The following is a 54,920-nucleotide window of genomic DNA, read 5'->3' on the forward strand; positions in this document are numbered from 1 at the left end:
AATAAAGAAAGCTGTGCTAATGATAGTTATGAAAGCTGACTTGAATTGACATGTTGATGCAGGACTTGATGATCCTGAGCGTTTATTGGGTTTTAAATTATAAAAAATCTAGATTTGTAATTGGCCGGTTAAACCGACAACTTGTAGACTCAATATAATTTAGGTAAGAACTAACTTTTTTATATCTTTTTAATAAATCCTAAAAAGCAAAATTAATTTATGAATATTTAACTCACATATAATTATTTTTAAATTTTTTAATATAAAATAACATATTTTTTTGATGTGGGACTACACTTCATATTTTTTTTAATAGTTTATATTCATATGAATATTTTTTTCATACCTCACATTTTTTTTTATAACCTACATACACATTCATTGTTTCTTAAATTTTCAACGTGAAATAACTATATATAACTTACATCCTAATTAATTGTTTCTTAATTTTTTGATGTAGGATAATTGCTTCTTAATTTTTGATGTAGAATAATTGTTTATTTAACACTTTGATGTGAGATAACTATATCATACTTTATACCTCACATTTTTTTTTTAGTCTACATCCATATATATTGTTTCAAAAATTTTCCATGTGTGATATTAAAATCTCAAAGATAATTTTTTTTTCTATCTTTTCAAGTTACCCCAAGTCAACCCATATTGTAAATAATGAAGACTATTTCAAAAAGTTTTTATCCAACATTAGAAAAACACAATTTTTTTTTTATGAACATAGAGTATATATAGGGCTTTATATCCCATATTGGAATAATAAAACCTTCATCTAGTGTTTATATAGTAAACTTTGATATGTGATAGTAACCAACAAGGAAATTATAGTGGGCTCGCGCGTATAAGATTTAGCTGAGCAAGAGGAAAATCTCTGATTGTCCCTCTTCGCGTAAAGCAACACCTATACTTTCTGAATCTTTTGTCTCCAGCAATAATTTGTTTTTGGCCCTTATACTGAAACCACAATTTTTTAAACACTTAGAATTAATTTTCTAACAGTCATAAAATCCTAACAACTCTTTTATTTTAAATTTTTTTTAACAATTACAACTCTTTGATTCCTTAACAGCTCTTTTATTTTTTAAATTATTGTAACAATTTTTTAGTTCTCAAATTTATTTCATGCCTAGTTGTTACATGCTAGTAGCTTATATATACCATGCACTCTTACAATCAAAGTATGCTGAAAAAACCATAGTACTTTCACGTGTTTGCAAAACTTGCTGGTATTTCCTTTCAATCTTGATCTAATTGTTTCTATAACCTTTATTTTAGAGGAGAAACTTGTTTAATCTTGGAGAATAGCCTTATGTTAAGGAAATATCTTTAATGATAGTGTTTATGCACGCCTCAAGTTTTATTTTGTTTTTGTTCTTTATCATATTTTATTATAACAACCCGAGACTGGATCCTTTGGCCGGGTCAGCCCTAGGCTAGGTGTAACACCCTCCACATACACATTATGTGGATACAGGACATATATGTGTGTGTGTGTGTGTGTGTGTCTCACAACCATAGATGTACTCTTTTTCACCTGCTAGCACTATCTTATCTTTAATATTTCATTTATATTTTTCAATCAAACAATCACATACAAATTTGTGATACATTAATACAGTAGAAGCACTTAAAAGAGTAAAACGTTACAATCTTATATTTAAAATGAAAATATGAAATTCATTGTCATTAATAAAGCTTTACCATAACAATATAACAATCCTCATAATTCAACAAATATGTCTATTACAATCTTCCAGCATGAATAACATAAAATATCAAAATTCTATAGCTAATTGGAAACTAGTAACAGTCCTACAACTAAATAATGCTTGATATTATCCTATGGTTAAAATAGTGTAGTGCATCATCTTAGTTTTGAGGAGCACATGAAGAACCTGTAAAAAATAAACATACTAAGAATTTAGAATAAAATTATATTATCACATCACAACATTAACAATTCAAGCATATATTAAAGTTTGCTTTCATATATTTCCATCGATTTTTTTTATTATAGTTCTTCAACATCAAATTTCCTCTCCCATTCATTAGTAATAATAATTCATCAATCAAACCTTATACTCCAATAATAGCCTTTAAGCCCCAACCCCTGAGCTAATTTTTTCATGTAACATTAGACTCAAAATGTTGTTTTCTATATAGGAAATACCAAATTTTTATTTTAATTGGCTTATGTGCCTAAAGTATATGTCCAACACCTTTCTAGTCTTCGCTCATGCAACTGACTATAAATTTCTCACTACCTCCACACTTGTGGCCAGTACATTAATTTTTATGATTAAGTCCTCATTTTTTCATAGCCGACTTGTTGTTAACAACTTTAGGGCCCAACTCTCGTGGTCGACTTTCATGTATAAAAATGCATCCATCTTGCCCTCCAATGGACTTTAATTTTAGCCCCACATATATTGCCGACTATAATACACATAACCTACATGTACTTGTTTTTTCGCAATTCAAATTTATTTAGCTAAACCCCATAAATGGGGTTAACTTTTCATTCAACAACTCAAGCATTTTATGAATGACAACTTATCAATCTAAGCCTCACTCATGTGGTCGGCTTAATGCATACAACACTTATCTAATCTCCACATCAAGATTTCATGAATCTTTATCATTTTATATATATATATATATATACACGAATCAATAATTAGAATATTAAAAATAATGACTTATATAAATTTTGTAAATTAAAAGATTTGAGGTGATAAGCACAAATTGTTCCTTTCACTAGTCCTATCCCATTTACCTAAGGTTTCGTAGCCGATACCTTTCCTGCATCACACCAAGCCATACATCACATTCACACTTTAAAATATTAAGAATGTGTTTGTCAATATTCCTTAAACAATTTAGGCACTTGTTACTCATGAATACATGTACCCTTACATCATCTCACATCATTTTTCAACTCTTACATTCCATACAAGAAACACTATCATACAAGATAATCTCATGCATACAAACAAATGATGTCTTCTTTTCCACATAATAATCACCCATATTCCTTAAATAACCTAAAAAATTCAAAGAAAAATCAAGAAAAAAGCAAAACACAAAGTCAGGCTACCACAAAATAGTAGCCAAAATGATCTCACCATTTTAAGAAACGGTCTAGTCGTTTCTCAAAATGGCTAGCATGATTTGCCTTTTGAAAAAAAAAATTCTTCTCTTTCTCTCTAGCCGAATTGTCATCTCTGAAACCTTGAGTTTTTCTTTTCTTTTAAGATCAACACATACTCATGCATATTTCATACTTAACACACCAAATGATGAATTCTTTAAGGACACGCATTCAATTACTACAAATCCCCTCCCTTTTCCCCACAAAATTCATGGGGATCGAAATCCCCATCTTCATTCGTAAAGGTTATTTTTTCCTTTCTTTCACCAAATTATACTTAATTCAATTCCCTATTTATAAAACTTAATCAAGAATCATTATTTTTCCTAAAATTTATTCAAAACCCTAGAATTCAAGAAACTCAATCTTTCAACAAGATTTCATGCAAATAACTACATATAACTCATCAAATATATTCTCTGTCATTAAACATGCATAAATTCTCAACAAAGAATACACAAAAAAAAAATCCTTGTCTTGGCCGAACCTATCTCCCTAAGGTGTGGGTTTTTTTTTCTTTCAACAAATCAATCTATCCTTCACAATCAAACCTTATACTTATGTAATCTAGATATATTTTCATAATAAACCCAATTTTCCCTAAATTTTCTTCAAGAACCCTAATTTCAAGATTTGAGGATTTTATCTTTTCTTCAATTCTTTATGTTTTTCATCATATAATCCCTCCAAATTAAGTTCTCTACAGCCTAACACAACCAATTATGTCAAAACACCCTTCAATTTTTCAATTCTACATAAACCTTAATTTTTTGATATTTTAGTGTATACACGCTTTCCTACAGTAATATCAAGATTCGGTGTTTAAGGTGCCTTACCAATTGATTTCGTGTCAATTTCACCTTGATTGATCAATTCTTCTTCTCTTCCACAATTCATCTGCTTCTTTTTTTTTTTCTCTTGAAACCTTCGTGGTTTTCTTTTTATGAGTGTCTCTCTTTTGAAAGAGTTTCTAGAAATCTCACCCCTTTCTCCCTGCAATGATACTCTAGAGGCTACAAGTTTTTCAAGTTCTTACTACGTTTCCTTTCCTTTTTTAAAAAAAAACAATCATCCCTTCATTGTCTAGAGGAAACATTTTTCCTCTTTTTTTTTTATTTTAGCCCTTAGATTTTTTTTTTATGAAGAGGTTAGGGATTTTACATTGGGTTTAATAACTTTAGTGCTAATAGTAATTTCTAAAATTAATTTTTTTTTGTAAAACTGATGATAAATTATTAACTAATGAGCATTGAATAAAGTTGGGTGCTATGATTTAATTTTTAAGTTAGATTAGGTTATATTGAATAATAAGCTTGTAACTTAATCAATACCCATATTTTTTTCGTTGAAAAAAATCACAATTAGAACTTCTTCTATATAATACAAAATTAAATTATATTGATATTTTTTATAATCTTAGATAGTTCAAAATTTATAGATCATGAATGATCATTATATGTATATATTTATGTTGTTAAAAAAATTATTAGTTCTTTTTAATCTCCTTATATTTTATATAATGGAATTCATTGTATGTTTTTAAAATATGAAACCGAATTCAACCAAACTGATTTTTTAAAAAGTTTTTATAACCAAAATTATTCTAAAAAATTGAAAACTATATTTGATTTAGTTAATTTTGAATCAATTTTTATAAATATTTCGGATAATTGGGTTATTTTACTCACCAATACAGTTATCCAATGATTTTTCTTCACATTTGCTCGTGTAAAAGAGTTTTAGTCAAAACCCATTTTATGAAAAAAAAATAAAAATAAATTGGAAATGACTGGAAACCTATACTGTCATGTATTGGTCATTCCTTGCCTACCAAAAGAATAAACAAATCAAATTACCTTTCATGTATTTTTTTTTTAATTTTATTCTTTAACATTAACTTAATTTAAAATTTATCTTTATAAATTATTTTAATTTTTTTTTATAAAACTATCACAATCAAACAAACATCCTAATATTTAGTTTTGCTTGGTTTGTACTCAATTTTATGAATATCTATTTTTATTATCATATAATTAAATAAAAATTATTTAATCCAAATAAAAATAAATCATTTCTATCATACTTATTCGGATTAGATCATACTAGAGCTCTACATCACTGGATTAATGAATTAATATAGTAAGCATCAAGGTTGGATTCCTACTAAAAGTTATAGTTTAGGAATCGAATTGAGAAATGTGTAACAGATTGGGGACTAATACGAAGTTAGCCCAAAAAGAAGCCAGCAAATACGTTGTTCATAGCAGCAAAACAGAGTCCCTACTCCCTATAATTACTGTCTCTGTTTTCGATTGACCGACACGCAAAATGTCGTTCAAAAAGAAAAAATTCACACTTCCTCCCATCATCAAAGCCCTTGATAAACTTCCATCACCGCCACCACAACCACCGCTTCCTCCTCTTCCAAAACCACCACCAACAACCCATTTAGCCCCTCTCCCCACTCTCACTCTCACACCTACCTCCAACCACACAAACCTCCTCCACTTCCTCAACTCCCATCTCACAAAGATCCAACCTTTAACCCCTCAAAACCTCCTCCACTTCTTCAAAACCAAACTCCACCACCACCCACATTTCTCTCACTATGACTTTCATATTTTCAACTGGGTTTCTACTATAGACTCTTTTAGTCATGATCATCAAACTTTTGAATGGATGGCAAGGACTCTTGCTATCACAAACAGGTTAGAGGAACTTGCTTTGCTTCTTCAATTTATGTCATCAAATCCTTGTCCTTGTAGTGAAGGTATATTTTCTTGTCCAAGAATTGAGCCCATATTTCAGTTTTGTATTAATGCTTACTGTAAAGCTAGGAAATTGGATGATGCTTTTTTAGCTTTTGAATGTATGAGGAAGTTGATTGATGGAAGGCCTAGTGTTGTTGTTTACAACATTTTGATTAATGGGTGCGTGAAGTGTGGAGAACATGATAGGGCTATTGGGGTTTATGATAGGATGTTGAAGGATAGAGTTAAGCCTGATGTGTTTACTTTTAATATATTGATCAGTAGTTATTGTAGGAATTACATGTTCGAATTGGCTCTGGAATTGTTTAGAGAAATGAAAGAGAAAGGATGTAGTCCTAATGTGGTTAGTTTTAATACTTTGATTAAAGGGTTTTTTAGGGAGAGGAAATTTGAGGAAGGGGTTAAGATGGTGTATGAGATGATTGATTTGGGGTGTGAGATATCGAGTGTGACTTTTGAGATTTTGGTTGATGGACTTTGCAAGGAAGGGCAGGCTTCGGAGGCATGTGGATTGTTGATTGATTTTACGAGGAAAGGAGTTTTGCCAAGGAAGTTTGATTCTTTTGGTCTTGTGGATATGCTTTGCAAGAAAAGAATGGCGGATAGAGCTTTGGAAGTGTTGGATGAGTTGTGGAGGAATGGAAATATTCCTAGCATGATTTCTTGTACCACTTTGATAGAAGGTTTGAGAAAGTCTGGTAGAAGAGAGGAAGCGTTTGGATTGATGGAAAGGATGTTGAAAGAGAATATTGTTCCTGATATTATGACTTTTAATTGCCTGCTTCATGATCTTTGCAATGAGGGAAGAACAGTTGATGGTAACAAATTGAGATTATTGGCTTCTAGAAAGGGTTTGGATGTAGATGAGATGACATATGACATTTTGGTATCTGGGTGTATAAGAGAGGGTAAAAGAAAGGAAGGGGAAGCTTTGGTGGATGAGATGTTAGATAAGGAATTTATACCTGATCTTGCCACATATAATAGGTTCATAGATGGGCTTTCTAAAACAAGAAGTTCTGCACAATAGTGTATTAAATTTATTCATAGGTGAAAATATAGAGTTTGTACACTTTTATTTGGATGCCAACCAATTTATTTGATCTAGCTGGGGCTTCTCTTGATTTAGTAGAAATGCTTTCTTCTAGGAAATGTATCTGGTTGTCATAATTTTTATGGTTGGGTTTAGAGATAGAGACAACGGGGAAGGAGGTGGGGTGAGGAAATGGTGAATCCATTTACAGGCCCAGATTCCACTGCATCTCATTTTTTCATTGCAGCTAAAAAGTTCCTTCTGGATGGAAAGCGTGTCACTTTTGGGAAGGTAAGTAGAGGAACAGACATTGATTTGACTTATTGGCATGTTGCTAGTGAGGGTATTATCTCACTCAAGGTGTCATCATGGATTGTGGGGGATGTCCTGAGGGGGGAGACATGGAATATAAAACTACTTCAAAGATCTCAACTTATCCTGACTGGTCAGCTCACCTGGACACAAAGCCAGATGATATTTCTTGGGGGATGGAGGTTGTACATTCTTTTGAATATTTTGGAATGAGCAGTACAGGAGGCTACAAGATACGGCTCTTTGAAAACTGTAAAGCTTAAAATTAGATTTTTGTTTTGAGAAGGAAGATATTGCTGAAGATTGAGCTCATCACTGTGGAAGACTGCCTCAGATGTTTACAAATACTTCTACCTGTAAATAGAGCCTTGGAGATCTTGTTTTTCTTTCTATTAATGGCATAAAGGGTGCGTGTTACCATCAAAATTCTGTAACAGTGTGCTATTTAAGAATGGCATTGTCAGATATAACTAACTCATTCATTCAGTTTGTTGATTAATGCAACGCATTTTTGTTTCACTCAGCTGTTAACGTTTATACTTGCACATGCAATTGAGTTTTCTCGATTGTAAGATAAAATTATTTAGGACCCATATCGTCCAGGTGTGAAAGATGCTGCTTAACTGTGCCAAAATGCTCGTGTTAATGTACTTTTACTTGTTAAGTTTTGTATGCTGAAAACCTGTCTCTTGATAGATAAATTTTATCCAGTCATTATTGCATAGCATTGCATTTCTCTTGTGGCTCTCCATTTTTTCCTTTTATTTTAAAAACTATGTTGGATTGATTCTTCAGCATGCTAAATGCTGGTTTTTTGCAACTCTGAACTCATCTCTATCCTGGTACAGATGATTGTTTTGGAAAAGCAAATTTTGTATCTATGTAATCAATAACATTTAGTTTGTCCTTTTAATTTCTGACCATATATTTTTTATTCAAAATTGATTTCAGAATTTTTGTGTGCTCATTTGTACTCATGGTTTTGATTTCTTGCTCTGTATTGATTGCAATGCTTTCTATGCCCTGGTTTTTCCCCCTGTTGAAAGTTTTCAAGAGTAATGTCATTGTGACATTCAATGCTCGACTAATTTGTATTTCTCTTTTGGTTTTCCTCTATTTGTCCATAAATATAATGATAGATTGATTGGGTTGAATACAAGTGTTATCTACGTTGGAGTTTTAGATTGATCGGGTTGAATGATAGGCATCTGGTATTCCATTTTCATGTCTCAATTTGATGCCATCCCACAGATATATGAATGTTGAATCTAGATATTTAATATATGCATATTTGATCATGCCATCTGTTGAAACTATTGACAAGGAAATTTTGTAAATACTTAAACATGGTAACCGGTGACAATCCTCAAACCACTAAAGCAATTGCTTTGGAATGTGGCATACTGAGTTCAGATGAAGATGCTGTGGAGCCTAATATTATTGAAAGAAGAGTGTTTTGTAACTATTCAGATGCAGAAAGAGAAGAAATTGCAGGGAAGATCTCAGTAAGATTTGTGGCTGTCCATTTATTATTAGTTTTGTGTTTTTTGTATATTTGTACACTTTGAAGAGCCAAATTTCATAGAAACTTCTGCCATTCAATATTTATTAGGTGATAGAGAGGTCTTCTACAAATGACCAGCTTTTTCTTGTGCAAGGATTGAAAAAGAGGGGACACGTTGTTGCTGCAACTGGAAATGGAACAAATGATGCTCCTGTGTACACAAGGTTTGACTGTTATTCTTTTTCTTTTTGTTTAGCGGAATAATGCACTCCTAGTTTTGCTGTGTTTCTGCATCAATAGGTCTCGATACGATGATGATGATTATATTAATCTTTGCCACAAGGTACTTGCTTTCTACCTTGCTATTTTTTTTTTTCCTTAAGAAAAAAAAAATTCAGGCAGATATTGTTCTTTCAATCCGTATCCAGCAGATATCCTGGCTGCCTCAAGTCCTGCTTTCCTTCACCGTGCCTAGTAGGTTATACATCCTTCTGGTTCAAGGGTTTCTGTTGGCAGATTTTGCTTTAGAAAACATCAATATCTATAAAGCCGCCAAATTTCTTGAGAGGCAAGCTAGGAAGACTTAGCTTGAACTAATTTTTGCTGTCAACATATTTATTTTGTCACACAAAGGTTGTAAAATTCTCTTACCGGGCATAACTGGTTTGCTGGTTGGTTTTATTGCATATGCATCTGAATTCAGTCAGCCTTATGATGCCTTGTACAAGGATTTCTAATTGCTTGACTACTTTCAGTTTTTCTTCTATGATTAATCTGGTTAATTCTCTTGACTAGTTTCTATTTTTCTTCTATGTTTCCGATAAACTTAATTATTTATTCCTAGTCATGGAGCAAGGTATCTTCAATCAACTGTTTTTATGCATAATTAAGTTATTCGAATCTCTTTCTCAGGAAAAAATGTCCGAGTCTCCTCCACATGTGAAAATTGAAAGGGAAAATATGGCCATCTTTATTTTATTATTTCATATCTGAACACACTGTTCAGTAACTAAAGTATCTGATGATAACTATATCTGGTCAATAGACCTTATTCTCTCTTAACAAACAAAACCTAGAAAGCCATAGAAACATATAGAATTAGGATAAAAAGAAAATATAAAATCAAACAAAAGCATGCTAAATAATTAATAAAATCCTCCTAAGACTTAGAGGTGAAGTTGAAGTTGGCACAAGTTGTTTGTCTAAACAACAGGGAAGAGCTGAAGCCCAGTCTTGAAGCAGCAAGATCGAACTGTAGGAGATTGTCCTCCAATTGGTGGCCTCCAATGACAATTGAAGTCCTAGGATTCACTCCTCCATCCACAAATCCAAGGCACAACACATCATCTTTAACCTGCACCATTGAGTTTGCACCAAAAATCCTCCAGTAAACATTCTTGCTTTGCAGGACAAGATCAATTTGAGGCACTGCTGGGCCAACGCGTGTGCTGCCAATGTTCTTTGAGTTGAAACATGCTCCGAAAGGTGCTACAGATGCCACCCTAGGGACATTGGCTTTGGCTAGCTCTCTGACAAAAGAGTCAGTGACAGCATTGTAGATTGTTGTTTCCATCACCGTGTAAGCATTTACTGTGCTAATCTTGGTTCCACCATAGCCTTCTCTGTTAATGGACAGCAATGAAGCGTTTAATGGAACAACATTTTCATTGATCTTGATAGACTTGACTCCAATGAAGTAATCAGTGGAAGGCTCTCCTTCAAAGTAACCAGATGCTGTGCTTACAGGGTTGAGAATTAATGGGGTGTAGATGAGGGACTGAGAAAGATCATCAGCATGTGGAAGCAAAACATAAGGTCCATCTCCAAAGATAACAACACCTTTAGCATTTGAAGAGGTCAAGCAAATGGCAAACTTTTTAGGAAAGCTAAAAGCAGCAGAGAATTGAGAAGGAAGTGAGATCTTAGTCCTTCCAAGTCCAGCCATGCCCTTGACTCCCTTAGCAAGACCTTGCAGGATAAATGTTGGAGCACAACTGAAGAGGAAATTAGGGACTGAAACAACTCTGCCTGGATTTGATCCATCAGTAGATTGAATGGAAACAACATCCTGAGTAAGGTAATCAGAAGTGCCAGTGCGTGTCGCAGTGTTATCAGGGGATAAAACACAGAATTTTTTGTCGACAGTGCATGTCTTGAGCCTATAGACTGCAAGGGAGCACTGAGCAGTGTTGCAACTTGGATTTTTTTTAGACGAAGAGACATATCCTTGCTGACAATCAACCCAAAGATATTGACCACCAAGATCAAGAGTCACCTCTACAGGCACTAGAGGGGTTCTTTGGTTAATTTGGGCAAGGTATTGGAGACTTGATGGATCTTTTGATACAGGAAGGACTAATGCTTTAGGCCTGAATGTTGTTTGTGCTATAGAATGGGGACTGGAAATAAGAAAAAGAGAGCAAAAGAGGAGAAGAAAATTATGAGTGAGAGCCATTGTTTATGCTAAAGATAATTGTTGGATAGAGCTGATGTGTGGAGAAGTACAGTGGGTTCCGATTCTATTTATAGCTTATTGTTGGTGTAAATATTGGCTATGTCAATTGTCAAAGGATGGCAACTTGAGGTCACATATGCCGGCTTACGATGGTGTGTTGTATAATATTGACCCTTTGACCTTGTTCTCTATGCTTCTATATCTTTCCTTGTGCACAGATTTTATTCGAAATTAGGAAGTGATGGGTGTAGTAGCTCTTGATTTAAATTAAGGGATTTGATGAAAAAAGAAGAAGAGAATTAATTTCTTGTTATTATAGACAGTAAAAGTCACTCTTGAAAAAATTTATTTTTTATTTTGATTTTAATCACCCAATTCTTTTAATTGCTATTTTTTATTTTGAATATTTTTTGTGTTATTTTTTTTGCAATTTCATCATTCAATATTTTATTTCTCGGGATTGGGCTTCATGATTTTTTCATGTATAATGCTTTCAGTTTGATAACCTAGATCATGAGTTTGAAAAGTTAACGAGGGTTGATATCTTTTTTTGTCTTATTTTTTTATATCATCGTATGAAATTATTTTTTTTATTAGATTATCCTAACCTTATAACCTATAACACGAGTTTAGTAGGTTAACTTAGACTGAGTCATCCCTTAATGCCCATATTATATATCTATCATGCTAGTTCAGGTTGGCTCACCAGATTATTTTATCTCTTTTTTTTTATTATATTTTGCCCTTCCATTCTTCCATTCTTAATTGGTTAAAAATTAAATAAAATTATCTTTTACTCTTGGATAAAGGTTTTCCCCCCTGGTGATTTTTTTTCTCCATTTACTATCACTGCCTTTTTTTTTTTTTCTTAGCCGCCATTGGCAGCTTCCTTCAAGCACAAGCGTAAGGTGGTTGTATAAATTGCTTGTGATCATTGATGTGCGTTGCCTTCAAACAAAATAAATTTATTTGCTTTTTTTGAATATCTTTTTTCTCAAGTGCCTTGGCTTGTTCTTTCAGAATTAGAAAGGTGATGAAGATGGTAATAAAATTGCCTTGGATCATACTAATGTATATGCCAAAAACTATATCCACATGAAAGTCTATAGAAAGTGTCCATCCAGCTCAAAAAAAGCTATATATGCTATTTTTTAGCCACCCTCTCTCTTATCTCTCAAATTCAAGTATTGAAACCTGAACAAAATGAACTTTTAAATCATAATGTAAAATCCATCATGAAACAAGGAACAAAAATAAAAAACAAAAAAACTTGGGGACTGAAATACCTAAAAGCACGCCTCTTAAAGAAAAGAAAAGACAATTAAATTTTTGTTTCATGATAAGATTCAATCCTTAAAGGTCTAATTATTTTTAATTAATACATTTGAATTGTATTTTGTCAAGTTAAGAATTAACTCAACGCTGTGGAATGAAGAAATAAAAAAAAGGTTATTTGACTAAAAAAACATTAAAGAAGAAGAAGAAGAAGAAGAAGAAGAAGAAAAGCATTGCGCGTTGTTACGATTACAATGTGAATTGTCTCATACTACACAGCAAAACCAACAATTCCTTTAGTTTTAGACTCGAGGCGTGTTTGAGATTAGTGGTACGGACTACTGAGAGGACAAAATCCATGGCTTCATGGAGTCCATAGCAATAGAAAATTGTTTATTTCAATTTGAGGTAAAATTGTTATTACAAGAAGAATGTTTCTCTTATTTTCTACACCATGCTCATGCCTTCTTCTTCCTCTTTTTTTTTTTTTTTTTTTTTTAAATAATGACAACATTTGACTTCTATGGTTAAAGTCACAAATAATAATAATAATAATAATAATAATAATAATAATAATAATAATAATAATGTAGTAGAATAGTTGGCAGTATCAAACCTAGAAAAAAAATTAAGCAGGGGAATTCAATATATATATATATATATCTTTTATTCATAATAGATAAAAACAACATAAACCAAATATTTTAAATGTTATATCCAATAAGTTAGTCTAACATCAATTTTAATCAATATATTACAATTGAATCCAAGCCACCCTTTTTGTTTAAAAGTATTTGATGTATTAACGAAAAAACACAAAATCACATAATTTTACATACTAAGAAGTAGTTTGTAACTGCGTTTTAAACTATGTTTTTCTAAATTTTAAATTTGTTTTTATTTAGAATTATTTTTATATATATATTTTTGAATCGTTTTGATATGCTAATGTTAAAAATATTTTTTTAAAAAAATAATACAAATATTATTTTAAAATATTTCCAAGAAAAAAACACTTTAAAAAAAATACTGTTATACTCATTTATCGTGGATAATTGACGCCATCTTATATTTCAGTGGGTTATATATATATTGGGACTGGTTAATGGGAACAACTAACCCCGCTACGATGAGATCAAAACAAGGCAAGGGTTTGTCAAATTATCAGCTTATGAAATCTTTATATCCACAGTAAGTGGAATTCTTCCTAATTTCCTCCTCTTCAGTTTACACGAGACAGGGGAGCAATTCTTGGGGAAACTACTTAGCAATCAACAGCTTGAAAATCACTCGTAAATCTAGAACTATGGTACAATCAGACAATTCATTCATCTCACTGTTTCCTTCTTACCCTTTGGCAAACCAGTTTCCTCACCATCCTAAGATGTATTTTCTAAAAAAGGATAATACCCTTGAAGAATGGCTTTAAATCTACTAATCACCATGTAAGAACACTCATGGGTTTAGCTTTAGAAGAAGCACAAGAAAACCTAGTGCAAGCACATCGATGATCGAACGCGTTCTCCAGAAGAAAGAAAAGGCTTTGGAAGCATACTTTCCCATATGGCTGTGCTGTCCACTAAACGGAAAATTGATCCTATTCATCGCTTGTCATTCTGCCCTGAGCAGCTCCTCTTATAAGTACCGATATCGGCTCTCGTGCTTTTTTCCAGGTTCTGTAAACTAGCGTAGAGTTGAGAATCAAGTCCGGAAAACTGTCTTCTCCAACTTCCTTCTCGAAAAGAGATTTTGTCTCGTATTCTAGCTGTCCATTCACTATCGCTGCTTTTCTCAGATTACCCATGTATTAAGCATAGAAAAAGTAAAAATATCCAAGCACATATTTTTCCTTTCTTTTCTACATAACTTCTCTGCAACTTTTAAACCTGTCGCCTTCCTTTCTTTTCTACATAACTTCTCTGCAACTTTTAAACCTGTCGCCCCAATGCCCAAGTCAAAGCTACTTTCTAAGTTCTAAACCATAAGAAAATTTCACAAAGAAAAAAAAATGCCAGTATCTAATATAGTTAGTTAGATATATATATAATAACAGAGCATATTTCTCCTGCTAAACTAGCAGACATTTTTCTTTTCTTCACAATGATTATGCAAACCCAAGTCATGCTCCTGCCTCCTAGTATTTCAAATTTAAGTTCCAATTCGTGCTATTATCTAAGAGGACAGAAGGGTTCCAATTAGGCAATTACAAATAAATAAATAGATATAACCCCATGTGAAAACACAAACCAAAATTTCACATCGCTATGATCTCATTTATTGGTTGTCGTACAAGTGAAATAAGCTTGGCCACATCAAAGGCATTCTCAGTTTTCTTATATACACACCATATACCGCATCAAACAAAAAGCAATCTAAATAACGAGTATTAGCCGGACAATGGTACCGGATTTGAAATGAGTATAAACAAAAAAGTGAATGTCCAAACCAAGTAATGAAACAAATTGTTGAAAAAAAAAGATGAGTGATTAACATTTTCACGAGGCCTAAAACAGATACTACCAGTCAACCATCAACTTCAATTCTTCTTCAGCTAATTCCCTTGTTTGAAAACGAAAGATGAAAGGGCAGCCCTCCATCCATACATGGCTGATGGTTCATGCTTTTTGGGTATGAGAGTAGCCAGACCTACCCCTGTGCTTTGACTGGGTATAATTCCCTGTGGGGCACTAGTCTCCGCAGATCTAGGAAATATATCAGCAAGCGCATTATTAAATTTCCACAGGTGTTCAACTAGAAAGGTGTTTTCATACTGCATCCGTATTAAAATTCAATGCCTAATGCGCCAAATTGATAGCTACTTGTCAACATAAACTGTTCTCAACTGAACTATTAATGTCCATGCCTTTACTCAATGAGTGCAACACAAGCGCATACACACATACACAAGCACAAAAAGAGATCAAGACTAGACCAATATTACTTCAGAATGATATGATCGAGATTCTTCAAAAATAGCAAAGGAATTTCAACATCACGATGGCATGAAACCAAATTAATGAATCATGCATATCTACTAGCGCAAGACTGTACAGGACTCTCCAGCTTATAAATTAGTTTGTATTTCTGTAGTGTAACAGACAAAAATGAAGAGACAAGATACTGGTCTCCATGATTGATAAATGGTTGTTTCCCTAGTAAATTTTGTGCAGGAGGCCATCGGTAACTTGAAGCAGCTCAGAGCCCTTCAGCAAGGGACAAAGTATCTTATGATACTTTTTTTGTATAATAATGATATATAGGGATTGCCAGCAATCCAAAATACTGATCAATCAATTGACAAGATGGCTTATTTGTGGCAAAACAGAACATGTACAAAAAAGGTCAACAAGGAAACAGCCCTTTCAGTTTCAGATTCTATAAACATGCCAGAACTTTTAAGAGGGAAATCAATATCCAAAAGAATATATGTTAACCAACATATTAACCAAAATTCATCTCAAGCATGCCATTTAAACAAGATACCTGACTTTTAATTAGAAGAGGAAATCAAATAATTGGATGCTTAAAAGTGTTAAAAAAACCTATACAATAAAAAAAGAAAGCATTTAAAATCACAAGCATCTGAAAATAAAAATAAACCAAATTAAAGAGATAGAGGGAGTACACACATGAGTCCACCATAAGCTAATGTTGAGAACCCTTGACGTTGCTTGTGCTTGGGATTAGAATTACAGATTACATATATCCGTCCACGACGCTTAACTATCTGACAAAATTCACACATCTTCTTCACTGATGATCTCACCTTCATAGCTACTGCGAATATGAAAAAAATCAAGAACCCGTCAAAACAAATTCAAACCTATCATTTGATTAAGAACCACTTCACCAAAAGCATCACAAAAACTGAACTTTTGACTCCTTTCAAGATTTAAAGGCAACAAAACCATATCTAACCTAACATGCCACTTATCAAGCAAATTCACTGTACATATGATCCTAAACCCCAACATTAAGAAATAAACATGCCCATTATTTGATTAAGCACCCATTTACAAAAACCTTAATATAAAATTATAATTTTAGCACTCCCAGATTAAATTGCAACCAACCCATCTCTTAAAACAACCCTAATATTAACAAAGCAGATAACTCTACGTACACTACTAAGAAAAAAATACATGGGTTTCATTGGTTTTTGGAATTCTAACTCTCAATGCCAAAAGCCAAGTTAAGAAAAATAAAAATGATAGCAAGATATTCAAACACACATAAATATTACATTAGAAAAAAGAGTATAGAGAGAACCAATAGTGGGGTTGTGGCGAGGAGTATGGAGATTAACGGGCGTGTTGAAACAAAGAAGAAGGAACTGTTGAGGGAGGGGAATGAGAGAGCTTGAGATTATTTGCTGACAAGAGCGCCAATAGCGATTTAGGATTTAGGGTTTAAATTGTTACTTTTACTGTATATGTATTGTACAATTTTTTTTTCGAAGTCATGTTCAAGTCATAAATAAAAGTTTAAAATTATCATTAAACTTGATTTAACTGATTAAATTTAAAATAACTTTTTACCCAATTTTAATAACTCTTTATCCATTTTTTTGAAACAATTTTCTATTTAATAATATTTTATTTAATTTAGTTATATTATAAAAAAAAATTTGTCTAAGTTTTTTTAATAATTATAATTTTTCTTTTACTGCAATATAATATTCCCAAAAAAATTTAAAAACTAAAACAAAAAAGGACAACGAGATGAACATGGATGGGACCCGATAAGTTTGAATTCCGTCACTTTAACGGTTTAACCACTTGTACACATCGGCAATTGTTGATTCAATTACAATTATTATTATTTTTTTTGAAAAAACAAAAACTTCGTTTTAAAACAAAAAAATATATATACGATAAGTTGGCTACCAAGATAAACAATGTATCGATTGTCTATCTAGATTTTAACCAAAAACATCATAACAAATTATTTTGCTCTAAAAACTACTTTTCAATTTATTTTCACAAAACACACCTAATAAAGAATGTTAGAACATAAAAAACTAATTTATCAATTTAAAAAACTCATAAACAAATTTAAAGACACAAAATCAAACCTGATAATTTTTTTTTGACCTTGATCTATTCATCAGATAATATTAAGATTTGAAACAACCATCATCAAACTCTTCTCATCAAATAGAACTCGTTGAAACCAAAATCAATCAGTTTAGTTGTCGAGATCAATGATTATTGATGACTTTCTCTCTTCTCTTTTAAATTCAGGGACTAAAAAAAATAAAAATAAACTATTAGATCAAAATTGAATTCCAAGAAACTATAGGGACTTTCAAGGAAGAAAAAAAAAAGGACTAGAACAAATGTTTTCAAAAATTCTAGAGTGACTATTAAATGTTTTCATGTTTTACACTTTGATCATTTCAGGTTTTTTTAAAAAGTATTGATTTCTTAAATTTTATTATTTATCATTTGATTATTTGGCCTTGAGTTTCATTATTTTTTCCTCTTTCTTTTAAATGAAATCATCTTGTTTTTATGTCAAGATGCAGAGTTAGTTGATTTAACCTAGGTTGACTCAGGCTTTTTTATATATTTTTTAATTGATTTTTTTTTATACAGGGTTATGTCGATCTTATAACTAGTCCACGAATATGGTATGCTAGCATAAGTCATGTTTTTTTATCCTTTTTAAAATTGATTTATTTTTTGGATTTGTCCTTCGATATTTGATTTCAGTAATATAATTTTTTTTTATGAGGTTATCTTGTTCTCATTTAATTATTTAGTTTACTTGATAGTTAACCTCCAATGTTTTATTCAATTTTTTTTTATACAGGGTTATGTCGATCTTATAACTAGTCCACGAATATGGTATGCTAGCATAAGTCATGTTTTTTTATCCTTTTTAAAATTGATTTATTTTTTGGATTTGTCCTTCGATATTTGATTTCAGTAATATAATTTTTTTTTATGAGGTTATCTTGTTCTCATTTAATTTTTTATTTTGTTATTAAATAAAATCGTTGAGATCTCTTAAAATTATATCTTATCTTTTGTTGATTTTTTTTTTATAATTATATTATTAAATTAATTGAATTTATTAAATAAATTCAAATCAATTACCCAAGTCTCAAATATGTCTTATCTTACTCGACTTGCGATGTACTACCTATCTTCTATATTTTATATAACAACAAATTCATCCCTGAGTCATGGGCATTCATAATTTTATACATTTTTTAAAAATCCAAGATAAAATATAAAGGTTGTAACTTATATCAGTTGTTTTCATTTTAAGGGTATTAACAAACCATAAAATCATATGAAAATGCATTGCATAGTTGGGTTATTATATGAAAATGATTTGAGAATAATGCGTAGAATTTCATGGATGGAAGATTGGCAAATAAAAGGGGATTAACAGTGAACGGGAATATATTCATAGAGACTACTTTGGCTTCAAATCTTAGAATTGACGGTCGCAATCCTGTTGAGTATTGTAAAACTAGAGGCAAGTTGCTTATTACCATCAAATTTGGCAGGCAAGTTGCTAATTACCATCAAATTTGGCGGCAAGTTGCTTATTAGGACTTTTTTTTTTTTTTTGTATTTATTTTGCTTTTGAGTTTATGTTTCACCTTTCAAGCTCCCTTTGGTTTTACACATTTGACTGTATAGTCATGCCTGTTTTTTATTATCAAAAGGTTGCTGCAGTTCTGGTTTCAATGGCGCATAGGCGCTAGCTGCAAGAGGAAAAGAAAGATATGGTTTCTTTGGTGAGTTGTTATTGTGCCATAATTCCCAGTGTCTGTCTTGCCATGGTTTGGTTTCAAAAGCTTTAGTGACTGCCCAAACACTAGATGATAGATGGCATTTGTGGCTTGGAATTTCTTTTACAAAACCATGATTTTGGATAACTGATGCCCAGTGGATTTTCTGAAACAATACCTCTTGGTATGGAAAAATCAATGACTAGTTAAAAGAGAAAAACTCAAAAATATATGGATTTTGGGACTTCAACGACTCTGCCTTCTGCTTCTATCAGCTTCTTACAAGGAAGACAACGACCTCTTCATCTTGTTCCTTTTATATGGAGACTGCCGGCGGGCAACATGACTAGTTAAAGAGAAAAACTAAAATATATGGAAAAATCACTCTAGGCATTTGCTCATTATAGATTGTAACATTGAAATAATAATGATCTTTTCCTTGAAAAAACTCTACCTTTTTAGGGGTAAAATAGTATTTTACTTTAGTTGATTTGTCATTTGAGAATTGCCATAATATCTTTTTATTATACCTCTACATACTACACATAAAAACAAAACATTATTTAACGTCATTTCAATTTTTTTGTTATAATATAATTACTTTAAATTTAAAATTTAAAAAGCTTGGCTCGAGGAGCTAATTTGTAATTGCATGATGTTTTTTTTGTAATAGTATTTGAATCTTGAGGGTAAAGTTGTATTTTTTTAAAAAAAGCAAAATATTACTGATGCGTACAATGAACATGTCAGCCGCTCCTCTACCTTAAAGCGGTGCGTTCAGCTAGTTTTGATGGTAAAAGTTTTGATTTCACCGTATCATTTGATTGGTCTCAACTTTCTCTCCCTGGCTATATGGCTCGTGTAGTCGTTGAACCTTTGATGCCTCGCCAACATTCTTTTTTTTTTTTTCCTTTTCTCTTTTCACATGGAAAACTGTGCCTAGCCCTCCATGATTTTCATATTATCCCTTCAAGTTATTTTTATTTTGATTTTGTCCCTCATTTTTTTTCTATTTCTATTTGTTTTATTTTTATTCATTTATCAATTTATTTTTTCTCTTTTCAATTGCATCCTCCTTTAATTTTTTTTTATTAGATTTAGTCCTTATTCTATTAATATTTGTTTTTCTATTTAAGATAGTTTTTAAATATCTTTTTTAATATCACCCCTTCATTTTTTTCTCCTTTTATATTTAATGCTCAATCTTTTCTTTTTCTTTTTCGCTTTGGCTAATTTTTTTATATGAGATTTTTTTTCCAATTTCAACATTTAGCATTAAATTAGTTGACAGTTGAAATTTTTAATTGAACCCAGGTTTTCAATTTCACGGGTTGTGAATTTGAAATATTAACTAAGGTTTAGAAGATTCACCCAGATCAATTAGTATGGGTTGAAACAATCAATTTACCAGTTTTTTCTATAATAGCTTTCATACTTACACAACTTCAATTATTGTGAATTAACCATTTTTTAATTGATCAACGATACTGCTATTTTTATTCTTTTTGCAAAGTTAAATTACTATAACACCCATAAATGTAAAACAATATGAGTCTAAGGTTTTTTTTTAATAAAAAAAATTCACTTTTAAAGCTTGACTTTAGAGGCTTAATCATCAACTTTGAGGCAATTTGATCTTTAACTTAATGTTGATAATAATTATAAAAACTATTTTATTCCCCCCCCCCATTTCATGCATTGATGTTAGATTGGTTGAGAAATAGACTTTGTAAATGATTTTTTTTTCTTGTTTTATTTAGGGTTATCACGATATCTAACAAACATCTATTTTAGAATCGATACTTGAAATTGTGAACATCTAATTTTTATCATATAATTAAGTAAAAATTATTTTTCAAAAAAAATTATTAAACCTAGTTAAGTTCATGAATCAAATCGTGTGTAACCGGAGTCATCTAATATGTCACTGTCTCAATATTTTTTAAAAAAATTCTTCTTGTTTATTTTTTTAAGTTGATCAATGCTTTTGTTGGTCATCCGGATTTCATTTGAATCTATTAAATAAATTAATTCACATTAAGTTAGCTCTTACATGATATAATTAGAAACTCGCGCTAGGTAAGGATTAAAGTTAAGGGGATTTCAAGATTCATCTTCTTGCCTAGGTTTAATAGCATTGTAAAAAAATCCCCATGCTCTTAGTGTTTTTTTTAATATATATATTTTTTAAAAAAATAGTTCGGCCCATGGCAGAATGTGGGTCAAAAATCTAAAATCCAAACGGATGGAGACTTGTGGCTAGGTCCACGAAATTGCCATCCTAAAGCTCTGCAGCCTTTTCCCATGTATTCTCGGTTCAAGGCTCACTAAGATTAAATTTGGGCCTAGATAAGCACATTGAAGTTCAAAAACACTTGTTAGGCACAAATCCAATCTTGATCGGAGAACTTCCTTCTGGTTAGCCCAAGGTTCACGTCGACCCCTACAGAGGCCTGAAAGAAAATGATGCGATTGATGCGATTCAACGAGCAATAAAGAACCTTAAGAGTAAAAATTCTTAAGAGAAACAAGCAATAAAGGCTTAACATTTGAGTAAAAATTAAGGGATCAAAATTCTAAACTATAAAATTGATGCGATTCAAGAAGCAATAAAGCCAAAAGTTCACTTGGGCAAGAGTAGACTGGATCAATAATTCCGTCAAATCTCCATAGCTTTTGTTATTGCCAATCCAGAGATTAATTCCACCTTAAGATCTCACATAGATCCAGAAATAAAGAATGAAATTAATAAAGAACATGAATTTCTTACATCCTAAAATAGTAAGGTAGTTAGAAGTACGCACAAAGTTAGATATTTGGCAGTTAAAATTTGTTGGCAAATTAGAAACAAAAGCGTGCATCACTCGCATTCTTAATTAATATTGGTGTCCTTCATCATGTTAGGGAAGTTCCAACATCTAACCAAAGCCCATCAAGCAACGTCATTTGGAGAGCCAATGAAGTACAAGAACTACAACATTAATCTTAATTAAATGTTTCACGTCACTAGCTAATCCTTATCTTCACAGCACCGGCTTTTACCATCTTATAATTAATGAAGTAATTAATCGAGAGCAAATTAATTAGACGAGGATGAGCCTACCCAACACGCACCTACCTCTCCCACCATAGACAGGCAAGTGAGGTCATGTTCGTAGGTTATTATAATTGCTAGATTATGTTATTAGGGCATAAAGAACATCGGCAAACATGATTGAAGGGCAGGAGTGAAAGGATGGTGTCATATGATTGATTGATTGGTTGGTTTTGGAAAGGAAATGCTTTTTCTATCAATGCCAACCAAGATGAGGGAAACATTATCGGGTGACTACTCTCTTTTTTTATATTCTATGTGGTTAGTTGAGATCAGAGGCTATAGTTAAGCAAAAGCATTGGTTCTTTTGTTGACCTAATGGGGAGGTCATGGACCACTCTAAAAGGAACCCTATGCTCCTAAGAGGAGCCCATCCTTTTGTAATCCTTGAGGAAAATACATTTTAAAAGGGTAAAATTAATTACGTGGTGATAGTGGTATTTTCTTAGCGGATTCTCACTCTGTGATGGAGATTAATTTTGCTTGTCTCGATAATATTCTTGATTAGGTGTTGGGGGGTCCTGTTGTTATCTTAACAAGGTAAGAAAACATATCATATGAAACAAGTTTTAGCACGGGGGCTCTACGATTAGATAATCTATGAGAGAGCTTTGTGAAGTCTAGAAAAAGGGTCAAACATTCCATTAGGTTCTTCATCATCAGTGACAGCCCTTTTTTTAATGTATTTCTGCAACACAATTCACCTTTTTTTATGTAATAAACAATGTCTAGAGTAGGGTAATTAAAGTAACTCCTACAAAGATTCTGTCTTGAGCATATATATATACATACAATAAACAACACAATCATAAACTGCTAATGTAATTTCACAGTGTAAAAAAACACCTGTATATAGTGTAAATATCAATAAGTTTCTCTGCCGCTGTAATTTATCCACCTGAGGTAAAGTTGGAGAAAGAAAACCATAAAACCGACCCAACTAATTAAATTTTAAATTTACTTTCTAAAATTTACTATTTTGAATCTCATAAACTTCATATTTCTAGAAATTTATATGATCGTTAATTTCAGGATCTATGAAATTAGTTAAGGTGCGTGTAAGCTAGTCTGAATATCTATAGTCACTAGAAAAAAAGAAAAAATAATAATAATCCGAAGAGTATAAAATTAATAAGGAAAATGAAAATAGAAAAATATATTGGTGAGTGGTGTCAGTGATGCCCTAAACTTGTTGGGTACGTGATGTTTTCTCGTGAAGTAGTGAACCACTGCAATAATAGAATGTACAAAGATTGGGACACTAACCACTGGCTACTATACAACCAGATGGGCTTTTCGTCTGTCACACGTCAATTTAACCGGTACGATGCTCCACAGATGATGAGGCAAATAGATTTGATTGATGCAGAGACTTTTTTTTATCTTTTGAAATTTGGTTGGAAAATAGTTTATCATTAATTGTTTTTATATTTTCATGTTTTTAAATTGTTTTGATATTAAAAATAAATTTTAAAAATAAAATATTATTATTTTAATATATTTTTAAATAAAATTTATTTTAAAAAATAAAACCCTATACATATCATCTCCTATTTATTTATAGTTGATAGGAGTAGAAGTTTGTTCATGATGAAAATTATTTTTTAAATTAATTTTTATTTAAAAATATATTAAATAATATTTTTTATATTATTTTATTTTTAATATCATCTTCTATTTATTTATAATTGATAGGAGTAGAAGTGTGTTCCGTAACAGTGGAAGTTATTTTCTAAAATTAACTTTTATTTAAAACTATGTTAAAATAATAATTTTTATATTATTTTATTTTTAATATTATAACATTAAAATCATTAAAAACAATTAATATAAAAACATCAAATCAACAATTTTTTAGCCAAAAGCATTTTAAAAATTAGATTTAACCGTGTACAGATAAACTAGATTTTTTTTTGAATAATAATAATAACATGGAAATCAAGGATATTAGTGCGGGCTGCCCAAGCATAGCAAAGTAGATGTGAAATAATTTTTTCTTACTGTGTGCGATGTTGCAAGGTTATTTTTAAAATTTATTTTTATTATTATTAAATAATTTAAGATTTCATGATTATTGAAAAAATTTCAATAATTTAAAATATAAAATATATTTATCCAGTTAAATTTTTATTTTTTTAATTGACATAGACATGAATATTTTATCAATTTCATGATTTTTTCAATACAAACTTAACAACAATTAAAATAGCAATTTGTAAGAATTCAAAATGATTTATATTTAAGGGGAAAAAATATATTTATTTTGACAAAACTTTCTCTTTTTTTCAATTTTTTTTTAATTTTGATGAATAATGCTTTTTTTATTATCATAAATTTGGTTCTTCGTATAAAACCTTATTATGAACTGTAAAATAATTTTCAACCAAGAAACAAAAAATAATTATTATTGATTATTCCTATGTGACTATATGAAAAAATAAAAAAAAAATTCAAGTTTTATTTATAATTATTCATGAAGTAGTTTTAAGAGAAAGTTACATGCACCGACTCTTTTACAGTTTATAAGTTGTATAACATTTTATATCCTCATTAATGCACGCCAAAAGACAAGATTATAAAAGATTGGATTATTTACAAGATTTTTATTATATCTAAATTAAAAACTAAAGGATTTTTTTATTAAATATTATAATTTTGACATCAATTTTTTTATATAAAAAAAAAGCCTTAATCACCACCTTTTATCCTTTTCTCCTAATTAAATCGCCTGGAGATTTTAAATCTTTCCGGGAATAGATTTTCGAGTCAGGTTCCAAGTTCAATCGGAAATCTTAATTTTGCTTCAAGAGTAAAGAATCTTGAGGGCCGTCGACATTAATATCTTTGTTTCGATGGTTTTCCCTTCCCAGTTTGTTTTTTTGCTGAATTGTAAAGGTAGCTAGGTGGATCAGTCTCATGGTTCAAAAATCTTCCCCAAGCACGCAGTGAAAATGACCCAAACCAGAAGGGAAAAAATCTTCCCAGCCTAATTCACAGCTATTTATTTCAACAGTTACAAATCTTTTTAAGAAAACGAACCATATCAGTATCAAATTCATGAATCTTTTCTCATACCACTTAATTTCCAAACAAATTTCCAGCTCATTCCCTTGAAGAACAGCTAGCCCTGAAATCTCCTTTCAAGTACATTAATTTGATATATTAGTGTATAAAATACTTTAATTTAAATAATATTGCTAGAAAATACATTCAAATACAAAATATGTTATGTTATACAATAATAATACATTTTAAATCATATAAATTGTGTTATGAAATTAGGATACCATAGAAAATAAATTTATTTTTAATGTTCTTCAAACACCAAAAAATAGTTATATGTCTATAATATTATACCTACAACATTTATATTATATGTATAGTTATATTTTATAAAATAAACTATATATAAATGAATGATATAATAATTTTTTTTTTCTATCATTACACTTTTTATATCACATTTTTTTTTGTATTCAAGGGGAAAAAAGGCCCAAGAACCATTAACAATATATATATTAATAGCAAAGCTAAAGTTTGCCATCAAATCTAGACCCTACAATCAAGGAAAGGAATGAGAAGAGATTGTTAAGGTTATCTCACATCGGTTGTAAAGGAGACACAAGTCACTGCCAGATTTAACAATTGTACTGGCATAAATTTATAAATGTACGTTAGTATTTACAAAAGCAGTTCGTACGCATGATTATTGGTCGAAAAAAATTTCGTTGTTAGTTTATAGACTGTGGATTAGTCTGTTTATAATAAATATCATTATGATTTCATTTATATTTACTAATTTTTTAATAGTGAGTGCGAGGGAAAACCTCACTTCACAAACTAGGTTTTTTTGAGAGAGAAGAGAGCCAGCCAAGACCCCCCTCAACAACATCACTCCTTTTTGTTAATTTGATAATCCGGGAAACGCTATGCAAAAACCCGTAGTTTCTCTAGCAGTAAAAGCAAGAAGAAAGTGGCTCGTGAGTGTCTTCCCATGCAAAGAAAACAACAAATGGAGTGGGTTTACATGACAACATTGGCACAGGGCAGCCTTCTTGTCCGTCCCACTCCCACCCATGAGAGAAACATGGCTGGTCCTTGAATTAGCCAATAGCACTACAGATCTCGCATGGGCTGTCCAATCACAATCCAATCTTGTAGGGAGAGAATGTGGATAAGATGATAGCACTGTCATCCCATTCCTTCAGTTTCTGGGATGTTCGGTCAAAACACTCCAAAGGGTAGGTTGGCTAACATGCTTCTGGAAATCTACAACATGGCAGAGTCTCCAAAGGAGCAGCCTAGGGCCAAGAAAATAAAATAAAATAAAAGGAGCAAACGGAGAGAAATATGGGGTCGCACATATATCACAATGAATTGCCCCCACAGCCAGACATCTGCATGGCAGAGCACTTCCAAAATACAAAAATAAAATAAAATTGTAAAGACAAGATAGCTGATATGTGATGTAAAGACTCTGCTCCAAGATCAATGCAGCCCCAACAAGATTTCCAGTTTCCCATGTTCTCTTTTGTTTTCTAGAGGTTTATCTGTTCTTACTTGTACTCCCAATAAGTTTTTGCCATGTGTATTGCAACAATGCCCTACTTTATATTTTCTTTTCACATTATAATGATGTTTTTAAATCAATTTACGCCCCAACCCATATCAAATCTTTAATTTGCTAATCTTTCTTAAATGCTGATGTGAAAAAACCAAGGAAATAAACAAATCTCTGGTGAGATTTACCACAAACAAACTTCGTTTCCATCCCTTCAGTTTTATTTAATGCTGAATTTTCTCATCTGGGTTCTTTGACTTCTTTTATTTGCTTAATGTTCAAGAATTGAAAAGTCATTGCAAGCGTACCATATATTCCCCCACACACACACACAAAGTACATCGCCAATTAAAAATTTCAAACTGGTGCAATGTGTGGCGTGATATTTATAATATAAATATCAATTACGAGGTCAATGGCGTAGTCTTTTTTTTTTTTTCTATGAATTGATGGGTTGCTGGGAGAGAAAGGAATGGAGTGACATCAAAAGGAGGAAGCTTCCTAGCACTTGGATGCACATTTTTCTACATGTGGTTAGTTCATGTGTGTGAAGGGCCACAAAACACACTCCATAAAGTGTTAATCACGTTCAATTTTATTTATTTTTTAAAAAAAATCTATAGTAACAATTGCTGGTTCTTGTTGTAAAAGATTGTTAACTTTATTATGCACACACGTAGTTTTCTTTTTTCTTCTTTTCAACAAAGATAAAAATAAAAAAATCTCCGCACAATGCACAATCCATCCATGAAATCATGTTTTTTTTCTTTTAAACATATCAATTAAACATGTAGACAACTTATTTGAAATCCGATCAAAAGGATTTAATTTTTGTATATCAAAATAAGAGTTTTGCGTGTGATGATTGTATGTATTTGGTATTATGATGTATAATGTTTTTTTTAATTATTTGAAAATATATCAAAATAATTTTTAAATTTTTTAATATCAATATATTAAAATTATAAAAATAAACACTAAAAAAACATAAATATGATATTTTAAAACAAATACACTTTCAAAAAAAAAAAACACATGAAAACATAAGTTCCAGCACAAATACGTGTTTTAGGTAAATATCCATGGGACATAGAAGAAGATGATAATTTAGTGTAAGAAAACATCCACACATCACATCTACTGACTTAGGACACATTTTAGTGAAAATGGCACAAGTTTCCTCTTTTCCCAATTGCAAGATTAGTATTGACAATTAGATACACCAAACAAGGATGTTTGCGAGTGGCTTCGGAGCCAGCCCAAGTACGGGCTGTCATACTTGTGCAATTCAAAAGGCTAATCTGTATCATATGGGATGATGCTGTGTTGCCCAGGCTGGCTGGCTGGCTGGCTGGTGTTGGATTGGAAATTCTACTTTTTAGCCTCCAAATTTGGAGCACATCGTGTTAACATGTCTGGCTAGTATTTTTTTTATTTTTCCTATCTCTTTTCACAGCAATTAGATGCCTAGAAAACATCAAGGCTAAATTTACTTTCTCAAGCGATTCAAGAAAGATTTGAGATAAGGATGAGTTTGAATAATCTTCATCATACACAGTACAACTCGAAATCCCAACAGGTTTTAGTCAAGAAATCATGGGTTTCTCCTTTTGATTTACCGTTCTTTTGACCTGGTCTTTAACTTACCATTTGAGCCGTGAAATCCACAAACAGTACATGGTTTCGAGACACAAAATCATAAAGAGAAGCAGAGAAAAGCAAGGTAATATTTTCTTGAAACTTCCTTTTAATCTTATGAACAAAATCCAAGGAGATTACTACCCTCATCAAATCTACAAACAAAATGCTCTCCTCTCCACATGAAGATCCTCTCTATATACCCAATTAGCATGATCAGAAACAATAACAGGTCCAGCCTTGTGGACCCCCACCCCCACCCCTCCTATTTTTGACAAAATTCGTAAGAACTAGAAAAGTAAAAAAAAAAAAATCATGTGGAAAGACAGGAAAAAAAGAGGAAATTACAAATGAAACACAAGGTGTTATACACAAGAAGAGTCAATCAACAACAGTAGGCCAATCTTTGAACCCCACGATCCCTAAGAATCCCATTGTAGAGAGCAGCTCTGTTTGCAGGCATTCTTCTTTGTTGACCATTTTTCTTGAATTCTGTTGATGTTGATGAAGAAGAAGAACAAGAGTTTTGACTAAGGAAAATGGCTTCATGTTGCCTCCTAAACTCCTGTCCATCCCCTCTTGGGTCCACCACATCCTCTGCAAAGTGCACTCTTTTCTTCTTCCCCTTCTTCTTCCCTTCTTCAAGGAATAAAAAAACCCCAATAACCATAAGCCAAGTAAGTTAAAAAAGAACATTTATACATGAGAAATTGCACAGGCTCAATGCATGACAAGATTTTCTTGCTGTTTCTTTACCTGATGAGATACAAGACCTTAGAGCTTGTGGTGAAGACTGGGCAATTCGGTGATGAAGATCAATAGGGAATTGACCAGAAGGAAGGAGAGATTTTTGGAGGCGAAAGGCAAGGAGAATTACAGTGCCGGAAACAGCCATGGCTGTGGCAAGAACCACACCTTGTGAGCAAAGCATAGAAGACATAGTTGATGAATCAAGAGAGAAAAGGAAAGAAAGAAAGAAACTTGAAAAAAGTGTATTATGTGACTTGCAGAATTTGAGAGAATATGCTCTGGTGGGGAAGAGGAGGAGGAGGTGGTGGTTTTTACTCTTTATGACAAGTATAAATAAAAATATAGTAGCATAAGGTGAGTGATTAAGATGTAAATAAAATAAATAACGATTTTGATCATCTATTGGAAGGGGAGAGGGGGAGGGGTCATTATTTATTTGTCAAAGTATTAATATTATTAAACAAATATATTTATTTATTTACTGTATTTGGACCAATTTTCCTATATTAAAAATAAGGTTTGGCTGCTGATTTGGTATTAAAATTAGGTGTTGTTTGGTGATTCAATAAAAAAAATATTCATATTAAAATAAAATCAGAGGATTCCTATTCTTACAACATTTTTACAAGGGAGATGCTATTTACAGTAACTAAATTGGTAATATAATTTTTTAAATGGTGTAAATATTTTACTTTTAATATGTTTTTAATATGTATTGTTATCAAATTTACATATTTTTTAAAAAAATAGATATTTTTTTTTATTTAGTTCATATTAAGTGTTAAAATTAATAATATTATAATAACTCTAATTATAAAACCATGACTGACTTGAGGGGTTCACCCAGGACCTAAATTAGTCCGAGTTTAATAAAAAATGATTGACTCGACCGGACCTAATCAAAAAGCCAAGTCGACCTGAGTTAAAACAAGGGTAAAAAACCCGTTGATTTTTTTTGAATTTTTTTTTTTTGTCAAAACAAGGTTGTTTTGATTATTTTTTTTGGGTCAGCCAGGTTGACCCTCTTGACCCGTGACTTAAATCTTGTCTTGGAACGAATTCTGAGTCGGGTTTTAAAACTATGATAATAACCATTTTTATTTATACATTGACTCGGGTCAAATAATATTGACCCTCCCTACCCGTGACCTAGACCTTGTCCTAATCGACCCTCAATTCAAGTTTTAAAACTATAATAATAATAATTTTTATCTTTATATTGACCCAGGTTGACACTCCTAATCCATGACCCGGGTCTTGTCCCGGGTTGACCCCTGAATTAAGTTTTAAAACTATGATAATAATTATTTTTATTTTATGTTGACCTGAGTCAACCCGGATGACCCTCCTAACACGTGACCTAGACCTTACCCCGGGTCGATCTCCGAGTTGGGTTTTAAAATTATGATAATAACTACTTTTATCCTCATATTGACCTCGATCGACGGTAAACCTCACTCGTGATCCGGGTCGACCCCCAAATCGGGTTTTAAAAATATAATAACAACTATTTTTATTCTTACACTGACTTGGATCAATCCGGATCGTCCCAAACTGTGCCCGGACTTTCCCCAGATCGACCCTCTAGTTGAGTTTTAAAACTATAATAAAATTATTTTTATTTTAACAAGTCTTAGTCGGAGAATTTTAAAATTAAAAAGAATTTTTTTTTAAAAAAAAATATTGGATTTAAAGTGCATTCCTTTATGCTTCATGTTTTCATGAAAATACAGAAATTAAGTGTAAAGTGTTTTTTTAGTTGATGTCAGTTTTTTTTTCTTTTTGATTGAGGACTAGATAAGGAAAATCTTATTGTCTGGTCTCCATTCTAAGGAGAAGTGGTGGGCGGCGCGTAGAAGTCACATTCCAGTCACAGACAGGTGGTGGGTGTTGCAATTTGTTTTTCGTTCAAGGTAATATGTGGTGCCTAATTTTGACATTTGAGAGATCCCGTGTCTTTGGAGTTGAAGGATTTGTTAGAAATTGTGAGCTTCTTAAGATGGCAATTATTGGTGGCTAATGACAGCAAGAAACAGCTTAATTAGTCTTCTTTTTCCCCCTGAGTGAGCTTAATTAGTGTTGATGTTCCATGTGAGTCCACTAAATTTTCATAAGTCCCCATAGAATGTGAGATTTCATCCATAAATGGTCAGAGGCCTTCAAAAAATTCTTTGTATTTGGAGTAGGTTTTTGTCTGTCTTTTTACCCTAAAATCATTAATTTTGTGATTCAATAAATGACACATCATAATCATGTCTTATTGTTTTTATTTCAATTAGTAGTTAATTGATAGTATTAAAAAGATGTGAAGTAGAACTTAATTATGATTAAAATAAAGGATTAATTCGACCATTACAAAAAACATGAATGACTAATTTAAGACTTAATATTCTAAATAATTAAAGCAAAGAGAGTGGTTTCACGCTTTAAAGGGAGCGATTGTTGGTGGTGCCTGCAGCCATCAATTACTGCAATGTTACCACAGCCCTTGTCATCCATGATGTGTCTGAGCATCATCCCATGCCATAAGAGGGGGATTAATTTTTTAATTAATTTTTTTCCCCCTAGATGCCTTGATCATCCTGTTGAAGATAGGACGATAACTTTGGAGCAAATGGGATTAGAGTTTGACTTTACATGGTTCACATACCTTAACCCACTGTGCTTTACTGATTAATTATAGTAGTTAGATTCTAATTAGTGCCATGACCTCACATTAAGGTTAAACACCCGCTGCCTTAATTAGACCAAATCAACGCATCATTAAGATGCTCTCAAAAAAAGGCTGGTGGTAAAATTAATTAATATGAAAAATACCCTTCAGTCACACATTTAGATTCCATTAATATTTATTTTCTAATTCTTAGAGTGGTCCCAAAGTTGAAATGGCCCAGGACAGACCTAACTATTATATTAGAACTTGAGTTTGAGGTGGGCGAGGCGAAGATCTACCTGAGCTAGATGCATAGCCACCCCTAAACGTTGAGAAGTGAAGATTCAAGAAGAAAACATGTAATTAGGATATCAAGTCACTGCTTCACATTGCAATCCATTTTGAATTTTCTTTTAATATTATTGAATTATTTTGATACGCTGATATTAAAAATAAATTTTAAAAAGATATTAATATGATATATTAAAAAAAAAAACAGAAAAGTATGTGCTCCTGAGTGCTAATTACTTAGTTATGTCTTCCACTTTTCAAGTAGGAAAAATCCCATCTTTATTGACACTGAAAATCCTCTATCCAAGTGGCTCTACAGTACTCTAAGTACAGTAATTGATCGTTACCATGCTAGCTAGTCCCTTTCTTCTCTTTGAAGGAACTCCGACAATTATGATGATGACATAAAGATAACAACACTTTGTTAGAAGAAGATTGATTCTTCTAGTTCATGGACTTAGAGCCACATAATCCATGAAGAAGGAAATTGCTTCGTTCATGCGTGCACTCTTCTAAATCCGAGGAAAGAACTCTTTAACTCTTGTTGAATTATTAATGAAAATATGAGACCTTTGAGATAGATAGAAAGGCACATCAGGAAAAGGGGAGTGCTTTAAATTCCTGGAGTGAACGGATAGACAAAATTGAGTCACACGAACAATTTTCCACACGATTTTTTAAGTTCCCACTTGACATGTTGCCAGGAAAATGTTGCTGGTCGGGGCTGCCCTACGTTAGATTCAAAAACCTCACCAGAGGGTGGTTGCTAAGAAAGAAACACTTAGTATCCATCAATCTATTATGGCTATCAAGATCATAGCCAGAATAATTTGTGGATCCGTATAATCTAGAGGTCCAGGATCGAGACTTGGTTAGGCTATCATATCAAAAACATATTTAACTTGAAAATATAAATTATTAGACGAAGCTTTGAGAACTGATTTATGTTGACTCTCTTACACCGTGTGCACACAACTTTTGGAAAAACGATATCTTTGATTTTGCAGCTTTTTAAGAATAAAGTTGTTATACCTACCGGGACATTTCACATGAATCACCAAATATCTCTCCTCGAGAAACCAACGGGCCGGTAAAAAGAAACACAAATCTTTGCTTACCTTGGTTTTGGTAGAGAGAAGTAATGGAAAATGTTTCATATACAACACCATTTCCCAGGGTTTCAGTATTAATTCTATGCATGCATCTGTTAACTAGCTACAAGATCATGAAATAGAGAAAACATCTAAGCTGTGAGGATTGAAGGGAGTAACTCAGATTTCCGACTCGAAAAGGCGAGCCTTGCTGCCTGGGAAAAATTCTGTCCCAGGAACCTCTGTAAACTCCCCATTACTAGTAACTCCGATGGAATAAGCAAGCAAATGTCCTAGCAAGTCCTGGTCTAATTACATCTCGGATGACTAGAGGTGCCACTATTTTTTTAGCAACGTGATAAGCAGGCTGCTTGTTGGTAGGCTTCCATTCCTATCTCTGTGTTCCTGCTCCCATCCATCGATCGTTGATTAATGTTGGCAGATCCGATGGATATGCATTCGTTATCAACTGCAAAGTGCAAGCATGGTCAATTTTGGCATGTAGTTGTCATAAAAAATGAACTTATTCCTGAAATTTAAAGGAATTCTGTAGTTAAGTCCAGGAAAACATGAGAGTATTTTCAGTTTCTTTTTACCAAAAAAGGGTTCCATGTTTATCACCCATCAACTTCCTTGAAGAAACAAACATGTAATATATGTTCATCACAACTTCAATCAATTATCAAGAAATTAAGGGAGGTAGGACCTGGGATATCTAAAAGGCAAAAAAAAAAAAGAAGAAGAAAGGAAGGAAGTAGACGTTTCCAAGAAAAGGAAATTTCAGATATTGAAAAGCTTGCCAATCATCATCTGGGCATGAACATAGATCATGAACCGCCTAGCTTTCTATGCTCTACTGTAATCTGAATTATGTTCAGGTCTCTCTGAAGGTTCATATTCTTCGGTCTTCTTTCCCTCTCGATGTCCAATGCAAGAAAATAATCAGTAGTCCTTTGGATTTGCCTCAACCCCCTTAGTCTGGAGGGCTTCAGCAATATCACTATACATCATCTCCGTTGTCCTCTTTCGCCAGTTCAATATCGCTTGAACGGAACCACTGGAATGACATCATAGACGGAAAATCTTTCTCCAGCTTTAATTTTACTAACAATCTTTAATGAAAGTTCTTTTGGGATAAGATGCAAAGACCCAACCTCCTCAACCTTTATGTCATTTGGAGTCCTTATTTTCAATATAAATGAAGTTCTTTGACCGTCTAATGGAATTGATATAAGCATCCTGAATGCTTCTGTCGAAGGCATTATCCTTCGCACAGACGAGCCCGACTATGGCTGCATCTTCAGGAGCTACTGGGAAGCCAAAAGCAGCTCGATCCGCCGTCAATCGACCAGAACAATTGGACATTCCATGTTTCGTGGTCTTCATGGAGCATAACAGGAGATGGAAGTTTAAAAGTGTCGTCTAGTTCTCTTAATTGACGAAGAAAGTCCTCCCTACCTTGCTTTCTTCACCTCTGCTCGACATTGACAAAGACATCCCAAGCATCCTTCCAACCGACAATGAATGTCATGCAAACGCTGCCTTGCTCCTCCAATATCAATTGAGGGACCTGCAAAATTGGGCTGAAGAAAATCATTGTGGTGTACCGTATCCAAAGTTCTGAAAATCGAATGATATGGAGTGTCATATCTACCATCACAAAGGTCAATATCACCAATGAAACTCACAATCCTCCTCTTAATTCGTAATTCGCTGCTAGGGCATTTCACTATCCACCACTAGAGTCTTCTGATGATGGTCAACTTTGTAGAAATCTTTATGTCTTGTATAATTCTCTGTCCATTATCAGGGTTACGGGGGCATGATACACAATGGAATTTTGTGTTATAGTATCCTCATCATGTGCAGACATCAATCCTTCCTTCTTAAGCAACTTCACAGAAGTTCTGTCATCCCAAACGAGCATCAGGACCCTAACACCTTCGTTGTCTTTTTTCTTTAGTAGCTCTCCTAAGATCATGTCTCCTCCTGGATTTTGCGTGCTTGGGCCCCTCACCACATGTGATGTAAATCAAATGCTTTGCAATAGAAATGGCATCGGAAATGTTTTCCCTGCATCGATGTGGTTCATAATGCTTGCCCCTAGCTAGAGGGATTTTCGGGAAAAAAATTATCAGGGACATGAGCATCTTGGTGAAGTGCAACTCTGCAAGCACTTCTTTGACAAAAGAATGTGCAAGGGACACCTGGAAACTTCGGACCTGTAATCCCTTTAGACCAATAATGCCATCAAAGAAATGCACTTCCAAACGAATCCTCGAACCCTTATGTGGACGTCTATGGTTTTTATGCAAGATGTTAAGCCATTTATGTTCTTCTTTTCCATCTAGGAGTTCAGCAGCAGGAAAATAAGCTTTCCTTACTGCCTCTGTAGGCCTTCTTCTCGAGAGAATATTATTTGATTTTCTAAATACATATACGTAATGAAATTGATAAATCAAATTTTTTTTAAGAGTTTCAAGGATATTATTAGACATATCTAGAGTTATTTAGGGTTTATATGAAAATTACCTGAAGATCAGATGTCCTTTTTGGCTTCAAATAATTGCTTTAAAACTGGGTTGTCGCAAACTACAAGCCGTTCAAATATTCAGTCTTTAACGGTAATTCACACAAACCACTAATAAAAAATCTCCTTAACTATTTTAGAAGAGAGAGATTGTTTTACTTTAGAGTGTTATCTCTTCTATTTTGTGTTTTAAATGTTTTTGTATTGTACTCTACTCTTAGAAAATAAAAGACATAACTTTGTATTTATAGAGAAACTTAAAAATCCTTTATATGATAAAATGTCAATTTGCCCATTAAATAATATCACACATATTATTTTAGTCTAATTTCATAAATTTATTCAATCAACTCTTTACTTTATTGTTTTTAAGTCTAAAATTGTAATTCATTTTATTAATTACATTTTAGTTTTTAATTTTTAAAACTTATTTACAATCAACTCGTACTTGATTAGTTATCTCATTTTAATTTCTAAACAATAGTTTTTATGAGTGCAACCCATTAGATTCCTTAATAAGTTAATCCAAATACAAATCATAATCTAAAATAAAATAAGATTAAATAAATTAAATAATTTAATTTATTATCAATTCAATAATTCATTTATTTATTTTTGAAGATCAAGTACAACGTCTAGCAATATGTCATGATCTCCTAAAATTCAGAAAGTCATAAGTAATTTGACTTAACATTTCAGTAACCAGTTTCTCAGTGTAATTATTATCCCTTCATCATGAATTTTCTGATTTAAGCAGTATAGCATTAAATATATATATTTTTTGTTAAATCATGTTAGTTCTCAACATTATAGTCATTGATTACTTGAATATGATTTTGAAGCTATTTTCAAAACTCATTTCACCTTGACCAAAGAACTCACAATCAAAACTATTTGAGAATAGATAACATATTTTTTTTAATTCACTTAGGGTGATGAATTGTCTCTTGATTACTCAAATACTTTCATATAGTTTATGTTATACCCCATATACTCTTCTTTGTTACCATTGATTAAGACAACGTCTGGTTAGGATCAAAACATAACACTCCTTATATAAGATAATTTAATTATCTCAACTCTAAGGATCATTTACACAACTATCACATTAGCCTTTCCATAGACATAAATGATCTCTCCGTATGAAATTCTTTTATAAGTTAGTTCAGTATACATATCATCTGGTAAGCACCTAAATATTAGTTTCAAATATCTTTCATACCTCAGTTTATGAGAACAGTTATTTTCTTTTATAAAAGAGAGAATATAATATGCACTGATCTCAACAACTCTAATTAATATTTAATTTTAATAGAACATTGAATAAGAATATTTAGAAATCAATGTTTTGATGCAAATTTCGCTGCCATAAAAAAATTATTAATTGAATTCATATATTTTATAGCCAATTATCTTATTTTATATGTAATTCGGTATAATTCATAATTTAACCTAAATCAACACTAACTCTAACAAAATAATTTTGTTAATTCATAATCAACAACAATCCAAAATCATTGATTATTTTACAAAATAACCTAATTATCAACTCAAATTAACATAATTATAAAAAAAAACCCTAAATTTCTCTCCTTAATTCAAAACCCTAACATTGTATGAAATCAAATTAACATACATTAGCATAAATTATATCAAATTGATAGAGAAGAAGTGTTTAGTATACCTTAAAATGTAGAATGTGGGTGAAGATGATGACTAATGGTGGTTGTTTTGGCTGGAAATCGATTGACTCACGATGGAGAGAGAAAGGGTGGCAATCTTAAGCTAGAAAGATAAGAGAAAGATAGGTGATCTTGTGGTGTTTTGGATGTGTTTCGTATTGGAAGAGAGAGAGAGAGCTGACAGAAGGAAGAGGGGAAGGGTGAGAGGCTATGAGGAGAAAGAGGGAGGGAGAAATGGAAAGAAGGCTCCGAGTATTAAATTAGAATAAAGTTGTAAATTCTATCTGCAACTCGCATGTCGCAAGTGGTATTTGCAACTCACATGTCGTGTATATCAATTGTAACTCGTGAAACTATCTTATATCCCCAAATATTTTGTCCACTGTATTACTTTGTTATTATCTTTTAACCATGCTAAAAATCCAAAAAACTCCAAAAATTAGACTTGATGTTTGCTGTGGTAGTGATTTTTTTTTTATCAACTACAAAAGAAAAGAAAAGAAAAACACATTGCCGACCTACAAGTTTCTGTTATCTCTGTCAAGTTTTGAGGTCGTTATTTAACAGTCCTGATTGTGGGTAGCAATCTGAACCCTTGACTTTGTGGACCCTGCTTGTGGGTCTCACAAATTCAACAGTCCTGATTCTTCATATCATAATTCGTGTTGCTTTTACTGTGGTGTTTAGCAGCTTGAAGACTAGAACAAAATTAGATAGTTGATGTTCATTTCAGCTGATCAGTTCCATCCTTGAAAGAAAAGGATGAGAGGGAAAAACTTCAAGCAAGAAACTCACAGCGGCACCTCAATTCTTGTTTGGTCAAATACAAAACTTGTTATGCAAACAGTTGTATACAACACGTTAATTTACAAAGACAAACTGTAGGATGATGTATCGGCACTTAGATCCTGTGCTACCTGGAGAAGGTATTCGATGTTGATGTCAGGGTAATGCTGTAAAAGCCTCAAGTTAGCTACAAAATCACCACGCAATAGCCTGCTTTTCATGCATAACAGCATTGCACAACAGATCCGCAAAAGCATATCCTGCACAAAACCAGTTTTGTGTCCATAAACACCATTGTTTAAATCATCAAAAGTTGATTGGATCGAGATATTTGAGAGGTACCTGAACCCCAAAAGGATTGCTCAAAAGAGAATCCCAGATTCTTAAAATGGATTGGAAGTTGAATTCCTGAGACAGTAGCAAAGTGATCCACCTGAATGCATAGAATTGTGGCTTAACCTGCCCATTTGAATAGATGGCATAAGCTTCCATGATTCACTTAGCTTGATCCAAATATGATGAAAACGAAGGAGGCCTTTTTTAAGCACTGTTTGCTGTTAAACATAAGTAAATATACTACAATGGTTGGCACAAAGCACTCAGAACTATGAAAAAGATTTTTTAATTTAGCCATCAAGAATCTAAATGTGCATCTACTATAATCACATTAAGAAAGTATTTACCTTGGTAGTGAATTCAAGATGCTTCCATAATTCCTCATCATTTTCTTTCAATAATTTTGCCAAGCGGGAAAGAGTGGAGAGGATGCCAACAGGACTATTATCCAACTGTTGGCAAAAGTGATCCACTGAATCACTCAGCAGTCGAACAAAACAAGAAAAGCTATCAGCTTCAGCATTTACCTGCAGGATAGACCAAGGGCATGAATAAAATTGCCTTCTGTTTAGGACTCTGTTTGATCTTCTCAACAACATAGGCTTTCACCTTTACAGGATTCTTTCATATTTATTATCAGACTGATCAATAAATATGGAAGTATAGCTGATCAATGCTATAAAGTTTGTGTCCCATGTGCTATAAATGAATTGTTGTATGTAATAGTAGAAATTTTAACTATTCTGTGTCTGTTAAAGCTTCATCTTCTACTAAGAAAACTATCCATTAAAAAAAAATATGAACGTCTTATGAGATAACAAAATCTCAACAAGTTTTATTAATGTGCCCAAAACAAAGAGATGACAGTTTAAATGATAAAAAACTTCCAATGCGTAAAGGATTCAGTCGAAAACGGCATTGTGTCTTCCTGGTTTCAGGATCATATTATCAACAAGGAACACAAGTATCTAAAGCATATCATCAACAAGGAACACAAGTATCTAAAGCAATAGAAGACCCAAAAGCAGATGGAATATTCCTTACAGCATTCTGCTCATCAGTGTCAGTACTAAATACATAGAGTATTGGTGCCAGGACCTCATTCATGCCTTGTACATAACAAATAGCTGGATTTAGCTTTGCAAATAAGAGAAGAATGTTCCTCATTGCTTCCTGCAGGTGAAAATATATCACAGCATTCTTCAGGGAAACTTCATTCATGTTTCTTAAAACTGTTACAATTGCAATGACGACATTTGTTTGCAACTCTCCAAAAGATTATTTTCATCAAGTGACTGAGAATTTGAGAACCATAGTGTCAACAAAGATTCAACAGCCAAATGAAATTGAATAAAAATGAAAGAGCAGAAGAGTGGATAAATACCCTATTCTTCTTACTGAACGAGGACTCCCCTGAGAAGAATTTCATATCTGGATGTGTGCGCTGCAAATCACGGTCAATCTGTTCTGCAATCTCTGTATGCTATAAATGCAGTGTTCATTTTGATTAACATCAGCTATCCCTTGGCACAAGGAATTCTAGGCACCTTAGAATGGTGGAGAGATTTACCTTAAAGTAGTGATGCCAAGCACTAGCCATACCAACACTCAGGGGATGATCTCCATGAGAAATTCCTTGTCGCTTAAGTGGTCCAGCAACATCACCTTCACTGCTCAGCTCAGCGGAAATCATTGCATCAGCTTTTACCCTGGTGTACTCTGACTGTCTAGATTCAAGATTTTGATTAGTACATTGAAACCAGTAACCAAAGAAAAAAAAAACTGATTACAAGTGTGACAAATTCACCTGCAACTAAATTAAAACACTAAGTTAAGATGCAAAGCGGGTACAGCAGTTGGAAACTTACAGGACTCAGCAGAAGCTCCTCTTTTAGCTTAGCATATTTTTGTCTGTTCTCGGTTAACTCCTTTTCCCACACATCATGAGAAGGAGATAAATAACCCAACAATAGCTGCCATAAATTAAGATTTAAGGATGTTCAGGAGTCATATTCAAATAAAAAGGAGTATTGAATGATTAAAGCTGTCATTTCTATATGCAGCCAATTGATTACCCCTACGATGTGTAGAATATAGGTGATTTAAGCAACTTCAACATGTGGTCCTATTATTTCATAATAACCCAGTAATTTTATTCTTTCAAGTTTAGTTGTTGGAATAACATGTTCTCGTCCAGGCATCGAACTATTCCATCACTGCATAACAGACAATAATCATGGTTTTAATCACAAATCTCTTCAAGAACCTGTGAATTAGCAGAAGAAAAATCTTCAGCACTTCTTTAGTTCTGTTGGCAATCAGTGCAATCCAACATGACAGAAGTGACATTATTATTACTAAAAGCTTATTGAACTACTCTGAAAGCCGGCTTAGAATCCACATCAAATAATAATGAAATTTCCAAGCCAGAAGTGCAAACAAAATAATCCAGCAATGAAAACCAATGTACCTTCCAAGCTGTTGCCCTCAATCCTCCTCCATCAGGAACCCCCATACTAGCAATTCTCTTCACCTTTTCCAAATTTATCTCCTTTTGAGAGAACTAGCCACAAAACAAAATGGAAAGATATACAATCAATTAACAAACAAAGCCAAAAAGTAACTTGGTCCTAAAACCAAAAATGGCATAAACAACAAAACCCTAGCATCCCATTTTGTTGCGGCCAAAATGCAGGAAAAGGATGCCAATTAGAAAGTTATTTCTGAAAATTTTCACAAATTAGATTTCAAGAATGCAAACCCAATAAATTCTTACCTTTAATTAAACTATTTTTGTCCCAATGAATAAATCAAGCGTAATTGAACATCACAGTCCACACATACATTTCTTCCCTTTTGCCACCATTTTCTAAGAAACCAAACACTCCCCAAAAACCTAAACCTCACTAAACCATAAAAGAGTTTTCCAAAAATTCAACTTCAAACCTAAAACCCTACATTAAATTAAAGAAGAAAATAAAGAAAGAACATTCCACGCTCTGACCTCATATTCAAGATCAGACCTTTTCTCATCAGCTGCAATAACCTCCCTAACCGTGACATGGCCCGGCCCATCTTTATCGGGTCTCTTCCGGGTCCTAAAAGCATCCACTTTATCCCCAACTTTATCATCAACACCCAAATCAAATTCATACTCATTTTCCTTGTGGCCTAACTCAACCCCATTAGGCTCCATAATCTCAAGCTCCTCACCGGACTCGAAAACCGGTTCGGACCCTCCATTCTCCTCCTCTTTGTCGTCCAAACCAGGGACCAAAATACCAAGCCTGTCAGGGAGCTTGAGCTTGCCCTTCTTAAGCATGGTAACTGAGTTGGGACTGAGTCAGTGGGGGTGAGCCGAGCGAGTTGGGATAGTGGGTCTTTGTTGGTGTTGCATTGGAGTGGTTTTAGAGGAGTGAAAGGAGAAAAGAGAGAGTCTTGATGGGTCATCAACCCGGTTTTGAACTCAGTTTTCTCTTCTGAGGATTTGAGGAAGACTGGTAGTTATAACTTATAACTTATAAGTTATAACGGTTGACTGATAGTTCAAACAATAGAATAATAGATTTTGTGGGTTGATCTTATTAACCAATGGGAGCTTGCCATGTCAGGTATTACTATCCCGTTAATAAAACTTGAGATCTCATATTTTTCCACTGTATGAAATAAATCAGATTAATTTATTTCTTCATTTTCAAAGAATAATTTGTGATGGGAATTCTTGATCATCTTCCACATCATCTCCTACTTTTCACACTGTTTTTTTTACCCTGTTTTTCGTCACTTGCACTGTACACATGCCTTGCAAACCCCAATGTCGTAAATTTTTGTCATGGAGTAGAATTTTGTGTAATCCAGCGAAGAAACACAATAGTACTTGAAGATAGAAAGAAAAAAACAACACATTAAAAAAAAACTAATCCGTGTGGCGATATTACTGTACACATTTCACTGTACATTCTTTCACGAATTATTATGAATTGGAATGGTAAGATTTTTTAAATTTTCATTTTGGTAACATTGTTTTTGCATGATTGAACTCTTTCGATCTCAAATAAATGTTCAATCACATCTTTCTTTTTTTGGAAAAGAGTATTGTTAAATTGAAAAGTAGAAGATAAAAGTTAAAAATACATGAAAAATAGATTTCAGCTTTAAATTTCATTCAAAAAAAAATTAGTTTGGTTATTTATCCATTCAGTTAATAAGTGATCGATCTCTGTAGTTATCAAAAAATTAAATTTGATATTGAATTTTATTTTTCTTTTTTTAGTTTTTTTTTTTTTTTTGTAAGAGAAGAGAGACTCCCATCAAAATTCAATATAGATAGAGAAAGTCATCGTTTACATGTATTATAGCCACCAAAATGGTTGAAATTGGTATCAATGAAATCCATTCCATAAAAAGAGCCTTATAGTGGTTGTTTTCAATCTTAATATTATCTAAAAAAAACATATATAAGCCAAGAATAAGAAATTTTATTCTAGTTGATTTTGTGATTTGGATCTTTTTTTGGTTTATTGGGTTGATAATTTAGTTTGTTGATGTTTTAAGAGTATTTGTAGGGTGTTTTTGAGTTAAAATAGGTAGGTTGAAAATTAGTTTTTTGGATAAAAAACTCATAGACTTGATTTTACGACCGTCATAGTGGTGGCCAAGTTCTGGGCTTGCATACGACACTTCATCTGCCATAATGGATAATGTGTCATTAGCCTTTTTTTTTTAAATGTCATATACCCCTTTAAATTGGAAAAAAAAAAATACAGACTCAAACGCACGTGGGACTGGGCTTGAAAGCCTTCACACCTATGCTATTCCTTTCATAAGCCTAAGGAGCTAAGTCTTAGGCCCGTGCTTCTAGGTTTTTTTTTTGTATATTTAGGTTAACTATAGATTTATGAAAAAACAAATATTGAACCCAGTTGAGTGTATGACCCGGATCATAGGTTCGATAAGTTAGGCCACAACATTCGGTCTATTATTTTTTTTCTTTTTTTGTTTAACGTATTTCTTGTCTCTGAATTAAAAAGAATTATAATTTCACCTTTTGTTATCAATAATCTATTTTTTATTTAAATTAAAACAAAAAAAAAATAAAATGTAACTCTTTGTTATCAATAATCTACCTTTTCAATCTTAGTCTCACACGTCTATCATGATATTTTTTTTAAAAAAATATTTCATATAAGAAAATTCTCATGCGTTTTGTTTTCATATAAATTTAATAAATGAAATGTAATATATGGTATAAAAAAAATCTATTGAGACTGATGAATACATGACTTGTATTGCAAGATTGGTTAGTTGTCTAAAGTTCATATGTTTTTTTTTTTAAGATTGAGTTTTATTTTTTTATCAATTTTATTTTTTAACAATAAATTAGTCAAAGATTTAACTTTCTAAATTTGTTTTTCAAAATTATCTGTCATGTAAACATACATTGACCTAAGTAAATTCATTTTGCTCTTGTGTTAATATTAAATAAAAATATTATTCAATATATATTTGAATTTAAATTTATAATTAAAACTTGTGAGGACCAGTAGGCTAGTGTATATTATTAATAAGTGGAGTTAGGTAGCAACGGCAGGCCGTCCTCTACCATGAAATTTTCTTTTGCGTTTTCTTATATTTATCTTCTTCTCTAATTCTATTCCTCCAATTAGCAACTTCTTGGAAACGATAGAAGAGGAGATAAAAGGAAATATAGAAAATGATGTGTCTTTTCGGGCTTTCTACTGGGCCTCATGTCACTATTTGTATGAATTTCTTCAATCGGTTAAGCCCAGCCCAACCATGCTTTATAAGACTTGATTTTCGCCCGACCCTTCATTTTCTCTCTCTCTCTCTCTTCTTTATTCTTCTGTTTTTATTATTCTTTTTTTATTATTATTTTTCTGGATTAACACATCAAACTATACATTCTATAACTTTATTTACATGCTATAAGCGAGCTAAATAAGTTATTTTGTGACAAGGTAAGTTAATTATGTGATAAAACAGTGACTAACTTTACTAGATAAATAGATTTAATTTTTTTTTTCTAAATTAAACTATATGTTTCCAAGTTTGAAGGAGAAAATAAAGATTTTTTCTCATCTCAATACAAAAGAAAAATATATAACTCTCTTTGCTCACTTTTTTTAATATAATATTTACATGAAAAAACCCTAATTATCTTTAGCACCAGAGGGAGGGTTATTTTGAGGTAATACCCACCACTCAGCCTGTTGATATCCAAAAAAAAAAAAAAAAACAAATCCAATGAAGTTTTTTCTAGCTTTATCAAGTTTCATCATTAATTTCTTGAAAAGGTAACATTAAAGTCTAATTAATTTTGTCTGTGAAGGTATTCTAAACTTTTACTTTGGTATAAATAATATAGGATCTTTTCATACATGTGAGTGTGAAATGCACAATATTTAATTCTATCAATTACATGTTATATAAACCTATTTATAAAAAAAACAAAAAACTAAACACATGACATGAAGAGCACCTAGAATTGTGATATCAATATTGGCAGTCTAGCTCCCTGCATTTTGTGCACACGATATATATATATATATATATATAAGTTTTCAATATCATTATCTTGTTAGATAAAATTCTCGTATAAGATTTTTTTATTAAAAAAGATTGTGTTAAACTAGTTAATTAAAATACTTGTTGTTTAATTAGTTGAAATCCATAACTTTCTAACAAATATACAGTCAATGGATTTATAATTTTAAGAGGTTTTGTTTTTAACCTCTTATGTAATTTAAAAAAAATAAGGATTTAAAAAAATTTGAATTTGATGATATTTGAATGGTTTGGAGTTGTTTGGCAATGTATTTGTAAATGCATTTAGGCACGTTTTAAAAGTGTTTTTTTGGCAAGAAAGGTCATTAAATTGATTTTTTTTTGTTTTTTATGGTTTTAATGTACTGACATAAGAAATAAAAAATAAATATGAAAAAAATTATTTTGATTTATTTTCAAGAAAAAAATACTTTTAAAATATATCTTGCAGCACAGTATACCAAACACATAAATAGTTTTGATGCAAATCCAAATCATGGAAATTACATCCCACACCCGAATAGTCCAAATTGTTTTTTGCTCAGAAATGCATTAAAATAATATCTTTTAAAAAGAATTATTTTTAACATTAACACATCGAAACGATCTGAAAACACCAAAATAAAATAAATTGAAAGTAAAATAAAATAAAAATTCAATTAAAAAACGCTTTTAAAATGTAAAAACAAATGGGGTCTACATGTTAGATATGTACGAGATTCATCGTTACAATAAAGATAAAAATCATAAACATTGAAAGTACTAGAAATAATAATAAAATGTCTTAACCAACAGTGCAAACAAAATGTTAACCGAGAGGTAGAGTTTAACCTCATCTCAAAACCAAAACATTAGGAATTCAATTGTCCATTCCAAAACCACTAGATTCCTTATGGTTTCGATTTTTATCACATTGAATCATATAGCTCAAGAAGAAGGTAATTGGATCCCTAATATTTTGGATTTCTTAATAAAATTAAGTCGTCCTTTTGCCCAATTTTGTTAAATAAAAAAAAGGGTTAAACTTCTTTATTTTGGTTTTGAGATGAGGACAACAACTAGTGGTTGAGGAACAATAACGGGGTGGGGGAGAAGAGCTTAACAATCATTACATCTGTTACAAGCCAACAATTAAGCATGCCATTTAATTCCATGTTTTCATGAGTCATTTTGGTTACATCTATTATAGATGACATTAATAGCAGATAGGGAAGGGCTAAGGTTGTTCAAGAGGAGCTATTTGGGCCAAAAACGTTAGGCCTCAACTATTAGATGATATAAAGAAAAGAATAATGGGCTCAAGATATGATAATACAAGTTCAAAGGGCTTTGTAAATGAGACTACTTTTGTTGGGCCAACTTTCATATCAATAGAGATTGTGGGCACATCTAATGAACATAAAGTAATAGCAGGACCTGATGACCAGGCTTGCCATGAGGACTTGGTAAGTCTTATGTAGTTCAAGCTCTTAAAGGGCTAATGATGTCTAGAAAGCCAGATGTTATCTTTTTTTCGGAGACTAGAGTTAATAGTAGTAGAATTGAATCTATTAGAGGGGAAATTAAGTTTGATGGGTGTTTCGCAGTTGACAGATTGACAAGGGGGTGGTTTGGTTGCGTTTTGGAAAGGTCCAGGGGTTGTTACATTAATTAAATACTCTCAGAACCATATGAATTTAAAAGTGGTGGGTATGGACTTTTTTTTTATAGAGATTAACAGGGTTTTATGGGTTTTCAAAATGACATAGGTGCAGGGAATCATAGAACCTATTAAGAGCTCTTAGTAAAAGATCTAATCTTCCTTGGGTATGCATTAAAGATTTTAATGATTTGCTTTGGTTGGAAGATAAGAGGGAAGATAATCTTTATCCTCTGTCCTTGTTACAAGGTTTTAGAGATGTTGTAGACAACTACAACCTGATTGATATTCCTCTAGTGGGCTATCCATTCACTTTGGAAAAGGTAGAGGGACTCTGAATGTTTTATACCTTCCAAGCTCAAACAATGGTTATTGCCCTTTGGTTCCTTCTTTTCCAAGTTTGTTACTTTCTCTTCAAGTTGAGGAAATCCTTGTGTTTGACTCTTAAACCTTCATAATTTAGAGTTTCTTTATCAATTTTTTCCTCACCACTTTTTCTTCTTCTTTTTTCCTCTTATTTTCCAGGGAATATTTATAGGGTTTTGCTAGGGTTTTTTATAAGTTCAAACATAGATTGATCAAATCTTAACCCTTTGATCAAAATGAGAGGGTTCTGAAGTACATTTCACAGTTGTGATACCTATGTTGGTTTTTCAATGGTGGTTTTGCAACAAATTTGGTTTTTGGAGATTTTAATGGTTTTCCAAACTTGGAGACCAAGAAGCTTGTTTCTAGCCTTTTGATCTTGAGAGAAACATAACCAACTTTTGATAAGAACCCATTGATAAGACTTGAAGTGTGAACACATGAAAAAGATTAATGGTTTTATAAAATAGGTATCATAACTATCGATGACTGAGTTAACCACTTTCGAGGCTTCGTTAGAACAACTCCAATGTCATCATCGTTGAAGACCACCTGATCTTGGTAGAGGGGGTGCACACCTTTTGTTTGGATCCAACCTTACTCTATTTGAAGGTTTGTAGCTCTATATTCATTCGTTTGAAAGTGTCAATCCGATCAGCCTAGAATCTGAAAATACAGTGATGGCTGATCGGGGATAAGATGTTGTTGAGTTCGTTGAAGAAAATGAGATGTAAATATTTTATGGGAGTAACTCATCTTTTTAGATGGGATGTTTCTTAGTTGAATGGTGGTGGTCACAGGTCTAAAAGTGGTCAGAAACGCCATGAAACTGTCGAAGAAGAAGCTAAATAATGGCTGAACGACACGTCATCTAGATTATACCCTAGAAATTAGGGTTTTTAAATTGGGATGTGACAGATTTTATTTTAGTCAATATTCTTCTAATTATTTTTAATTGCACTCATAATTGTCTTCATACTTTTGATTGCTCACTTGCCAGACTCAATCACCAACACCAAATTAAGTTTAGCATCATTTTCATCTTGTTGCTTGATTTTTTATTTGTGTACTTGGACCCTTAATTGACCATCAAACTTTTAATTTTTTTCAATTTGACCCTTGATGTGGTCAATTTCAGCCCCTACTTTCACATGTCTTTTTTAGTTTGGTTCTTGATTTTGGATTTTTTCAATCAAGTCCGTAATTGTCTATCAAACTTCAATATTTATGCAATTAAACCCCTGATTTGACTAAACTAACTCTTTAAAATTGTAAATCGACCTTCAGAGTTTAATTTATTCCAATTAAGCCTAAATCGACTTCAAATATCAATTTTTCTTACAATTAAGTTCTTAATAAAATTAATTAAGTCTTTAAAAATTCTCATTGAGTCCTTATCTATCCAAATTTATATTTTTTTACCCTAAATAAAAATATTTTCACCAAATAGGCTCTTTGTTAATCAGAATTGAGTTGCTAATTTTGTTAATCTTATACATATTGGTCCTCCATATTGCTATTTTTGACAACTTTTCTACTTGTCATTCGGGTCTGTCACCATCAACTTGGATAATTTTCTAGGCTTTTTTCATGTATATCCTCTTATATTTTGGATTTTTTTTTTCTTAATTTTTTATAGGGTCAAAAATGGGTAACAATAGCAACAACAATATTAATAATAGTGACAATAATAACAATGATAATAGTAATATTAATGATAATAGTAATAATGATAGTAATAATAATAGTAGTGGTAATGATGGTGGTGGTGGTTGTAGTAGTAGGTAGTGGTGGTGGTGGTGGTGCTAATATTAGTAATAATGATAAAGGTGATAATATTTTTATTTTTTAAGAAAATTTATAAACGTTTGGGTGAACAAACTCTATGTATTTTTTTATTTAAAAAAATAAAAATATTTTCTTATACATTTAGGAAGCTTCTGTTTATTATTTTGTAATTTAAAAAAAAAATCAAGGGGCAACTGGTTAGTTCAATTCTTAATTATTCTTTTCTACAATAAAATACATAATTAAGTTTTTTTAATAGAATATAAAATCTATTAAAAAAAACTATTTTAGGAATAATGCAATGTTGTTTTTCCAATTAATTTTTTCATTTGTGCTAGTTTGAAAAAAGAAAAAGAAAAAACATGGCAGGTGTTGCATTTAAAAAAAAGAGCTCTATATTTAGCAAGCTCCACGTATATATAAATGTTGGACACATGCATGTCATTATCGAAGGGGTCCAGAAGCATTACTATCTATTGAGTTTTTAACCACCTATATTAACTCTTTAGTTGTGCATTTGAAGTTATATGTGGTCTGTGCACGCAGGGCAATAATTGTTCAAAATAAAAGGTATGACAATGATCCCTAGCCAGCACTGTACGTACCCATCATCCCCTAACTCCACTGTAACTTGCATCAAATGTTGCTCTATAACTTTAGCCATTAATCTGCAGTAATCATATATATATATATCAGATGTATATGGATTAGGGAAGAACAAGTACTCTGCGTTACTTAAAATGACTGATATTAATTATTAACTCGTAATGGTCACCGTATTAATATTGGCAGCTGTGAAATGATGCCGATGCTGGTTAAATAATTGGATTTAAATTATTGTATCCTAAATAATAGTCTAATTGGTATTGATGTTTTATCGAAATTGGCAAATATTATTCTATACTGATCAGTAAATAATTACTGACGTACTATGCATCCCATCATCAGATTCAATCTTGCTTTCCTTTTGGCATAAAAGCCTTAGCTACTACAGTACTATATTGCATGCAAAGCAAGCCCCGGTTATTAAATTGGGGTAGGTATATTTACTTGAGTGAAGTTGTAGGTGATCTTATTCAATACACCAAGCTTCATGGTGAAAAGCTTCTAGTTCGACTACAATGTGCTCTCTAGCATGGAATAGCATGCATTCTATATCTTCTCAGGATCTCAAGTCAGCCTTAGCTGTACTTCAATCATCTCTGAACTCTTCCATACTCTTCTTTTGTCAGTACTGAAAAGTCTCTCTCTCTCTCTTCTTTTGTCAGTGAAAAGTCTCTCTCTCTCTTTTTTTGTCAGTGAAAAGGCCCCCCCCCCCCCCCCCCCCCCAACATGGTGCCATCAAAAAAGTTCAGGGGGGTGAGGCAGCGACGTTGGGGTTCTTGGGTTTCTGAAATTAGACATCCTTTAGTGTAAGCTAGCTTCCTTTACCGAACCAATCTAGCTATGTTCTCTTATCTTTTCTACCTCTGAGTCTAAATTACTTATACTTTTGTTTAATTCTTTCAACTATTATAAGATCTTATTGTATAATGCTCTTGCTTTTTAATTTGTGGTATGTTTGGAACAGGAAGAGGAGGGTATGGCTAGGAACTTTTGAAACAGCAGAAGAGGCAGCTAGAGCCTATGATCAAGCTGCAATCTTGATGAGTGGCCGTAATGCGAAAACTAACTTTCCCATGCCTCAAACTTCGAATGAAGATGACCCAAAATCAAGTGATCATCAACCTTCACTCACAACACCACCAAATGGTTTGTCCCAGATCCTCCATGCCAAGCTAAGAAAGTGCAGCAAGGCACCATCACCATCAATGACTTGTTTGAGGCTTGACGCTGAGAATTCCATTGGGGTTTGGCAACAGCGTGCTGGTCAGCGGTCTGACTCAAATTGGGTCATGACAGTGCAGCTTGGAAAGAGAGATGAGAGCCAAGTTTCTGAGAGTGCATTGCCATTGCCTGATCAGTCTCCAGGAGGGATATCAGGACCAGAATGGAGAGAAGAAATGGATAAAGAAGAGAGAGTGGCACTGCAAATGGTTGAAGAGCTTCTTAACAGGAATTGTCCTAGCCCTCCTTTTGGGGTTCAAGATCATGAGGATGACAGCTTTTTTCTTTAGCTATCTATGGTCTTTATGATCATGGGATTTCTGTGAGTTTGTGTGCTTGGTTTAAGGAAGTGATCAAGTGTGTGTAGGATTGCATGTGACATTACTATTCTAATTAGTATAACCCAAATAATTATACATATATAAATATTTATGTGTCAGATTACGAAAGGGTGGAGAACCAGTTGTTACGTGTTTATATAATTAATTAAGAAGTATTGTTATGTGTTTATTGAAAAATAAATTAAGGAATCAATTATGATTTCAATTTCGTATATATATGTGTGTGTGTGTGTGTTTTAGAAAGTAGAAATGATGAACATGATTATTATAGAGTGTTAATTCATACTTATTTTCTGTGATTTGAGATACGAATGAAATTAAGGTTGGAGATTGATCAATGGATCATACTTACTGGGTGTCCAGCTATCAGTTGATAGTTGCATGGCCCCAACAATGCAAGTGCAGAATAGACAGCAGCATACAAGAAAACAACTAATAGCAAAAGTCATTTATTCGCTGTAACATATATTTATTTTTACTGCTGCTATTATTAATTATTAAAATATACTATTTGGGAAGTCACTACTGTGTGCCCATAACACTACTGCTTTAAGAAAGATCACGTTAAGAATGAGAAAAATGCATACACAATACATGATTATTATTTTTTAACTTCTACAATCAAATTTCTAATTTAATTTATTTTTTAATATAATATTTAAACTCTCCAAATATTGATCAATTGACCATTAAACAATAACATGCATGACACTTTTAGAACAAAGAGAATATATCCAAAATATTATTTATAGGGATTTTTACTGCTTGATTGAAGAAAATCAAGAGTTAAAATACTCCACTGAAAAATAAAATCAAGAATTGAATTATTCCATCAAACAAGTAAATTGATATAAATAAATGCTAGAGTACCTAACTAAGAAAAAAAAATCAATGAAGTTTATATAGTAGCTATGCATTTTTCTCTATAGACAATGTTGGATTTTATTATTTGCCAACTAAGAGCAATGGCAGATTGGGGGGACCGATGTTTCAGTTTAGGCACCATACATGACCTTGTTTGTTTTATGTTTCAAAAGCGTTTTTGAAAAAATTTAAATTTTTTTATTTTTTTCTTTACTTCAAATTAATATTTTTTTGTGTTTTATGTCATTTTGATGTACTGATATCAAAAATAATATTTAAAAAATAAAAAAACTTTATTTTGATGTATTTTTGAACAAAAAACACTTTGAAAAATAACTATTACTACACTCTCTCATTTCCACAAAACAAAACCAATTTGATTGATTGAATTAAATTTATTATCAACCTGATGGATTCATTGAGGTTTTAAATATTTGATGAGAATTTCTAAAATGAAGGTTTTATATATTCAAACTTTTTTAATTGTTTAAAATATTTTCATACCAGTTTTTTATGTTTGAATCCTTTATGTTGTGAATCTATGATTGAGAAGAAATTATATTTTTTTAACATTTAAACCAACCCTTGAGTTTTAGTTTATGAAATACATAATTTAAAATTTAAAAGATAGAATAGGATTACCCTTATTTTCAAGCCAATATCTAATCCTTTTTAATGAAATGGAAAGAAATAGAATCCTATAAATTAAAAAGAAAAAAAAAAGTTCACATTCATTTCATTCAAACGGATCATTTTCGGTCTTGGAGAGGGTGATACAGAACAAGTGTTTTTTTATATATATATAATAATCAGGTGTATTAATCAAAAGATAATTATTTAAAAAACAATTTCTGAAATGTTAAATGGTTGCTTACAAGAAAAAATAATAATTGTGTTATACAAAACAAGTCTCTCTCTCTAGGGCCTCCCTATGATAATGTGGACGCGTGAACTAACATACAAGATTTCAAGACAACGATTAGGCGACCTCAGACATTATACAGTTTGCCAACAAGAAGGACATGACATGGAACTTGATCATGTCCCATATATAAGGGCAATATTTAAATTAAAAAAAAAACATCTCGTAATTATTATTGATTATAATGGATCGATATCTTATGAAGCTTAGAATTTATAGACAACATTTAATTTTAAAAGCATAATATATAATTAATTCAGCTATTTCTTTCATCCCAAAATAATAGAATCTCAAATTAAATCATCTGAAACAATGCTGAATAATTCCACCAACGAGATCATCTAGCATCAATAGCTACTGACTATTTTTTTTTTGTTTAACGTGGGTGTCCGGACCAGCTTGCGTGTACCTCGACTAATCCTACAGGCCCTGAAGTTAACGATCATGTAAGCCTCCAGTGGTCATTATATGAGCAACCACATGGCTCGAATCTAAGACTACAGAGAAAACAAATTTTTTGATCCCAAGTTTTTATTACTGAACCACCAACTAGAAGGTTAGTTACTTATTAAGTAAGTTATGACTATTTTCATCTTATTATTTTAAAGAAGAATATTTATACCTTTTGTCACATCGAATTGTAGGTATCAATACTTTTCGAAAAAAAATCAAAGGTCAGTTTTCAAACGCATCCTTGTCATATATGCTAGTTAGAACAACTACTTTCGATATTAATAAATTAGTACTTTGTTTTTGGGGTGCTAAAGAAAGGGTCATACTAAGTGCAACGATATCTCAAAGTGGTTTGATTACAAGTTTTGTAAGAAATCATTTAATACACTGCTCTTGTTGCTCCTAATATACTAGAAGAAAACATGCTTTTACTGTTCATTTAACTGTAAAAGCATGCATTGTAGTCAAAGTACAAAAACAATTTCTGCAATAATTACAATTGCAAATATATCTAAAGAAGGTGGGAAAAATACTATGCACCAAGATACAAAAGATTGTTGATTTACATAATGCAATTCTTTTTTGTTTCCTTGAAGCATTTCTATTCCAATCACCGAACTTTTCTTTTTCTAATTTTGTTCTCCACATTGCTTTGATCAGGATTTGGCTTAATAATTTATTTTGATTAGTTTACTATGGGTTCTTACAATGCTCAATTTGAGAAAATAGAATTCAATCTTATTGTTTAAAATAAATTAAAACTACAAGACCCAAATTTAACAATGAAACAAAAAAATAAAAACTTATTTTTAATTTTTTTTACTATTCATGAGCTGCATATTTTGAAATGTTAGTTCTTGAAGTGTTTTTATTTTTTATTTTTTATCACTGTTTTTTAAGATTTTGACATTTCATTATTATACTCCATTTGTTTTAGGTTTTAGTTCCTGGATTGGATTTTATGAGAAAAGAGAGAGTCCTTCAAAAATGATAGAGAAGAGAAAAAGTAGTCGATTAACCTAATCTTAGAAACAAAAAAGCTGAATTTGTGTCAATGTGTTATTCTTGACAAGAGGAGTGTATTGGAGTATTTTTGAGCTTCTATAATGTAAAAAAAAAAAAAATAGATTGGTGTTGATAAATATTTTCTTCCTATTTAATTTTGTGTTTTTCTAACCGATTTAGAGGTGTTTAGATGTGAGGAATTGGTTTGTTGAGATTTTTACGGTGCGTGTTATGTTTTTTATGTGAAAATAGTTTTCTAACCTAAAAAATACAGGACTTGACTTTATAGCAACCTTTTCAGTGACTGGAATCTAGACTAATAGACAAAGCGCCGTCAACTTTGTTTCTAAAAAAAAAACGGTTGATTACACATCATCCTTCTATTTTTTTTATATAAAAAAAAGTGATTATGCATACGCGACCAGCCTTCTTTGTTAGTTTAGGGGCGTGGCTCACAAGACCCAAAGCATCCTAT

General features: G+C 32.1%; 6 protein-coding genes and 1 pseudogene across 18 annotated transcripts; 2 read left to right on the plus strand and 5 right to left on the minus strand.

Annotated features, from left to right (window-relative positions):
* Positions 1-5,452: 5,452 nt before the first annotated feature.
* Positions 5,453-9,575, plus strand: LOC7474694 (pentatricopeptide repeat-containing protein At2g36240). 9 transcript variants are annotated; one of them, XM_052453810.1, is made up of 4 exons: positions 5,453-7,689; positions 8,696-9,010; positions 9,043-9,129; positions 9,215-9,575. In XM_052453810.1, exon 1 carries the CDS (start codon positions 5,495-5,497, stop codon positions 6,965-6,967), a length of 1,473 nt encoding a protein of 490 aa, XP_052309770.1. In that variant the 5' UTR covers positions 5,453-5,494; the 3' UTR covers positions 6,968-7,689; positions 8,696-9,010; positions 9,043-9,129; positions 9,215-9,575. The 9 variants fall into 9 exon arrangements, with proteins under 9 accessions (XP_052309770.1, XP_024459668.1, XP_024459666.1 ...); XM_024603900.2 differs by having other exon boundaries at positions 8,696-9,129; XM_024603898.2 differs by having other exon boundaries at positions 8,696-9,129; positions 9,218-9,575.
* A 157-nt stretch (positions 9,576-9,732) lies between these two features.
* LOC7474695 (probable aspartic proteinase GIP2) lies at positions 9,733-11,542 on the minus strand. The gene has a single exon (XM_002308948.4). The coding sequence runs from the start codon at positions 11,239-11,241 to the stop codon at positions 9,946-9,948; it is 1,296 nt and encodes a 431-aa protein (XP_002308984.2). The 5' UTR covers positions 11,242-11,542; the 3' UTR covers positions 9,733-9,945.
* Positions 11,543-14,750: 3,208 nt separating this feature from the next.
* Positions 14,751-16,937, minus strand: LOC7485474 (uncharacterized). Of its 3 annotated transcripts, none has more exons than XM_024603482.2 (3): positions 16,786-16,937; positions 16,146-16,293; positions 14,751-15,218 (listed from the first exon to the last, which is right to left on the minus strand). In XM_024603482.2, the coding sequence occupies exons 2-3, from the start codon at positions 16,286-16,288 to the stop codon at positions 15,068-15,070; spliced, it is 294 nt and encodes a 97-aa protein (XP_024459250.2). In that variant the 5' UTR covers positions 16,289-16,293; positions 16,786-16,937; the 3' UTR covers positions 14,751-15,067. The 3 variants fall into 3 exon arrangements, with proteins under 3 accessions (XP_024459250.2, XP_002308985.2, XP_024459251.2); XM_002308949.4 differs by having other exon boundaries at positions 16,146-16,290; positions 16,786-16,921; XM_024603483.2 differs by having other exon boundaries at positions 16,760-16,917.
* Positions 16,938-28,648: 11,711 nt separating this feature from the next.
* Positions 28,649-29,694, minus strand: LOC7485475 (uncharacterized). Of its 2 annotated transcripts, none has more exons than XM_002308950.4 (2): positions 29,314-29,694; positions 28,649-29,196 (listed from the first exon to the last, which is right to left on the minus strand). In XM_002308950.4, the coding sequence occupies exons 1-2, from the start codon at positions 29,495-29,497 to the stop codon at positions 28,943-28,945; spliced, it is 438 nt and encodes a 145-aa protein (XP_002308986.4). In that variant the 5' UTR covers positions 29,498-29,694; the 3' UTR covers positions 28,649-28,942. The 2 variants fall into 2 exon arrangements, with proteins under 2 accessions (XP_002308986.4, XP_024459017.2); XM_024603249.2 differs by having other exon boundaries at positions 28,649-29,193; positions 29,314-29,660.
* Positions 29,695-33,342: 3,648 nt separating this feature from the next.
* On the minus strand, positions 33,343-36,862 carry LOC18099938 (phospholipase D alpha 1-like; annotated as a pseudogene).
* Positions 36,863-38,253: 1,391 nt separating this feature from the next.
* LOC7485477 (uncharacterized) lies at positions 38,254-42,177 on the minus strand. Of its 2 annotated transcripts, none has more exons than XM_002308951.4 (9): positions 41,681-42,176; positions 41,147-41,239; positions 40,545-40,649; positions 40,247-40,399; positions 40,061-40,159; positions 39,721-39,849; positions 39,024-39,203; positions 38,683-38,799; positions 38,254-38,600 (listed from the first exon to the last, which is right to left on the minus strand). In XM_002308951.4, exons 1-9 carry the CDS (start codon positions 41,996-41,998, stop codon positions 38,421-38,423), a joined length of 1,374 nt encoding a protein of 457 aa, XP_002308987.2. In that variant the 5' UTR covers positions 41,999-42,176; the 3' UTR covers positions 38,254-38,420. The 2 variants fall into 2 exon arrangements, with proteins under 2 accessions (XP_002308987.2, XP_024458807.1); XM_024603039.2 differs by having other exon boundaries at positions 38,451-38,600; positions 38,683-38,894; positions 41,681-42,177.
* A 7,995-nt stretch (positions 42,178-50,172) lies between these two features.
* On the plus strand, positions 50,173-51,415 carry LOC7485479 (ethylene-responsive transcription factor WIN1). Its single transcript, XM_002308044.4, has 2 exons — positions 50,173-50,445; positions 50,604-51,415. The coding sequence occupies exons 1-2, from the start codon at positions 50,366-50,368 to the stop codon at positions 51,148-51,150; spliced, it is 627 nt and encodes a 208-aa protein (XP_002308080.4). The 5' UTR covers positions 50,173-50,365; the 3' UTR covers positions 51,151-51,415.
* Positions 51,416-54,920: the final 3,505 nt, after the last annotated feature.

This window comes from Populus trichocarpa, chromosome 6 (assembly GCF_000002775.5).
Source record: "Populus trichocarpa isolate Nisqually-1 chromosome 6, P.trichocarpa_v4.1, whole genome shotgun sequence".
Classification (NCBI taxonomy): domain Eukaryota; kingdom Viridiplantae; phylum Streptophyta; class Magnoliopsida; order Malpighiales; family Salicaceae; genus Populus; species Populus trichocarpa.

Bases quoted from the DNA above. Each gene is read 5' to 3' on its own strand.
- LOC7485477 (XM_002308951.4), bottom strand. From the start codon at position 41,998: ATGCTTAAGAAGGGCAAGCTCAAGCTCCCTGACAGGCTTGGTATTTTG. The intron at 39,204-39,720 runs GTAAGGAATATT...TCTATCCTGCAG, and splicing joins ACACTGATGAGCAGAATGCT to GTAAATGCTGAAGCTGATAG. The intron at 38,800-39,023 runs GTAAATACTTTC...TCAAATGGGCAG, and splicing joins ATCTTGAATTCACTACCAAG to GTTAAGCCACAATTCTATGC.
- LOC7485474 (XM_024603482.2), bottom strand. From the start codon at position 16,288: ATGAAGGTGAGATCATCAGTGAAGAAGATGTGTGAATTTTGTCAGATA. The intron at 15,219-16,145 runs GTGTGTACTCCC...TATATTTCCTAG, and splicing joins TTAGCTTATGGTGGACTCAT to ATCTGCGGAGACTAGTGCCC.
- LOC7485475 (XM_002308950.4), bottom strand. From the start codon at position 29,497: ATGTCTTCTATGCTTTGCTCACAAGGTGTGGTTCTTGCCACAGCCATG. The intron at 29,197-29,313 runs GTAAAGAAACAG...TATTCCTTGAAG, and splicing joins AAGGTCTTGTATCTCATCAG to AAGGGAAGAAGAAGGGGAAG.
- LOC7485479 (XM_002308044.4), top strand. From the start codon at position 50,366: ATGGTGCCATCAAAAAAGTTCAGGGGGGTGAGGCAGCGACGTTGGGGT. The intron at 50,446-50,603 runs GTAAGCTAGCTT...TGTTTGGAACAG, and splicing joins GAAATTAGACATCCTTTAGT to GAAGAGGAGGGTATGGCTAG.
- LOC7474694 (XM_024603896.2), top strand. From the start codon at position 5,495: ATGTCGTTCAAAAAGAAAAAATTCACACTTCCTCCCATCATCAAAGCC.
- LOC7474695 (XM_002308948.4), bottom strand. From the start codon at position 11,241: ATGGCTCTCACTCATAATTTTCTTCTCCTCTTTTGCTCTCTTTTTCTT.